Raw genomic sequence first — 65,897 nt, forward strand, 5'->3', positions numbered from 1 at the left:
ATCAAGAGCATAGCACTGAATCCTTTTAGGAAGACGAATCACCCGCAATGATAATTACCGACATGTGATGCACGGCTGCTCATTCGCAGTTAGCAGTCTTTATTCATCGGTATATATCGCGGCATGATTCATTTACCTCCTGTCGCGACAAATGGAAGTGGGTCACTTGTGGGGAAGCAATGCAAATAACAATATTGCATTGAACTATAGGCCCACAAAATACTGCGTGAAGAATTCCCAACCATCATCCTCCGGTGCTAGTGCGTGCAAGTGAGCATCATTCGGTGCCCATCTACTGAAGTTCACTGTCGCTCAGAGTTGCTAACGACGAGGCTTCCACAATATAAGCCTTGTGGCATTGAACTAAAGGGCTACAGCTCACTCCATAGAAAATTATCGGCATTTTTTGAGCACCTATACATCCTTCTTGATATTGTGTTTTTCTTTTCTCTTACAGCTGGTACGTGACATGCTTATACCGCAGTCTTTTATTTTTCATAAAGCCTTTTTGTTCATTACTGAGGCAACAGAGTGGCAAGCGTCATAAATGAAATCGATGTCTTTCAGCATTCCAGAACCAGGATCACTGCAGAACTCCTCTCAAATACGCTAGTATGAAGTGTCTGCATTTACTGTGACGTCAGTTAAAAAAAGAAATAAAGAAAGCGGATTTCTATGCAGTCAAAAGGTAGTTAGTTGTCCTCGTTTCTTCCCTATGTATTCTTATATTCTCCTTCGGAAAATTTACCGAAATAAATCCCCGCCGTGGGTCCGTAGTGGCATTGGTGTTTCGCTTCTAAGTCCCAAGGCGCAGGGCCGAAACAATACGTGCCACGGCAGCCCCATTTCGATGGGGGCGAAATGCAAAAACACCCGTGTACCGTGAATAGGGTGCACGTTAAAGAACCGCAGGAGGCCGTAATTAATCCGAAGTCCAACAGTACGGCGTGCTTCGTAATCATGCCATGATTTTGGCATGTAAAACAACATAATTTAATTATTTACCGCACAAAAATATTCAGGCACGCGTGCCAGTTTATTTGAGCGTCAACCAAGAAATCAGCATTATGTTTCCACGACGTGTGTCATCGCCGCAGCATCAGCTAAACGTGGCGGATAAGGAACTGCGGTTAGCGCGCACAGTCAGTTTCCCACGTCTTCATTCATCACGTGCTCCTCTTGGAAGCACCAATTTATAGTTGGGCTCGCAGAAGAAAGCCTTTCCATTCTGGAGTGCCGACAGGCCGGTTAGAATGTGTGACTGTCGCTCTAACCGTCAGCGACGTCCTGGCTTTAAGTGCATAACCCACTTCACAATGGCGTTGTATCCCCCTGTTATGTATGTACAGGACGAGGCTGCAGTTTCAATTTATTTCAGGCATCTCACGTAAATGGCCCAGTTGTAGTCCACTAAATATGCCGACTGAATAAGGCAGTTATATCTCTCTAGTGGGGGCGGTAGCTCGAAGTGCTGTCGTTACTTTCGAGAACACTTGCACCCACCCACTGTGTGTGACTGTCCTAAAATTATTGTGCAGAAAATTTTCTAATTTTATTTTTAATTTGTTTTTTTCACTTGAACAAGAGTTATGCCCACGAGAAGGATTGACAACACATAAAGAGGGAAAACTTACTCCCAATTACAAATAAAAATTATCTTATAGAAATCACCACGCAGGAACGCGGGGCAGGTGGTGAACCAGCGAAGCTGAAACGGGTGGCCCTGGTGCTTAATACTAAGCTGCGGTTCATTAAACGGGGGCTTGGTAGGCTGCCGGATCATCGGTACGAAGTTGCAGCTTGCGGTCGGCTGCACGAGTTTGTTCTTGTGCCCGGACTGCAGCATCGGCATGGCGTAGGCGAACTCGTTCCCGGTTGTACTCCCGGCGTTGCTGATCGAAATCTGTCTGCTCCTCCGGGGTGCGCATGACGCTGTGCCTGCCCATTTCAGAGCCGGAAAGAAACTGTTGCATGCGCGCTTGGCTGCAACAAAGAGCAATGACGTCACTACCCATGCCCGTTGGGTTCCGTCGCAGGAGTTTCCGGCGTACAGACGACAGACAGACGGACTGACGAACGAATTGGCTGACCATATAAAGCTTCGCTGTAAAAATATTAACCCACGGTTACGATTCTCCCTAATGAGAAATTTGAGCCCAGCTATATACGTGTTTTCATTTCACGTTATACTGACTGGCGCACACAATCTGTCTCGTGCGACACGGTTCAAACGGAGCGAAGTGTAACGCGACTGCCTCGTTAATCGGGAGATCACGAGAGGCAGCACGTGGGTGACGCGTAGGAGCGATTCACAGCAGCCGCCGCCAACAGACCTCCGTTCAGGGTTCGCTTTGTGGACGCGCTCACCGCACGCCTTATGGATGGCGTTATCCATCGGTGAGCAGACGGCGAAGCAGGCGACGGGCTACTCTGGCGCCATGTCGTAACGGTCGTCGCGGCAGAGCCCCTCTTGAGCGGCACTATGCGTTTCTTCTCACGCTTTCGCCTTGCCCTCTTCCTCCGCTTTCCTCCTCCCGCTTTCTTCACTATTGCCCTCTTTCATCCCCCACTGCGTTCCGCGTTCGCCCTTTCATCCTTCGCCGTGCGAGTTCGCCCGTTTACACCAAAGGCACAGACCATCAACGCAGGAACGGGTGCCTAAGAGCTTCGCTCCAAAAACACAGTCCAGAAGAAAACACTTGGGGACACAATGAAAGCAAGTTGGTAGTTGTGAACGTTTCACGTAAACTAAAATTGATCCATGATCGGCTGCCACGTCAGGGTAATCATCCAGACTATTCAATGAAATAATTCAGCGCTGCTTTAATCGACCCGCGTCTGGCAGCTAACTGACCTGCAGCAAAATACAATACATTTGAGATAAAGTTAAACTTAAACACTTGTAGAAAATTCTATTATAAGAAACCAACAAACACTCACACCAAGAACAACATAGGGGAAATAACTTGTACTTAATAAATGAAATAAAGAAACGATAAATTAAGGGAAATGAAAGTGGACGGAATAAATCAACTTGCTGCAGGTGGGGACCGAACCAACAACCTTCGCATTTCACGTGTGATGCTGTACCATTTGAGCTACATCGGCGCCGTTTCCCATCCACTTTCTTGGGTATTTATGTTTCCTAGTAGAACCCTGGGAGTGTTAGCCAGCGCCACCACTCACAGACCTTGGCGGCGGACGTGAAACGTCCTCTCTGCCGCAGGCGTCACGAAAACGTGATCTTTTTGGGTGAAGGCGACCGGTAAAAAAAACTCACACATGCTACCTGAATGCATAAATGTTGCCGGATTCGACACTCTTGTTATGTAATAAACGAGAAGGAAGGGGCTTAGCCGAGGGACCCGATTTGCCACAGGTGGGGACCGAACCCACAACCTTCGCATTTGTGGGTTGTGGGTTCGGTCCTCACGTGCGGCAAGTTGTTTTTTCATCCACTTTTATTTCCATTTATTTATCGTTTGTTTGTTTAATTTATTAAGCACAAGCTATTTCTCCTATGTTGTCCTTGGTGTCAGTGTTTGTTGGCTCCTTATGATATGACTAATAAAAAATCGGGTCCCTCGGTTAATACCCTTCCTTCTCGTTTTTTACATAACTACGGTCTCGAATCCGGCAACATTGATGCTTGCAGGTAGCATGTGTGGGTTTATTGACCAGTCGCTTTCACCCAAAAAGATCACGTTCTCGTGACGCCTGTGACAGAAAGGGTGTTCTACGTCCGCCGCCACTGTCTGTGAGTGGTGGCGCTGGTTAACACTCCCAGGGTTTTACTAGGAAACATAAATAACCGAGAAAGTGGATGGGGAAACGGCGCTGCGGTAGCTCAATTGGTAGAGCAATGTTGTGGATTCGGTCCCCACCTGTGGAAAGTTGTTTTTTCGTCCACTTTCATTTCCATTAATTTATCGTTTCACTATTTCGTTTATTAAGCACAAGTAATTTCCCCTATACGGTCCTTCGTGTCTCTGTTTGTTGGCTTCTTATGATATGACTAATAAAAAAATCGGGCCCCTCGGTTAATCCCCTTCGTTCTCGTTTATTGTAGAAAATTCTAGAAATATTCTGCAGGAGAAAGAAAAGGTGCGACCGAAAGGAAAAAATGAATGATATATATCAGTTTTGTTGCAAACGAAACAGAAGGTTCTGTTTGTGAGCGAAAGAGAGGACGAGATATTATAAAAACGGGGTCTTAGCAGAGAAACCGGCGAACGAACTTCAAAGGTTCTCGTTCGCAAGTGCTCTCTGCCATTGGCTGCCACATGCAACCTTATGATTGGGTGTAATTTACATTTGCAAGACATTCTAAAGTAGTGTATATCTGTGAATACGGGCCCAAAACTGGTACTTTTGCTCCCCTCACTCCTATATTTCTTTTGACAGCGCTACGTCTAGGACAAACAGGTGATTAACAGAGGTTAAGACTGATTAACAGAGGTTAACAAAGACTGAAGAAGCCGTAAGAAATTGACGCAGCCTGAAATCAGTGAGAACGAAACTTGGCATAGGACAAACCAAGATGTGTGTACTGAAAGATAAGCAAGGTAATATGGTCAGTGATTTCGGAGATATAGCAAATGAAGCGGAAGAATTCTATACTCACCTGTACGATACCCAGAGGAGTCAGGACACCTCCATTAGAAACAGTAAAGAAGAAGATACAGAAACTCTTCCGATAACTACCGGTGAAGTCAGAAGGGCCTTGAAAGACACGAAACGAGGAAGAGCGGCAGGTGAAGATTAAATAACAGTCGATTTATTCAAAGATGGAGGAGACGTAATGCTTGGAAAACTGGCGACTCTTTATAGGAAGTGTCTATCGACTGCAAGGGTGCCAGAAAACTGGACGGATGCAAACATTATACTAATCCACAAAAAGGAGACCCTAACGAATCGAAACATTATAGGCCCATTAACCTACTCCCAATATTATATAGAATATTTACCAAAATTATCTCCAATAGAATAACAGCAGCACTAGGCTTTAGTCTACCAAGGGAACAGGCTGCATTAAGGAAGGGATACTCTAAAATGGATCACATCCGTTTCAATAATTAGGTTATCGAGGAACCCACAGAGTACATAAAGCCTCTCTATATGGCTCTCATAGATTACGAAAAGGCATTTGAATCGGTAGAGATACCAGCGGGCATAGATGCATTATGTAATCAAGGAGTACAGAACGCATACGTAAATACCTTGGAAAATATCTACAGAGGTTCTATAGCTACATTAATTCTACACAAGAAAAGCAGGAAGATACCTATAATGAAAGGGGTCAGACAGTGAAACACCGCCTCTCCAACGCTATTCAATGCGTGCTTGAAGAAAGTAGTCAAGCGATTAAACTGGAAAGGCTTAGCAGTCAGGATCGACGACGAATATCTCAGCAACCTTTGGTTTCCTGACGACATCGTTCTATTTAGCAACAAGGCAGACGAGTTACAACGAATGATTGAGGGCCTAAACAGCGAGAATGTAAGAGAGGTTGAAGAATAATTTGAAGAAGACAAAGATAATGATGAATAGCCGGGCAAAGGAACAAGAGTACAGGATCAGCAGTCAGCCTCTAGAGTCTGTGAAGGAGTAGGTTTACCTAGGTCAATTAATCACAGAGAACACTGATCGTGAGAATAGAATTCATAGAAGAATAAAAATGGTTTGGATCGCATACGGCAGGCATTGTCAGCTCCTGACTGGAAGCTTACTATTATAATTGAAAAGGAAGGTGTACAATCAGTGCATTTTATCAGTGCTGACATATGGGGCAGAGGCTTGGAAAGTGACAAAGAAGCTTGAGAATAAGTTAAAGAGCGCGCAAAGAGCGATGTAACGAAGAATACTAGGCATAACGTTAAGAGACAGAGAGTGGTTTGCATCAGAGAGCAAACGGTTATATATTCTATATATATAATAAGCACTCACCACTTCTTTTATCATCATCATGCATCCCAGTACTTTCACTCCCCTTCCTTCTTCCCCAGTGCAGAGTAGCAGACTAGAGCGCACTTGCTCAGGTCGACCTCTCTGTCTTTCCTATCAATAAATCCAATTCTTCTTCTTCTCTATAAATATTCTAATTGACATGAAGAGAAAAAAAATGGAGCTGGGCAGACTATGTAATCACGGTTACAGAATGAGTCAAAGGTAACGAGCGAGGCGACCACCGGGAAAAGCGAGGACTTGGACAAAGAATGCACGCACAATGCACTGGCACGAGGCTGGAGAGGAAAAAGAGAGGTGGGAAAAGGCAGGGACGGGAGTGGGAAGGAAGGAAGAACACAGCGGCGAAAAAAGGGGGAGTAGGCAAGAATGAAAAAAAAAACTATTTTCTGAAGCACATGGGCTCTGCGCACATGTACTTGGTGGTGGGAGTAACATGACCGAGTAATGCGGCGGGATTCAAGCGAGACAAAGGCGTTCGGAGAAGAGAGATAATGTTATGATACGAAGGATGGGCAGGAAACGAGCGCCGGATTTTCTTGCTCGTTCGACCTTCCTTCGACCAGCTCAGTGAGTTATACAAGGCAGCTTAGAGAAGGAAAGGAAAAAGGGTATATTACTATAAGTACACACATGACGTACGCATAAAGTACGTGAACGACTCGCAATGGCCGTAAAGAAAAAAAAAGACGAATAAGAAGAGCACTTCTCGGCTGACCACATCAAGAACGGCCACCACCGCAGCAGGAGGAAAAGGTAAAACTTCGTGTAATTGAGACAAAGCGAGCGGTGGTCGCCAGAAAAGAAAGCCGGGAGACGTTCCGCGTTATCTCTGCCTCCGTCATTTCATAAAGGATCGGCGCCAGCGCTATGCCATTTTTTTACATTTATTTTTTTTCTCTGTTTCAGGCATTCCAAATGATAGCACGCTAAGAAATAAAGTACAGGGCAGTTCGATAAAGACCGTGAAGAAGGTTAAGGCTCCGGCCATGAGCGTGCAAAAAAATAAAAGCAAACAAAAAGATGAAGCAACGAGAGCATCTAGGTAAGCTACACGAGCCTTGGGTCAGCTGTATTGTCCCGTCCACCCTCCTTGCTAAGTGCTTGTTCTTACGCTTGCAGAAAGACAATGGCTGCCATTCGAAAACAAAGGTGGGTGGCTCTGTGGTTGCGCACATGTGCACGCTCACCGTACACAACCTAAGAACATCGAGGCAGCGCTACATCAATTGGACTGGTCTGAAATGATATCCTAATGCGAATGCAAAAGGTAAAGAACCTTTTGAATTCGGAAGACAAATTTACAGAGTATTCTATAGTAGGAGCTGTTTCCCAATGGCCTGCTGCCTTCGCTACCATCTCCAAAATGACGATTCGCTGTCACGTATACTATTAGGAATACTTGTAGCGTAAGAACTAATTCATCAATACGAAGCCTTATCAGCGCGATTATTCACATTGCAAGGCCGGCATAAACAAAAAACCTGTTACATTTATTTGTGGGTACGAATCCTTTTCTGCCCCTGTATTCACTTTTGCAAGGCCCTCATTCGCAAAACGCTCTTACGCCTAAACTGCTGTTCAGACCATATTCCGTTCAAAAGTGAGCTTGCGCATATGATTAGTGAATCCAATCAACCAACGGCCGATAGCTCCATAAATAAAGATCCCCCTTCCCCGACCCTCATCAGAGAGAGAGAGAGAGAGAGAGAAAGAAGCTTTCATTTTCTGAAGCGGTAATCTGGGTAAGCCCACGGTTACGCCAAGCTGGGAGCATTCCTTATTCCAGGAATGCTATGGCTTAGGTTGCCTCTTTAGCCCGAGGGGCGAGACTGTACTGGTTCCATCCAGGTCATCAGAGGAAAACTTGACTTCCTAAATTTCTGCGGGGGTATAAAGGTGCGTTGATCCGGGGTGCTTTCTTATGCTTCTATGGGGCAACCTTGTTCGGAGCCGCCTTGTGGAGCATGTGAGGCGAGGTGTGAGTATGTGCCTCGCAGTGGGAACGTCTGGGGCATGCGTCAGAAAAAGGGATAAACGATGAAACCACGAAGTCTCAGCAAAAGAATGGGGGACATGTTTCTTCTTAATAAGTGGTCGTGTCTCCACTGTATACCACTTCTGGAATAAAGGACTGTTACCGTTGAGCCATGCAGCTGAGGTATGCACAAAACGATGCCCCACTCCCTCCTCCTACCCGACCAGAACTTTCCAGCAAGCTGCAAGGATGGCAGCCAATGGTAGAACAGAGAGGGAACATGTTGCGCCATCCCTTTGCACCTGCGCAAGCACCCAACATCACCTCCTGTACCTGGGCGTGTACTAAAAAAAGCTCTTAGCGCTAAAGTTTTATTCGTAGGGGAAACTTCCAGGCAATCCAAATGCTGGGCATAATATTAATGGAGGCAGCCAGCAAATTCTATAGAGCACGTACGGACGAGGAGCTTTGTGGATTCGGCCCCTGTAGACATCACGAATTGTCCTCCTAACTGCCCTGACATTGCAATGTGCGATTTTGTTTTCCCACTGTGCAACACTGCATGCGAAGTAAGAGGTTTCCAAGCCCCGAAGAAGACATCGACGAATAGGTGAGCGAGGTTCCAACAGCTGGAAAAAATCAACAAAAAATAAAGGGCAAACGAAGCGTCGACGCTCAAGAAAGCAAGGTCGGCGCACATGTTGATGCAAATGACTTGATGCATAAATGAGGAATATATATATATATATATATATATATATATATATATATATATATATATATATATATATATATATATATATATATATATATATATATATATATATATATATATATGTTCGGGCTCTTTCTGCCCCTTCTTGATGTTTATTATTCACTCATATCGCATTTGAAGCTCAGTTGCGTCGAGCTTGCGTTGTTTCGCGTCAACACTAGGGTGATCCTTTGTTTTTTCGGCATTTGACACTCCCAAATGTGCCCCTCATCTCGTTTCTTTCTTTTTATATATATTTTTTTATGTTTCGCCATACTGCTAAGCAGATGGCTCATTGGTATGGAGACCTTACGGCTTATTCAATACACGCCCACGAATTAAGACTCGGGCGACGCCCTCGCGCCGCAGTGCCTCTCCGCTTTTCGTGCTTCTCCGGCCCAGTTCTCCACCGTGTCGCATGTATGTACGAATGGCTGGATGCGGTGAGCGTACCCTTTGAAACGGGGCGGTGTGCTGCGCCACCAAGTTCTTGTTCTTATCTTCTTTATTGCCCTACCGATCTTTAAAAAAAACATGAAAAGAATTCGCCGCACAATATTTTGTGAACCACTGTTGGGAACTTTATTTCTGTACGCCTCCTTTGTTTGTGGTCTCCCTACTTTTCTGCCACCAAACCTCCAATCGCCTCTTACTAATCTCTATTTGCGGACATGTTTACTTTCTTCCCTGCCATTCCTGAACCCTGGGGCTTCAAGCACGTCAGCGGAGCCTAAACCGAGAGCTGGGTAGAATATCTTCACCTTCTAACAAAACATTTTCCATAGTTTCTCTTGATTTATCGGAGCAAGAGCATGCTGACTCTTTCTTGGTGTACCTCACTTTTAACTATAGAAGTCATCCTAATGTCGCTTCGAAAAGGGAAGAGATTCCCTTTGAGTTATCATAAATTGTTTTTTTCCCGATTTCGTTGCTTCTTTTTGAGTAGTTACTCATACCAGGTTTCTTTGCCATTGCTGCCACCCATGAGATTGTCTCAGCCTCTCTGACTTTCCGTTTACGTTCTTTGTTTCCATGTTGCTTATACTATACCGGACGCATACTTGCTGGCACGCGTCCTACTTCTTTTCCTCCGGTGTGAGTGAGTGGGTTTCCTGTACACATAGTTAAACACTCTCGCAACCCATTTACATTCTTTCATATTCTTCAGTCGTTATTCAAAATCAGTTTTACGCTGAGCATCTCTCCCTTCAAAGTGTGTCCAGCCCACATCACCCAGCACAGCTTCATTAATAGTCTTCCCGAGAGCGCCCAATGCGAGACGTCCCAATGACCGCTGGTTGCCATGGAGCCCTGGTTGTACCCCTGACTTCAAGAAAACAACCGCATTTCCAAATATAAGCACTAGAATCATTATACATTTTAACCTAACCCGGAATATCTCGTACTTATTGTATTCCTACAGCATTCTGTGTCAAGCTAGGGCACTTCCCGCCATCTAGCGGAGGACGCGGCAGTCAAGTCAGATGGCACTTGGGGGTGGCATGGCAGAAGGTGAGATCAACACAGGCACCCATATCCCCCTTCATTTAGGAGTTAATTATACTCCTTTTTGATTACGTCTGTAGCCACTGATTATTTCTGCTTTTTCTCAACATCGAGATGTATCATTTCATACGATTTTTATGTTATTTCGTTTCTCACATTTTCACGTCATGTGTAAGTCACGGACCCCACCACCTTTCTTTTTCTTCTTGAAGTGCTTAGACGATAGCAAGATTCTGGATTAGCCAATCGCCTGTGAAGTCAACTAGAAAGGCTTCGTGTTCAAAGGTGTTTGCTTTGTTTTAACTTTACGAAGAATGCGGAAGTGACATACACTTTCATGATGAGTACTTTGAGAAAATATAGTGATTCACAACTCTCGGAGCATCTTTATTTTTTATCGGCTAAGAAGTAGCCTGTCGCCCATCGCATAGAAAGGTATCTTGGCCCACGCTGTGGATCCAGTGATCATGTTTCTCTCCTGTGTAATGAAACAATAAACCACGGCATGATTCTAATAATGTACAGTTGTCTCCTGACAGTTTCATAATCGAGTTGGAATAATTGAATGAGGCACCACGTAGGTGTTACATAAAGTGCGAGTGAAACAATTAAAGATAATAAATTGTGAGGGGGAGGGGGGGTTAAACGCACTGAAACTGCAGAATGCAATGGATTACGAGGGACGCTATAGTGAAGGGCTATGGAATAATTGCGTTTACTACTGCGATTTCACAAAACAGCAATGCTTCATAATTCCTGCAAGGGTTCCAGAGGGAAAAAAATTCCACAGTGGTGGCACATTTTCAAAATTCGAGCGTACATGTCAACATGTCAACATGTGACGGCGAGTCGCAAGCACGCCATATATCCAAAATGGGGAACGCGCCATTAATCAGGCGCTTGAGAAAACATGACGTTGACACCTCAAAAGCATTGACGACATTATCGCCAACAACGACATTGCAACTGTAGCGGCAGCAGCATCGGCGTCGCACGAGGGATGACGTAGACGCTCGCGTCTACACGAGGCTCGAGCGGCTGGCGCTCCGGCATGGGCTAGCGTTCCGAAGGAGATCATTAAAAAGAATGCTACGCTAAGAGACGGAATGTCGGTTCTTCCTCTCCTGCGAGAGCCCGAGACTTTAACGGTCTACGTGGTCGCTCGTCGCCACAGTTTGGTGACTCCGGACGTGATACTGCCATACGCTCCTGTGGTAGAGACGACCATGGACCAGACCGACGCTACGAGAGCTCAAGGCCAGAACCCTTCCGAGGAACGCGGTGAGCCCTCCTGTTGCGCCATCGCTGTCCGCCTCCCACAGTACTGGGACCACCATCCTGCGGCGTGGTTTCTTCAGGCCGAAGCGCAATTTCAAGTTGCTGGTATCCGCTCTCAAGCCTCGAAGTTCCATTACGCCGTCGCAGCACTCTCGCCCGCCGCCATTGACGAGGTAACAGATTTGCTGCACTCCCCATTGTCTGCCGCCGCCTATGACGATCTCAAGGCAGCACTGCTACAGCGCACAGCAGCTTCACAACGTTCTCGTATCCAGCAGCTTCTCTCCGCTGAAGAACTCGGCGACCGACGCCCTAGTCAACTTCTTCGCCTAGTGAGCCAGCTGCTCGGAAACAACGCGCGATCCATCGACGACACGCTGTTGCGCGAACTGTTTTTGCAACGACTCCCGGCTAACGTGCAGATGGTCCTAGCGACAGCCTCTACCATGGACCTAACCGGACTTGCCATTTTGGCCGACAAAGTCATGAAAGTAGCCACCCCAACCGTCGCAGCCACGTCACCGTCTCCGGGTGACAATACAACCGCTCTGCAAACTCTTCCCTGCTCTTCCGCAGTGCAATCTCCGCTCGACTCCTTGTGTGAGCGCCTGGAACGCATCATCTGTGGAGCGGAACATCGCCGCACGTCTCGTCACCCACGCAGCCGTAGTTCCAGCAGATAAAGACGCACGGGCACCCAAAATGAAGCCTCAACTACAATGCCTGGCGTTTTCTACTACCATCGCCGTTTTGGAAACGACGCTCGTCACTGTCGGCGTCCCTGCGCTTGGCAGGGAAACAGGCCGGCCGACCTCTAACGGCGACGAGTGGTCCGGCCCAGCACACAAGTCGCCTTTTCTACGTGACGGACAGAGTTACGGGACAACGATTCTTAGTCGACACAGGTGCTGACGCCAGCATTCGCCCCGCCCAGCACTCCGACCGAAAGGCAAGGCCTGTCTCGTTTTTGCAAGCCGTCGACTGCACTAGGATTCCAGTTTTCTCGTCACGCTCCGTCATGCTAAACCTTGGCCTTCGACGAGCGTTCCGCTGGATTTTCCTTGTTGCAGACGTCCGTCATGCAGTCATTGGAGCAGACTTCTTGCATAACTACGGACTCCTTGTGGACATCCAACGACGCCGTCTCATCGACTCCGTGACCCAGCTATCCGTTCCCGGCGTCCCATCATCAGGCACATCGCCCATAGAGCTATTTCTGCCATGTTGGACGAACCTTTCGCCGCGCTCCTACGCGAGTTTCCCACTTTGACGCGCCTGCCGGACTGAACGCAACCGGTGCAACAAGACGTGTGCCATCACATCGTCACCTCCGGCCCACCAGTCTATTTCCGACCTCGGCGTTTGTCCCCGGAGAAACTCAAGATCGCTCGCGCGGAGTTCGAACACACGCTGCAACTTGGCATCATCCGCCCTTCCTCCAGTAACTGGGCATCACCATTTCACATGGTGCCTAAGAAGACGGGAGACTGGCGCCCATGCGGCGATTACCGGGCCCTAAACAACGTCACAGTTCCTGATCGCTACCCTCTACCGAACATTCAGGACTTCACGGTAGCGTTGCACGGTGCGACGATCTTTTCTAAGATCGATCTTGTTCGCGCCTATCATCAACTACCGGTCGCTGAAGAAGACATTTCCAAGACCGCCATCACCACACCCTTCGGTCTTTTCGAATTTCTCCGCATGCCTTTCGGTTTACGGAACGCGGGCCAATCCTTTCAGCGTTTCGTCGATTCCGTCACCTGAGGTTTGCCATTCGTTTTTGCATACATTGACGACCTTCTCGTCGCAAGCTCTTCGGCAGAAGAACGTCTTCACCACTTGCGGTTGTTGTTTTCACGCCTGGCCAGTAAAGGAATTGTCATCAACGCCACCAAGAGTGAATTCGGTCAACCCGAACTCGAGATCCTCGGTCATATCGTCGACGCTAACGGCATTCGACCTCTGCCGTCCAAGATTCGCGTCATCGAAAACCTTCCCCGACCGACCACACTCACCAAGCTTCGCCAATTTCTCGGATTCGTCAATTTCTACCACCGATTCATTCCCGAGTGCGCACGACTTATGGCTCCGCTAGACGCTCTTCTTGTAAATAAACGCAAGCAAGTCCTTTAGTGGACTGAAGAGGCCACCGACGCTTTCACAAGAGTCAAGTCTGCCCTCGCCGATGCCACGCTGCTTAGACACCCAAAGCCAGACGCACCCACTGCCATCATGACCGACGCTTCAAATACCGCCGTTGGTGCCGTTCTGCAGCAATTCGTCGACAGTGAGTGGCATCCACTCGCTTTTTTCTCCAAGAAACTGAAGCCTGCGCAGTCCCGCTACAGCGTGTTCGGCCGTGAATTACTCGTTGTTTACCTGGCTATCAAGCATTTCCGCCATTTCCTAGAAGGCCATGCATTCACTGTCTTGACTGACCACAAGCCCCTTGTGCACGCAACGAATCGCTCGGCGTCCTTTTACTCGCCCCGCGAGATTCGACACCTTTCCTACATTTCTGAGTTTACAACAACGTTCCGCCACATCAAGGGCACCGACAATGTTCCAGCCGACGTCCTCAGTCGTGTCAATGTCGTTTCCACGTTGACATCGGAACTTTTCATCACCGAGGCCGACTTACTCGCCAGTCAACAGCGTGACGACACTGAACTTCGTACACTCCGGAATTCTTCAACGTCCCTGAAATTGGAAGACGTCGTTGTGACCCCAGATGGTACATCCCCTTGGTTCTCTCCAGCTACGTAGCATTTGCACATATTAAAACCTGGCTCAAATTAGGTGAAACACCCCGCATACTTCTTTGCAATTCCAATTATTTTCCATGGTTTTCTATATCACCGCTGGTGAAGGCCATAGGGTAGGACGTCACCAAAAGTCATGTTAACTTAGGCGAACAGCCCGCATACCGATTGTGGTAAGCCGTTAGATGAGGTATAAAACAGCCGACACTGTAAAATTCTTATTGCTTCAGGTTTACAAGGCGTCTACAGATTGACAGTAGATAAACATCGTTAATCTGGGCCCAACTCATGTACGCTGTAACCAAGCGCCAGCAAGTACCGGTGGATAACACGGAGCTGCGTTTGATATAAGCCGCTGAAGTTGTATACAGCTGAGATTGCTGTAGAGCCTATTTGTAGACTTTAGTATACACATAGTGTTTACCTCCGCATTTGTTGACCACATGATATGATCTACGTAGTCGCTCACGGCGATCCCAAGACAGTCTTCACAGTTGTCATAGCATCACTTTTGCGGTAGTAGAATAAAGAAACCAAAACGCCGATCCAATCATGATAATAGAAGTTACGAACGCCAGCTTTAGCTATGAGTGGATTCCAAACAGGCATCAGGCTAACAGCGCAGAGACTCGTAGTGTTTGTAGCTGACAACGCGGGCTTTATGAGTGTGCGATGAACCGATGTCGAGCATGTGGTGTGCGCATTGTGTGTCGTCCGATTCTCAGATATTTTTCACATTGTCTTCATGTCACTGCTGCATCACTAACATCGGGTGCTTTTTGTTGACCGATATCCTGCACTATAAACTCATCAAAGTTTCTCATTCACTTAAAATATGTGCCAAATTCTCTGAGGCCACCCGGTATTTCGCCGGCGGTATGCCAGTGCAGCCACGCATATGAGTACCTCAATGATGTACTGATTGCTTTGACCTATAATCGGAACGAAAAATTAGCGCTAACATACGTGGGGGCATCACTATGGCGGTACGCTGGAAGATATGCTACAAATGCACAGTATTACTCATAGTCGCTGGTGATAATGCGTCTGAAGCGTCTGAAGGGCCCTGGGTCGGTATTTTGTAGCGATGCCTTTCCCGATTCTATGCTTTTTCAGGCTTTTCGTGCTTGGCCACTGGTCAGAGCGACGGTCTTCCCACATTATCAACGCGATCAGGCGGCCGTGTGTGGTGGATGATAAGAATAGCATAGAATAAGGCATAAGGCATCGCTACAAAATAGCGGCCTGTAATGGCTATTACAAACAGCGCATTCATCCATATGTGCATTCAAGTCTCGTACGATAGCCCACAGCGTGTGTAGTACAACCTGCCAGCGCATTTCCTTCGTCCATGAAAAAAGATAGAAAATGAAAAAGAAAAGCAACCCATTCCGGCGCGCATGGCGCGCAGAAAGAGGAAGAAAGATACAAAAAAAAGAAAGAAGGAAAAGGCGCTCACATTCCTCGGAGCGCGTACGCCTTCGCGCGCGGAGCTCCTGCGCATGCACGGAGCTCTTGCTCATGCGCGGCGGTGCGCCGTCTGTCCGCGTCAATTTGAATTCGCAACGAGTGCGCAAGGCATGTAAACGCTTGTAGTGGTGTGCGGTATCTGCCTGAACGTTGGTGTCTGTGTATGCGTGTCTTCTTTGTGGCATCACACGTCCACTACACTGAACGGTAAGCTTTAGCAAAGATGTTTTCTCTCAACAGCTCATGATTATGTGAGCGCATTTCGTAACGTGAACCGGCTGCATGTAGCGCATGCGACTCGGGTATAGTGTCGGTTTGTCGTTGACATGGTTTGATAACGTGCTCTTGTCCTCGGTTCCACTATACGGAATGTTTTACGGTGAGCGATCGCTCGGGCTTGTTGATTTTAGCGTTATATTTTAGGTGCGTAAAAAAGGAACTACACCATGTTTTAACTTGATACTGAGCTGCCACTAAGCGTGATTGTGTGTGTTGGGTAGCCAGTGTGGTAGATCTCATTTCGTGGTGCTCGATCCGGCCGCGATTAATGGTGCGCCGCATGTGCAGTGAATTTCTAGTGACACGCTTTAAGTATATATCTCGAAATTGTTTTAGCGTGAAGAATTTTCAAACAGACACGTATGATTTAATAACTGCTACCGTACTCGGATGAAAGGCCATGTTTGCCGGGCATGCATCAGCAGTGTGTGCGCTGCCGCTTTCGTATAGTTTAAAAGTAGTAGTATATTTAAGTTTCCTGGCAACCAATCTAAATAATTTTGGGAAGTTACCACAAGCAAAACACGATATTTGAAGAAATATCTAGCAGAAATATCTATATTCACCCAATCTGTCTATATGCAACCACAAACACTTTTGGAGCATGAAAGCTGCGATAAGCTCAGTCACTCGCAGCTTCGCAACTTAGCCGAAAAAAATTGGAGAACAATAAATTAGTCGCTCCGGGAAGCACCTTTACACGTTTCAAACTGAAGGCATTGCGTTTGACGGTAGTTGGAAGATTTGTCTTTTGTCTCTTATAAGCAGTTTAGCTGCAGAAGTTATCTTTCGGGCTATATGAAAAGCGTTAAGCGCTTTTCGGTGCTTCGGCGTTATGCAGTTTACGTGCTTTTAATCACTAGGCAGCTGCTTGCGAAGATGTGCATTGTGCCAGTCGTGCATGGTATGAAACCCTTGCCGTGCGTAATAAGTGTTTTGTTTTTTATTACTGTTGCATGTACTGCCGTCGTTTTGGACAGACTGTATACTATATGCGCTGTACAAAAGAAAAAAGAGCCAGATTATCCATTTGGTGGTCTTCTCTTAGTAACTAATGTGCAGATTATTCAAATAATTTGGTGGACATAGCATTTGTTCTACCCTTATCAACACACCTAAGAGATCGTAACATGTTTTAGTTGATAAGTAAGCTAATCAATACGTCCCCATTCATGTGCATTCTACTGAAAGTGGGGCAAATGTATTCATCTCAAAGTATGAGAAAAGAGACATTGCAGACTGTTCTAAACGGAAATAAATTGCAAATCTTAACGTGATTGTTCAAAACGGCAGTCAGTATGCTGAGCAGGTTCGTTCGGCACGGGCATATTGCATTAACACCTGAAAAATGCGCACAGTCTAGCCGGGTATCTTTGTTTCAACAATTATTATTATAGGATGATATTTGGGATTCTCGCAATTCTTTTATTTTTATAAGTACATTGTGTGTCACATGAACCTGTCTGGAAACGAAACATACTGTTGCTGGCACCGGCGACCATTACGGTTGTCTAACTGCTTACCATACTATAATTTAACGAAACATTATATTGGTACTGATTCATATTGCCATGTAGTCTTTTGTCAGACGTAAACAAAGTTAACTAGAGGCATAAGTGGTGAGAGCAAATTATATAGAAAACTACTATTGAACTGTAAAGATAGCTCATTGAGTAGTTTTCCCTCACATTGTTGCATTTGCTTTACGTGTCTGTCTCTGTGTCCTTGTCTTCCATGCTGCACTCGTGTGGCCATCAATTACGAACTTGCCCAAGCCCCTCTCAGCTTTATTAAACAAGGGGTTCAAGTCGGTTGAGCCTAATACTTCATGTCACGTGACTGACGTGTTATTCGTTTTATCTAAACTATATAGACTTGCCAAGCATTAAACCACAATCTTTTTTTTTATTGCACCAAGGCTGCGGGTGTCATAGATTGCCAGAAAACTTTCATGAAAGCAGCCATGGAATGCTTGGAAAAAGATCGGGAAATTTTAAAATGGCCACATAGATATGCTGTGTTGTTATATGTCATACAAAGTTTCCAGAGAATCTCTCTGTTAAATATATTTTTAAAACGCTTCACTTCATAAAACGTTGAGGGAAACTGGTTCCATTTATTGAAAAAATAAAAAGGTCGAGCATACTGACAAGGCATTTCTTACTCAATTTTTTTGCTTTAATTAAAGTCCTGAACCTCTAAACCCTAGAAAAAATTTCATCATTGAAAGCACCTTAAATAATTTGCTGTGATAGAACTCATTCGAACTTTACTATTAGTTCTGTTTCCTAGGAGGTGCATATCTGTCATGCCATGACACAAAGTGCTCGTGTAGTATTTCGGGTGCTCATGTGGTGTACCTAACATAGAAACCTAAAACAAGAAAGGGGCTGACAGATGGAATGGCAGAGTGTGATATAAAGTTTTTAAACAGGGATGAAGTGCCTCAGACAGGCTGGCCAACGTTTCGATAGGAGGACCTATCTTCGTCAGAGGCGGCCTCGTCATCCTCGGCGTGTTAGTTTTAAAGGGTTAGTGCAGTGACGTCACGTGCGGGTGTTGTCGCTGGCGGCTGGTTTTAAAGAGAGAGATTACAAGAGGGAACAGGCGCTGTCGTCCGACGTCTGTGAGCCTCATTCTCGAGAAGAGGGGACAAGAGCGTGAGAGTGGGCACGCGGGGAGAAAAGAAAAGACATAAAAGCAGAAAAAAGCGAAAAAAAGGAAAAAAAGGGAAAAAAGGGGGGGAGCGAGGACGGCACCAAGACACAAAAGGGGGGGGAGTGAAAGAAAAAGAAAGAGAAAATGAAATCTTTAAGAAATACGGGGCCTTGGGAGCGTGTTGGGGATGCTAAAGGTTAGGAGGTATTCAGGGGGAGTCGTTGGCGGCATGTTTTTGAGGCATTAGAACGGCCGGTCAAGCGGTCTGTGCGCGAGGCGCGAGTAACACAAGAGACAGAAAAGAAGGAGAAAACCCAGACACACACACACAAAAAAAACATGAGTTGAAAGTGACTTGAGTAGCATAGCAGTAATAGGTCAAGTAATTTTGAAGTAGTTAAGGTGGCGATGAGGAGTCTGCAGTGCAATGTATGGGGTGACTGAAAGGCAGCGGCATGGTCTTTCAAGGGGCACTGCCCCACGCGCTTAACGTAGGTGTCGTTACGGCGGCATCCAGAAGGCGATATTCTGGGTTGAGGCGCCGAAAAAGGCATATAGATAGAACAAGCCATAGAACTTGACATATACCTTAAAACTATCACTAAAGAAATTATAAGCCAATCCAAGACATCTAAGCGACCTAAAAACTTAACTGCGTCGGAGAGTCATATCATTTCAAATCTGAGCTGCCGGAATGACATTGTTAATAAGGAAGCAGATAAGGGTGGAAGTATAGTTATTTCGCCAATAGAAAAATACAAGCACGAGGCTTACAGACAACTAAAGAACCCAGAACATTACCGCAAACTAGATAACGATCCGACATTGTCCTACACAGTGACAATTACCAACAGGCTGAAACCACTTTTGGCTGATGAATTGATAACACCATCAGAATACAAATTTCTTAAACCAAACAACAAAACTGCCGGACGTTTTTACCTCCTTCCGAAAATTCATAAAATTCCATCCGCTGAACTATACACTGCTATTATCCCAGGCCGTCCGATAGTATCAAACAACAACACCCCGACAGAGAGCATCTCCACATTCCTTAACCACTACCTTGGTGACTTGCCAAAAGCACTTCCGTCATTTGTACAAGATACGCCCCACCTGCTTAGAATTATTGAAGACATTAATACTAAAGGCACACTACCCCACAACAAAATTGTCGCAACACTAGACGTCACGGCGCTGTACACCAACATTCCAATCCCTGATGGTTTATCTTCGATAAAACAAACGCTGTCTAAACACAGTGCACAACACTCTACTGAAGTCTACCTGTCTCTCCTTGAATTAGTTCTAACACATAACTACTTCGAATTTGAAGAGAGTTACTACCTAAAGATACATGGTACAAGCATGGGTACGCCTTTTGCACCAACCTACGCGAACATATTTATGGGGATTCTAGAAACAGATTTCCTATCGCGCTGCACTACCAAGCCCCACACATACCTACGATACATAGACGACATACTCATAATCTGGGGACATGGTCAAGACACTCTAGATAAATATGTAGCCTTTCTAAATTCTGTTCACCCAACAATAAAATTCACATCAGAATCCTCAACTGAGCGCATAAACTTTCTGGACACAACAATATACATTGACAATGGTGAACTAAAGACAACGCTGTATAGGAAACCTTTCGACAAACAACAGTACCTAGAATATACCAGCCACCATCCCAGACATTGCAAACAAGGCATCTTTAAAGGCCAAGCCACACGACTACGTCGAATTTGCGTTGAAAACAAAGACTACATAGACAGACTCGATCACCTTAAAGAAACGCTATCAAACAGGAACCACCCAAACAGTGACCTTCAAACAGCTTACATCGCTGCAACCAAACTTGACCGAGCCGAGGTCCTCAAGCCCCGCCCGAGGATCACAAGAACAACAACGCCTCTTCTTACTACTAAATTCTCAAACGCACTCCCAAACGTGAATAACATCCTAAGTAAATACTACCCGATTCTCACCAGCAACCAGAAACTTAAGAAGATTTTTCCCGACCCTCCCAGAGTGGCCTACAGACGCAACACTCATTTTAAAGATGTTCTTGTGCACGCCAAACTACAGAAAAAGAAGAAGTTGGGAACCAATCCCTGTGGCCGCCCCAGGTGCTCTACATGCAAACACATTCAATCCACTACTACAGTAAAAAGTACAGCGTCGAATTACACACACAAGGTAACTTCGGCTTTCACCTGCACATCAAGCAACGTAGTCTACTGTCTAGAATGCGCCGCTTGTAGCAAACAATACATAGGTGAGACTGGACAACAAATCAATACAAGACTCAATGGTCACCCCGCGGACACAAAACACAATTTACCCAAAGCAGTAGACAGCCACTTTAATGAACATGGACATATGTTTGACAAAGCAAGGCTCTATATACTACAAACAAATTTCCGTTCCCCTCGCGAAAGGAAGTATACGGAATCATACCTCATACACAAGTTTAATTGCCTACATCCGACAGGAATTAATTTGGCACGCGGCAACTTAGAATCTTTAAAAGCTGCAACTTAAATCTGAAACTCTCATATCATCAACCAATACACAAAACACATTAGGCCACCAGCCAACTTTAATTCTTAACCTCACCTACTCTTCCATTTTGAGAAAAAAAATTTTCCTGCCTACTACTCAATTTAATGTACTCTTTCAGGTTTTTATGTCTATACCAACTGTACGATCCCCTTCTTCCATGTACACTTGCCCCCGACCGCTTCTGCATGCGTCACCCTCCTGTTTGTTATACCGATTTCGGCCCCCCCTTCCCCCTTCCCCCTTTTTTTTAATCTTTTTTTTTCTTGAAACGCCCTCGACAACACATTCCGAAATCAATATGCCTTTTTCGGCGCCTCAACCCAGAATATCGCCTTCTGGATGCCGCCGTAACGACACCTACGTTAAGCGCGTGGGGCAGTGCCCCTTGAAAGACCATGCCGCTGCCTTTCAGTCACCCAATACACTGCACCGCAGACTCCTCGTCGCCACCTTAACTATTTCAAAATTACTCGACCTATTACTACTACGCTACTCAAGTCACTTTCAACTCATGTTTTTTTTTGTGTGTGTGTGTGTGTGTGTCTGGGTTTTCTCCTTCTTTTCTGTCTCTTGTGTTACTCGCGCCTCGCGCACAGACCGCTTGACCGGCCGTTCTAATGCCTCAAAAACATGCCGCTAACGTCTCCCCCTGAATACCTCCTAACCTTTCGCATCCCCAACACGCTCCCAAGGCCCCGTATTTCTTAAAGATTTCATTTTTCTCTTTCTTTTTCTTTCACTCCCCCCCTTTTTGTGTCTTGGTGCCGCCCTGGCTCCCCCCCCCTTTTTTCCTTTTTTTCCTTTTTTTCGCTTTTTTCTGCTTTTATTTCTTTTCTTTTCTCCCCGCGTGCCCACTCTCACGCTCTTGTCCCCTCGTCTTGAGAATGAGGCTCACAGACGTCGGACGACAGCGCCTGTTCCCTCTTGTAATCTCTCTTTAAACCCAGCCGCCAGCGACAACACCCGCACGTGACGTCAGTGCACTAACCCTTTAAAACTAACACGCCGAGGATGACGAGGCCGCCTCTGACGAAGATAGGTCCTCCTATCGAAACGTTGGCCAGCCTGTCTGAGGCACTTCATCCCTGTTTAAAAACTTTATACAACATAGAAACCTGTTAGCATGCCCAAGAGGCCTCATTACCTGTAAGAGAACTAAGTGACCATATCAATAAAATCAATCCATCTGCCTTCGTTCTAAGTTATCGTCAATGACCCATTCATTTAGGAGTGTGTGAAAGACATTTAAATGTGTATTAATATAAGCTACAATCTTTGGCATGATACTGTAGATACTCCAGTCACGTCTTCTCAGCATATACCTCTGCACGGGCATATTTAACTACCAGCCTAAAAATGTACAGACAGTCCAACTGGGTAAAATTTCAGCAATAAATATAGAGATCATTTTGGATTAGTACATTATTGCATCATATATGAACTTCTCATAAAAGGGAACATACTGGTCCTGGCACGAGCAGCAGTTGTGACTGTTTAGTTGTTTACCATACCATACAATAAAACATTGTATAAAGGTAGAATTGACAAGCAGCCCTTAGTCATAGTTAAACCGCCATAAGTATTGACTTAAATGGTTTGAGCAAATATATTAAGCTGCTTAATGAACATACAAAGAATACACACTTGTTAGTTTTGCCTCATAATGCTGCATCTACTTATTTGCAGCACACATCTGCAGCACCTTTGGGACTAATGACACAAAGGTCAAGGCCAGCCTGGCGACCATGCTTGCCAAGGGGAAGCAGTCTAAATATTTAGTCTGTCTTCATATTAGCATAAGACATGCATTTTAAGGAATTCATCCATTATATCATGCAATAAAAAAAGTGAATTCATTGCCGCTGCATTTGTTTTATTTTTTGCACTGCATGATTCAGCACTAAATTCTTTCTGTTTATGCAATATATATGAAAGTGCAGCTGATTCAGGAGAATTATTAATCTACTAACGTTAATGCATAAGTGCTGACGAAAAGCAGCAGGTGCACATGCATAAATATATTCAAAATGTTTTGCTACCACATGTAAACAAATATGTAAACTAACTTGTAGATAGCCGACAGCTATAAAGTTATGGCTTTATGCACTCTTTGTAGACTTGTCTATAAAATGTCTGTGGCTATAGACTGTCTATAGAATAATGAAAATTCATGTTTCTTGACAAATGCCTGCAGAACGTCATAGAAAAAAGTGTATCGGATTATGAAGTTCTGTTTTTGTAAACTGAAGTCTATAGAATGTCTATAGACTATCTATAGACATTTGTCTATAGACATTCCATAGATTTCAGTCTACAAAAGTAGAACTGTATATATAGTTCTACTTTTGTAGACTGAAGTGTGTAAAATGTCTAGATAAATCTCTATAGATAGTCTATAGACATTCTATACACTTCAGTCTACAAAAATAGAACTATAACCCTATACACTTTTTTCTATGACCTTCTGCAGGCATTTGTCAACAAACATGAATTTTCATTAATCTATAGACAGTCTATAGGCTCAGAATTTTTATACACTTGTCTAAAAGTGTATGGTCAAAAGTCTGTAGACTGGTCTATAGGAATAGACTTTAGACAGTGTATAGATATGCTGCAGACAATTGTCTACAAACGAATTGTCATTAATCTATAGACAGTATATAGACAGTACATAGACAGTCTATAGACTCTGACTTTTTATAGACTAGTCTAAAAACTGTATGGCCTTAAGCCCATAGACTGTCTATAGACAGTCTATTGACTCAGCTTTTATAGCCTAGTCTATGACCATAAGTCCATAGGCTGTCTATAGACTAGTCTAAAGAAATGTCTATAGACAGTCTATAGACTTCAAAGACAAATGTCTGTAGACTGTCTATAGACTTTCTATAAAAATTTTGTAAAGGTAGCGTAGCCAAGACGAAGCATTTGCACATGATTCTGCTCAGTAGGCCGTTTGCTGATGAAATGGTCCGAGCACCCCTCCATAAGCCCATACTGCAGTTACTGGGTGCCAGTGTCCTCGCAAACGTAGCGCGGCAGCGAGCCTGTCACGCCGAGCTGTTAAAAAAAGAAATACATACTCGAGCATCCATGCTTGGCACGTAATTCTTCGTGTGCACCTCACTAATGCATCTGTGCCGAAGCTAGGCGTTTGTTGTGGCTGACGGAAAGTGGTGCTGGCTGAATGTGCCACAGCGACACAGCTCCCCACCTACATCGTGTTCGTCGCAAACGGTGCTCTCCCACCTGCTTCGTTTTAGCTAGTTATTCGCACATCCATATTTGACGCAGTGACTCCCCGATGTTGTTCTGTACTTTGATATTGCGGGCACAGACATTCTTCCACACGTAACACCCCGTAACACACATACGCTACATGCACGCGAGCGCGTTTTGGCCGCTGGGGAAGATGGTGGCAGGTCGCTGGGTTCCGGAGTATGCGCTTGGCCCATCTGGTTCGAGGGCCCTTCCGCCGGATCCAACACATTGCGACCTCCAATAGCAGACGACGACGCTCACATGCAGGCAGGCATCGTGCGCTTCCGCTTCGTGACTTGTCGTGAATCTCGGGAGGCAGGCTCCATACAGGCAAAGGTAGTGGTGATATCGGTGCCGGCAAACTGACGCACGATACAATCGTTATCGCTTATAGATGTCCGAATTCATTTGTCGGAAAACATACATCGTTGTAGTGTTTCTATAAGGCGGCGAAATGAGTCACGTTTACCTGCGCGTTCACTCGCCACTTGAATAAACATCACGTGCTTCCCCGTCATCGTCTAGACTCTAAAACCTCGTGCGGTGGGCGAGGCGGCAGTCGCGTCAAAGGCGTTCGGAACCCTGCGGATAACATTGTTCGATAAGCTCACCTCTGTCGCTTTACTCGTGAAGCTTGCGTAATATCTGTGATAGCGCACCTATATATAGGGATTTTGCACGCTGTGGTACCTTACACTGAGTGGACTGGACTGTGTTGACTGCCTTGGCGATGGCCGGAAAAGAGGGGGTAAGTACTTGAGGCTGGGTGCGCGATTTGGAGCAACGTGTACGTGATGGGGTTTTGAATCCCCGCCAGGTTTTATTTTGTACCTTCTATTTTAGGCAACGTATGGATTTGTAGTTTCTACGAAGCATGCATAAAGAAAGCATTTAAATATCTTTTTAAGAACCGAAATCTTGACAAACCAGCAGCAGAATAATCCACGTTTCAACTAAGGAGTACTAAAAAAGGAAAAAGCTATCGCACGTTCAATTTTTATTTTAGTTGATTTAGAAAGACACCACAGTGCTACGAAGAGGCATAAAATGAGGGCGGCATATGGTGCAGTTTATGACAAGACACAATCCGTAAAAAGATCTCGATGCATAAAGGAATTCAAACATTCGCACAAAACAATGAAATTTAGTCATTTACAATACGAAGTGATATACAGTGACAACAGACAGTGGGTAAAGCGTAGTGCCGCTGCTTCCCTTAGTCACTTCGTCCTTCATCTGTAGGTACTTTACTCGGAATATTACAGGTTTAGATGTTTTATTTCCTACTGCACAAATTTTTATTTCTTCTTTTTTTTGCTGGCATTACTAGAAGAGAAGGTATAGCTGGCATCACCTCTGAGGGCGACACCTCCTTCACCTACCTTTCAGTTTAAGAACAGCTTGAATTCTTCTAAATTTAATAGTTCTGGCGACGAAGGCTCGCCTATGGAACATCATGGCTAGACGCGCTGTACTCCGTAGCGTCTAACAGAGAACAGAATAAAATGAAGTTATACTGCATTGTAAATAATTCCATCACTATGCGGAGGATTTCCGTCATTCTACGGAGGAAGTGCAGGTAAAATTGCGGAAAGTATGCCGTATTTAAAAAATACCGCAAATATTCCGTGAATATAAGCAAGGTGCTCACTGTGTCAAATTTTGCGGACATTTCACTGTAATAATACGGTGGCTACGCTGTTTTGCATGAAATAGAGAGAATTCCGTATTTTTGTTATGTGAACATCTGTACTTTTACGAGGAAAACTATACACGCTGTCGGAATGAGTGATTGTACTCACAAAGTTTAAAGGGACACTAAAGGGAAACAACAAATCAGTTTAGACTAGTGGAGCATTGTTGGAGAACCCTGCAGGCAGACATTACGAAAAAATAGTTTGATTATTAGATGAGAAAATGATGAGATGAGATGAGTATTTGAATTCCGCGCCGAAATCCCAACGCCGGTACGTCAGCGTGACGTCAGGGATTCCAAAGTATGTTTTCGCATTTGGGCCGCGTTGGCTGAATAAAGGTTCCCGAAACTTGCCATGTTTATTATTTCATTCCTTTAGAACACAATGTAGTCAATCTGTACCGCTATATATAATTAGTAGGCAATAGAAGATGCCATCAAAATCCATGACGTCACAGCCCCCAGGTGCGGGAACTCAAGTAGGCGTCGCCACCCGTATTTCGTTCTTGCGCTATTTCTGGCTTCCCAAACGTCTTATCCTTGTAAGAGTGGTGTTTTTGGTGTTGTAGAACGGTAATTTACTGATGCAGAAGAAATCATTTTTCACTTTAGTGTCCCTTTAATCGAGCAATATTTTATTGAACACGCGAGCTGTACACATTATGAAAATACGTACAAAATGTGAGAGCCAGCCTACTACCTAAAGCTGCAATAACAGATGGTATTAATATTTATACGCATCCTCCGTTCCGGTTGCAGTTTGCCGCCCATACGGGCCTTGTATAACGCTGATCTATGCGCAAATATATGCGTGTGTTTACAGTGTTCTCAAATTAAGTGATTTGCAGTTTGTACAGTATGTATGTTTAAGTGAACGAATAGCCGTGGCCATAACTCGCAATATAAACAAACTTGCGGCACTGAGGTGCTGGTGCACTGGGAATAACATTGGTGCTCTGCGCCAAAAGTTGTGCACACTATAAATCAGTACTGAAACGCAGGGCGCGATACAATTACCGTAACTGCGTTTACATTTAGCAACAAATGGCCCCGGTGGGAAGTGGCGGCCTATAGATGTAAGTACAGTGGCCAGATAAAATTTTCGAATGCGGGAAGCAATTAACTCAATCGTAAAAGGGCTTTGCTGAACTATGTTCTAGTTGGTTTAATTAATTATCACGATATTTTCGAAATATCTCATATCTGAAAGTCACTGTCTATTCATTAGCAGTGTGTTCAAAGAGGCTGGTTGGTGCGACATAAAAGTGCTACGCTGGACGAGCGAGTAAAGAGCGCAGTACAGAGGGCTGACTAGCAACCAAACGCTTTATTTGCAGCAGCAGCATATTTATAACCTTCATGTTGCCTTCAATGATGTATTTATATGCTGCTTCTGAAAATAAAGCATTTGGTTGCTGGTCAGCGCTCTGTCACGTGCTCATATTTACTCGCTCGTGCTGTGTCGCGCTGTTCTTGTTTTTTTTTATTTATTCTAAACTGTGTATTCATTGACACACAACGATTACGCATAATCTTCACTGTTCATGCGTTGTCAATTCTTGCGGTAAGATGTTCTAGCAAACATTTGGCGCTTCATCTTGAAACAACACTGGTGTACGCGCACGTTCTCGTATGGCAGATTAAAGACCGCGAGCATGCACGAACCGACACATGTGCAAACTACGGGAAGCTGGCTGAAGATGAAGGACCTAGTGCCGTGCCAGTACTGTGTGTACTGTCAAAAAGAAAAGAAGGAAAAAAAGAACGACCAGTGCCGAGTAGGCCTAACGATTCGAGCTTTATTTCTTTTTGAGCCAGCGTCTAATACCATTTCTTCCATGTGCTTTATTCATATGTAAATCTTATGACAAAACTCATTATTTACCCGTTCATTACATGCACCAACCAGCCCAAATTAGCGCTATACTTGAGGTTATTGACTCATCGCAGTACACTACTTCGTACTTCATTGCAACACTGAGGTGTGCTAACCTCCCTGCCTTTCTTCTTCTTGTATTCTGTATCTCTTTGTATAAAATGCACTACCTTGTGGGAGAGAAAGCGTTCTTCTCTTGCAATATTCAGTTATTTGTCAAACAATTATTTTACTGTTCCAGCAACTAGAGCACAAGTGCTCTAGAGTGCGGCCCCAAGGGGCAGCGTGCGCCAGACACAGAGCTGCCCCCTGGAGCCGCTGCCCCAGGGGGCAGTGGCCCCAGGCACAGAGTGCGGACCAAGGGGGCAGCGTGCGCTTCGCTTCCGATCTAAGGAGTGGTAGACAAAGCTGCACATGTGTATTCAGCCGGCTTTTACCCTTTCATGTTGTAAAAATGGTTAGATTACAGTCTGGTTTGATTTATATTCAAGTTAGTGGAGCAAGGCCGTACGGAAGATAGATTGACGCATCGGGAGTGAAGAACAGAAGCGATGCATTATTCGGCTGCTTGAATCTCGGCATGTTCGAATTGGCAAAGTTCTGAATTTTTCGCTTTGAATGTCTTTCACTTCGTCTACAAAACTCTGCACGCTGTGTCATCGAAGAAGTTGCCCTGTGTTCGTGTGTACGTATGTACTTGGACACCCGGTAGCCTGCTCTCAATAGATGTTCAACAGTCTACGCACGCTCGTAATTTGCTGATGAGGTAAGTCCATTTTAATTATATTGTGTTTGCTTAACTTTCGTGTTAAAATAATGCGTGGTAAGCTGGCGTCGCGAACAGAACTATTGTTTCAAAAGGTCAGTGAGCAGCGTCTTCCGGGCGAAAATGATGCACGAATGAGGAAAAGGATCACCTGTCTTTTCAACTCGATTTCAATGGTAGCGCAATCGGCTCGATGGCGGTCGCAATTTTCGGTGTGATACGCATACCGTTTTCCTCAATTGCGTTGAAAGTGTAGAATAAAACTACATTCAGTTGCCCACTTCTATTGACGCTTGTAGCAGCTTGAGAGCACACTTTATCCGATACGGCAAAAACTTCTGTTTGAATACGGAACTGAATGTTCAAAATAATACCAGTAGTTCACTACGTGTGATCGTAACTTTCTTGCTTGCATGCATGTTTTTATTGTAGCGACAAAAAAAATTCTGCGCTCTGGCTGCTATGCTGTGTTTCCTTGGTACAAGTGCTTGTGGTGCAGCAAGACGTTTTGCTCCGAATGATGTCGGGGCAGTCAAGGCATTCGTCTCAATAAGCAAGCTGTAAATGTATCAGTTGCAGAAAAATGTGGACCTGCAAGAGAAGCGAATGCAATCATTATAGACTGTATTTTAAGAATAATCCAGTTGTGTTACTAAAGCAGAGAGTATATATTCATGGAAATCAGATTGTATTGTTACTTATCAGGAACTAGGTAACTTATCATTACTAATTAATCATTTTCTTTTATTGAAAAACTAGTTGCTTTTGTCCTGCTAGAGCTGAGCAGAGGTCTGATGCCTGCAATGGGTCCATCTCTGTAAAGTTATTGCAGTGTTGTTGCTCTCAAATTAAGTGGTTTTTTTCTTTCAGCTTTTTGCTACTTGCATAATTACCATCTACTTAGCTGCATAGGTAATCACTGTTAGTGACATTGAAGTGCTAGTGGACAAGCACCCCTGCATTAATGCAACACATCGGTCAAAGTGTAGCTGTGGCGGTATGCGGAAGGGGTTAATATATAGGCCGAATGACGTTATCTGAATATATATATATATATATATATATATTGTAGGGTCTGAGCGGGATCTCTCCTCCCGCACTCTTGGGACAAAGGAACGACAACACAGTAGTGCAAACAATCACAAGGGCATTTATTGCACCTTTCATACATCAATGCCTGCTAGCCGAGTTGCTATCCACAAAACATGCCGATGGGCGCGCGACAAATCTAGAAGTCCGACTCACCGCGACCGGAAGCGAGCGAATATGTTCGCCCCATGCTGGATCCCAACGCCTGGTCGTTCGCGTGTATAGTCACGCGAATCGTGGCGCGTTCGAAGGCGGCCACGCGAGGCGGTCTCGCATAAGCCTGGGTGGCCGCGCGCTCGCGGGAGACGTCCCCGCGGCGCGCCGGCCCGCCGGGAAAGAGCCGCGCTGCACGTGCGGCACAACCGTTCCGCTCGCTGTCCGGAACCCAAGAGAGAGCGCCTCGTCTTTCCCGCACCCAAGCAACCGCGCAGCGGCGCGACGCTCGCGCCATCTCTCGCACCACGATTGTACCACTCCAACGCCGCGGCCCGCGCGGCGACGCCGCACGGAGACGGGGCTATGCGGGAAAACAAGCTATCAGGGGAGGCGCGAGGGTCGCGCATCCCCACAACCCCCCAACCTTAAATCACTTCTTATTCCGGCGAAACATGTCACACGGTCTAACATCAACGCGCGCTTCGCGACAAGGTAGTACATGTAACAGTGGCCGCGCCGAAGAAATGTCCACACGCTGTCCATAGCATGCGAGCCGACATTGTCCTTGGGTGCACCGCTGGCGTCCGCCGGTCACAGCAGCGGCTTTGCAGCCTCGACGGCACGATCCCAGGCCAGGACTCCGGAGACGACGACTAGTCGGTACGAGCAAGCGTCGCTCGCGCCGACGCGCCCTGCTGGGAAGAGCCGCCGTAGCTGTCGGTGACCGCCGGCTCTTTTGTCCGCCGCCGAGGGTTGTGAGCTGGATACAGGAGGCCGCCGAAGTCGCCGCGCCGAACTGGCCACAGCATCACCATCGCCCGGGGTGGCTCGATCGTAGTCCGGGGCAGCAGCGCAGACGATGTGCAGGTGACGGCAAACCAGGGGTGACTCCAATCACACTGCGTAAACTCAACACACTCGGCGAACACTAAAGTAGTGCAAGGGAGAGGAATTCTGCATGCGCATCGCCCACGTGGTACGATGTTCAACTCGGCTAGCAAAGATCGGGCAGCTACTCAGATGCTAAGTTCACGTGAACGAAGCTCGCTTTCTTGAGTCGAACGAGCAATTTCAATTCGTGCGAGGCTAAATAGAATGAGGGAAGCAAATTGCAACGCCTCAACGCCACGGTCCACCCGGTTGTGTCCCTCCACGTGCGACAGGCAGCTTCGTAAAGCCTTAGGCCTAAAGCGTCGCTACTCTGACAACAACCGGCATCCAAAAACAACACCCAAAATGGGCGCAAAACAGGCAGCCGCGAGGAGCCGTCAGCTCTGTGAGGTGGTCCTACTCCGCTCGGTGCACACAGCATCCGAGTTGACGGCGCCCACCGTCCCAGACGGTGTCGGAGCGCCCGGTGCCAGGCCGCAATACCAGTCAGCCCGTAGTGGCACCCGTGGCCCGCGGCCACCCGGCTCACTGAGCCGCGACTTCATCAGAGTCAAAGAGATAGGAGAAGCTATTTACATAAGAAATTCGGACCACCCACGAGGCTTCCGTACTCACTCGCTTCAGGCTTGCCACTGCTCCGCGGGCGCTCAGCCTCGCTCTCCCAGGATGCAGACCACGTGGCTCTCGTCCCGACGAACGTCATTAAAGAAAAAATGGCTGTGGCTTAGGTAAGGTTAAGCCCAGGATGCGAAGCATACTAGCCTTTATTTTAGTTGTTGAACCACTGTTTAGCCTGGTGAACTGCTGTTGCTTGGCTATATTTGGTTCGGCTAGACGAAGAAACAACTCATGCGTTACCCTGCTTCGCCTTCAAGAGTGGAACGCGACAGCGTTCCCGTCGACCCGCCAAGGGGTGTAAGACAATGGGCTACAGGGCAGCGACTACGCGCCCCGCATTGGACGCGGTGAGCGTCGAGCAAAGCAGCGTTCGGCGCGGCAACGAAATGTGCGCCTGAGCAAGAGACGCACGCCTTAGAAACAGCTCGTTTCGAAGGCAACACCGCATTCACTAGAGGCGCTTTTGTACCGCTTTGAAGCATCGTACTCGCGGCTCTGTGGTAGCGTCTCCGTCTCACACTCCGGAGACCCTGGTTCGATTCCCACCCAGCCCGTCTTGCAAGAGTTGAGCCAAAGCCACTTCTCCTCTGTCGTGACGTCACGGTGTCACGTGGTTTCAAGGCGACACCGCCGCGCCTGAGGAGCTGGGTTGAGCTCTCGTAATATGCTTCGCATAAAACACTTGCGAAAAGGCTTAGCATGTTGACATCTTCAAACACGCTACAGCCACCGTCACCTCGCTCAAGAAAGCATGCCGCCGACGCTAGCGATCAAAATTCACGCTAGGCCTACGCTTCGGTTCAAACAAAGGTCTCGAACGAAGCAACACTGTTTAAACTATCGTCCGATGCCCCAAGAGTCCCACGTTGGGCAGCCAGATGTAGGGTCTGAGCGGGATCTCTCCTCCCGTACTCTTGGGACAAAGGAACGACAACACAGTAGTGCAAACAATCACAAGGGCATTTATTGCACCTTTCATACATCAATGCCTGCTAGCCGAGTTGCTATCCACAAAACATGCCGATGGGCGCGCGACAAATCTAGAAGTCCGACTCACCGCGACCGGAAGCGAGCGAATATGTTCGCCCCATGCTGGATCCCAACGCCTGGTCGTTCGCGTGTATAGTCACGCGAATCGTGGCGCGTTCGAAGGCGGCCACGCGAGGCGGTCTCGCATAAGCCTGGGTGGCCGCGCGCTCGCGGGAGACGTCCCCGCGGCGCGCCGGCCCGCCGGGAAAGAGCCGCGCTGCACGTGCGGCACAACCGTTCCGCTCGCTGTCCGGAACCCAAGAGAGAGCGCCTCGTCTTTCCCGCACCCAAGCAACCGCGCAGCGGCGCGACGCTCGCGCCATCTCTCGCACCACGATTGTACCACTCCAACGCCGCGGCCCGCGCGGCGACGCCGCACGGAGACGGGGCTATGCGGGAAAACAAGCTATCAGGGGAGGCGCGAGGGTCGCGCATCCCCACAATATATATATGTGTGTGTGTGTGTATGTGTGTGTGTGTGTGTGTGTGTGTGTATTCGATGTCATTCGATTGTGGTCCCGCAGGCAAAAATGCTGAACAGAGAAAAGTAATTTTAATTTGCACTTGATAAGTTGTGCTAGCAATTCAATTAAGCTGTTACGCATGAAATGGGGCCTTTCTAATCGTGTTCTACACTGCTGCAGTCCTGAATAGCTTTGGAGTTAAGTCATACGACGATAATTTCTCTGTAAATCATACAGCAAGCTTTAGCATTGTAAGAGGCTGGCATCAACAGAGGTCGTATACACTGAAGTTCAAATGAGGTTAATTTGAATAATACACGGAAGTTAATGAGAATAACTGTAAACAATTTGTGCTTTAGTTGTAATCTTGTGGGAAAATTGATTTCTTTTGAACAATGGCAGGAATGTGTGGGTAATCTTTGTATGGACAGACATTACATCGCTATTGTTTAGCCAAGTGGTGCCACCACATGCTAAAATTTTCAGGCCTCTGATTGAATAATGTCAAATTCTGTCGTTACATTTAGGCAACACCTTTTATATTATTAGAGATTACCATTATTTCGTGCCATGATAGTGTGATATCTGCACTAAATTTATTTGACTTTGTCTGTAAAGCCCTGCACAGTGGTGCATCATGAAAATTTATCATTTGAAACACGTCATGCAGCATAACAATTTGCATGAATATATGGAAGATTTTTTTCGATAGTTTCTGGTCTCTGAATGCACTTCCCAATATATTCTTGTTCGCACAAAACTATAATGCAGTTTTCTCTATATATTTTCTGGCACTTCAAACTGCGGCGAGCTAAACCACTCGGAAGCAATACACGGAATCACTCCTGCTTGTGTAGCTGTGTTCCAACATAAACTAAGAAACACGGCTTCGCCTTGTTTGACTGTGTCGCGGGCACTTCTGAAGCACTGCCTGTCCAATAACCTTCGTGGCATGGAAGCGCCATCAACTTCTATACGTTGTTTTCTGTTTCATTGTGGCATCACATGACATTATAATCGTAATATATATGTTCTTTTTCTAAGAGACCCGTAATGCTCCTCTTTTGTTATATTTTCAGTTGCTATATTTATGCGCATATGACCAGTGCTCCAAGTCCAATTTTATTGCAAAGTAAGCTACTAGTACATAAAACATTCTGTATAGCATAGAACCAAAGCCGAACTGCTGAACAGTACAAGGCAGCAGTCTCAGTGCAGTCTCAAGTACAAAGATTGCATTGGCCGTTCAGAGGTGCACAGCGTACCTCTTCATTACTAACTAAACAATTAGGGTGTTTGAAAACTGAAAATTTATATAGCTTCAGCCACGTGCTATTGGTCGTTGCTCCTGTCCTCAGAAAATGTGAAAGATTATCACGGCATTTCTTTTCTAATCATTTTTCATATTGCAGTGTCATTACTTCATGTGTAAGTAGAAAACGAATCACATAGGTAACCAAAAGCCAAGAATGTGTGCACTTGGAGCATTGATCATGCAGTTTGATGGCTCAGCATAAGTAGGAATACACCACAAACAATTGAAAATTAACTTTTACTTGACACAGGGCTGGTACACTAACCATACTGTATGCTTATACAGTTTTACTTAAGTTTAAATTGTAGTGTAGCTTTCCAGTGTATTGTCGATTGTCGCATTCTGTCAAAGCTGGTAACATGCCTCACACGTCTAGCAACTAGCTTGTCTATATACTGTAGCAAAAATGTGCCAACTGTGTTTTTTCAATGATTTGATAGAATCTGTAGGTGGTTCGCTTAGAAAAATAAAGCCATGGCCTCAAAGCAGAATGATGTGACTTTCTCTGCACATGTTGCAGGTTCAAAAAAGGAAGGTGTGGGCTGTTGGTAAGGTTCCGACCAGAGAGGAAAGCCAGTATAAAAGGGTCCACACCCGTGATCTTTACTACAGGGAGAGAATAACACAGCAAACGCCCTCAACTGAAGCCAACCTTCTCCCAGAAGTTAGCGCTCCACGACTTTGCAGCAGCACTTTATCTGCACGGGTCTGTGGCATTTCTCCCCTTAAAATACCTGCCTGTTGTACTGCATTTAAAAACATTGCATCTCAAGCAATGCATAAATGCTAAACATTGCATATTAATGTGGCTGGTGCTGGGCAAAGCAAGTACTGTGGCATAGTAGATTTGAACGAGCCAAGCTAGGAGCCAAAAAGACCGCTGGTTTCTTGCAAATGGAAAATGTATTGTTAGCATGTTGAAGTTATTTTTTATTGTCGGTAATCTGTGTAGTGGAGACAGCTTTCACAACTGGAGAAGGGTGAAACACTTCACGAAACTAGCTTCAATATATCATGTGTCTGCATCACATAATTTCATTGCTGCGTGAGTGACCCCGCTGGTTAACATGTAAAAGTGTTCATGATGTTTGCAATGAATAATCCACTTCATCTGCCAGCCAGGCCTATCTTGAGACTTAAGCTGATGTTGCGTTTAGAAAAATTGTGGCTGCGAGCTTGCCATCAGAGAGCCAACTTTTGAGAGTACAGAATGAGCTCAACACATTAAACGCCAGAACAAGTTGCTGAGGATTTCAAATCGAGAATATTCAAAGCCCAACTCATTTAGTGGTGTTAATATTCTGCAGAAAGTTGTTTATTGTTACTTTCATATGGTGCCCAAGCAATGTGGTAGCAACTTCTTCACTTGGAGTACATAGCAAGGGCGTACTCCACATGAGCTGGCGGCTTTCTGCTGCATTTCCAAAAATTGTTTTCTTCTTCATTTGAGATTCTCGAATTTTGCACTGTTCTTTAGCTGTTGTGTCCTGCTTCATTTTTCTACCGCTTCTTAAACATCGGAAGAGTGAATACAACTTGACATTTTGCTTGATTTTCTTGGTTGCTTGCCCTTGCTAGAAAACATTTGACTTCAAAACCTATCACACCTTACTGAAAGGATCATTTTGAAGCAGCCATAGCCACCAGTAACACGCACGACATGATTATGAAAATTTTAATATTGTTTTTGATCTACAGGGCGTCCCAACTATCATGCACCAATATTTAGAAATATTTAAATGTCATGTAACTAGAGAGAACAAGGTAATGTTGTTTGCCGGCACTTGGATGCACTCAGATTATTTTTTTGCATTCTGTTTAATTATATAACTACTCCTATTTAGCCATTAAACTTCTCAAATATTTAGATCAAATGTGTCAATGAGAACATTTTAGAGCAACATGAAAGCCTCCTGATACAGCTTTCTGCTGTTCATTGTGTGCTACATAATAGTCTTTCCAAGAAAGAAGCCAGGGAATCCAAGTAAAGTGCGTTGAGTAGCTGGTCACACGGCAGTTTTGTGTCGCAAAGCTAGGAATACAACTTAAATGGGTTCTGTTCAGAAAAAGGTTTAGCTAAGAAAATTATCCTTTTTTATGCAACCTGTGCCGACAAGCTTCCTTAGACATGGCCATGGCCACCAAGAAATATGACGAGGCCACAGCAGTTGACTGCAGAAGCCAAGACCAAAAGCAGTTCCTCCAGTGATTGTGAAACGGTCTTCTGGGGCATAAGTCTAATTGGGTGGCACCACCTTTCTCCTGCAACTTTTCTACCTACTTAGCTAACCAGGTGGGTCAAAGATGGAAAAGAGAAAACTATTCCACAGCTTCAAACTTTGAACTTGTTCAGGCTCAATGCAGTTTAAGTGTAATTCTTCCCTGATCATTTATCAAAAACGGGAAATAATTAGATGGTATGGTCTTCATATGGAAACCCATTTCCCGGGGAGTATTAGCAGTGAAAAAACAGCTTATGAAGGTTTGAACATTGGACAGGATAAATTGGCGTAGATAGGGTAATGATAATGAACGTTTGTGGTGAAGTTATTGGTAGTAAAATAAATAATCAAGGAGCTAAGATATAGATTAGAAGACAGTTTTCATTCCACTGCCATACTTTTAAATCTTCCCAGGAATTCTTGTTTGATAGTCTATGTGTGTCGAGAGCCAGTGCTTCCTGATACAGTACTTCTTGATGCTTGCTTTTAGCTGACTTCATTCTTATGCTGCATAGTTCACCTGTTTAAGTTCCCTCTTTCTTCCGTACAAGCGAATTTGCGTTCATCACATGAAACCTTGTAGATGATTTCCTGAAACTTGCCTATAGCATTAGACGACGGCATGCACCCCGGCTTAGATATGCATTCAAGAGCCTCGTATCTTGCAAATTTTAAAGATATACTCCTGCTAAGTAAGTTCTTGGTATCATCGACAAGATTATTTGCGAATAGGAATTAGCCTAAATTGGGAAAACAATCAATCTAAAATATGTCAAGCGATATCACTGACAATGCATACGCATTCCATCTGAAACAAATAAAAATAGATATAGCACCAAATGCAAGAATAATTCACACGATGCCATTCCTCCAGAAGAATAAACTCTCGCTTCCTATCTAAATTTGTGACCCTTTATAATTCAGACTACTAAACGCGTAATGAGGGTTGCGTACATGTTGTACTTATTCCTCTTTTTTTACTGTAAGACCTGATGAAGCTTCAACAGCACGGGAAAAACTGAGATCACAGTACTAAATACATTATATTGCACCAGCAATCAGTTTGCCTGCCAACTGCAGCATACCAGACAAACAGTTTTTGACAGAAAATGTGAGACAGAAGACATATAACACTTAGGGTGGTCCCATTCGCTTTGATTGTTTGGGAATGAAGATCATAGTGTAAATGCTATGGCCCTACGTGTCATTACCAATTAACAACACAACGGGGTTTTTTGCATTTTTCAAGACTGCATGGAGATTTTTATAGTGTGCAGTTTAAATTATAAACCTTAAGAACCCATACTAAATGCAGTCTTCACAGCTTTAGGCTATACAGGTGCACTAGTTTACAAAGAACACACTCTACACCTTGTCACGGCCAAGGTGGCAATTCACGTTCTTCAAAGGTGTTTCATTGTATGGGATGGCATATAGCGCTTCACTTATTTGCAGAAAATTGCATTCCAATTGTGTTATATCAAATAAATTCATAAGACAGTTTTAACTTGCCCTGCCGGTAAAGTGACAGCAGCTTGCACTACCTACAGCTTGTGGAAAACCAATTGTAACTGCTAGTGAAGATGCATTGGCAACAGCAATGCTTAGGGTACAATAGCTTCTTCGACTCTGGAGTATGCATCCTCCACAAGAAAATAATATTTTCCTCCTCCTCCTCTACCTGATTAGAATCTGAAGTGGGGTGTTTTGTAGGACATTCTCTTGCATAAACTTCAAAAGCATTTCTCCTTGTCTGCGCGAAAGATAATTGTCGCTACGACTGTAAAAGCAGGGTGACTGCTTGCAGCACCTGTAGAATCTTTAATGCGAAACTTTAACGAACCGTAAACATAATGAATAATCAAATACTTTTTAGTAATCTTCAACAAATTTAGCAGTCTTGCCTTCCCATTTGACGTTTTTCAAACTCTAAGGTTGGCATGTCTGCACAAGCTTTGACTGCAGGTTTGTCATTTTGCATGAAAGAGTGCACATGTGCACTTAACACCTTATCGGCAACGTTCTGCGGCACAAAATGTCATGAGCTTTCGTATGCATTGGTCGCCACCTCAGAAACCGGCTGTTCCTTTGTCACTTGGAATGTAGCCTTAATGTTAAGCGAGTTTGATGTTATAAGAAAAAGAATTGTGCCCTCTGATACCCTAATTCTCCTCATTGATGCCTAGTGTTATAAAAGCATGATCGACACCGTAAGAGTCAATGTGATGTATAATTGTATGTCAGGGTGGGGAGGTACAATAATTTTAAGAACTTTTGCTGATGCCTTTATTCAGTAATGCGGAACGCTGTTTCTTTCACTCATTGTTACCAAACTTCACGTTGATTGTGGCAACAAGTATAACGTAGTTTGTTAACACTACTGCCAACATATGTAATGTGTAGGCATCAGTGTTGAAAAAATGACCAGCTAATGGTTTGCCAGGAGCTAAGGTTTATTTACACCACAAAATGTTGAGCTTACACCTGTGGCTATTATTGCTTAGTGAATGCCCACCCAGGGTAACAGTTCATAGCATTTCCTTCCATTATATTAGCGCTAAAGCTTTGAACAGCATTTGAACTGAAACTTGTTTACAAAATGACCAATTTCCTTGTACAAGTAAGACAAAGGTTCCACAGGAAGACAGAAACTTGAAGCCGTCAAAAGCAGCATAAATATAAACAGCGCTCAATTTTTCGCAATCTTGCACCTCGTTATCATATTTTGCTCATCCCATTTTTTTTCACAGGCTGTTTTTTACTGTCTTATGGTCATACTCAGTTCAAATTTGATGTCTTTATCTTCTAATATTTGGTATATGTATTATATTTTTCATCGGCTTTCAACAAAATGTGTACTCATAATGTGCCTTCATTTATCATTTACGCAGGTCTTAACTAGATTATTCTTGACACAAAATTTATTTTCCCTAATTCCTCGTTGCTTCTCTCCAAATGTGCAAAACGCCTATCTTAATTCCTATTTTGACTTCTGGGAAGACTAAGATAACTTGATTAATGATGTCTTACATGTTTACATCGTTTTCTGTTTTGGCCATCCCTACTTTTTGCAAAAACTGGCAGCAGTGCCTCTTCCCGCTGCACAACGATCACCACTGCTAAGCACACCCTTCCTGCCTTTATCTCTTTATCACTTTGGCTTCTCTTGACCAATTATGTGCACCAGCTTCTCCTCCCGCAATGAGTGTAAGGGCCAGCGAGCTATGCACAAAAAACGCTGCCAAGGAAAAAATTTGCCACCCTGTTTACAAACACATTTGTTGAAATGTTGGCTACAGCAACATTCCTTGTTCCAACAATCCTGGTCTACATACATGTTTTTCTAACACAGAAGTTACTGCTTTGGTGTGTTCTGCGATTATACTTTTTTGCCACTTCCTTTAGGATGGAAATTCACGAATATTGTTTATTTCTCCTAACAGCAGCAAGTTTATTCTTGCAAGGTGTTGGGGTTCAAGAGAAACTTTCACCAGGAAAGAGTGGAAGCCAAGTGATTGAAGAAAATAAAGTTGCTTCTATGATCTATACAACATGAGGACTGAAATTTTGCGCTTTTTTGTATATATGCTGCGCAATGCATTCATATCACAAAGTGAAAAGTTACATGGCTTTTTTCAGCTATGTCAGTCTGTTGGCATAACAACATTCTCAATTGTGACCTGCTGCTTTGGCTATGAGCTGCCTTCATGACGTTTGCATTCAAAGATATGTACTATCGTGAACAAAACGACCCTGCAAGTGCGAGTGTCGACCAAATTGAATCTCTGCGTTCAAGACCACTGGAAACAGTGGGTCACGTATGCACATTCCGAACGCAGATGTTAGCGTGGCTGATCGCAGCAGATAGCACACCAATAAAATTTGGTCGATGCTCGCGCGTCCTGGGCAGTTTTGTCCCTGATGATACATTCTTCAAACAATGCATATGCTCTGTAACACGAAACACGGGAAGGATCTGTACTTTAACGGAAATAGTACAGATTCCGCATACAGTGTGTTTCGTTTTCCGAATACGAGAAGCACCTCTACTTTAATGGTTTTAGTACAGATTCAGCGTACAGATTCTTCTGTTTTAGATACGAAAGCACTCGTATTTCGTATTACGGTCTCTTTTTTACGGCTGTCCATTCTACGAAAATGACCATTCTTTATTTACGGAATAGCGTTCTGTCACACATTACGAGCAGATTTGCTGTAAAACGAGGAGAAATTTTTACAGTGTAGTTGACAGCCATTCATCGTGACAGAACGTAAGGCGTGCAGACGCGGACACAAAAGAAGAGAAAGTAAGCAGGAAACCTTTCTGTGCATGCATATGAACAGTTGCAAATAAGCGGTGTGTCCACTTTCTTTTCCGCCACAGCGCGCCCTTCAGTTGAGAGCCGGCGTTTGGATTTTCTGGTTTTCTTGTGTCCGTGTTTGCACGCCTTACCTTTGGTCACAGAGTACAGGTTAGCGAAAAAGGAACACAGGCTATGTCGAATGTGGACTTACACAAGTTAGATTTCCTTGTATTCTTTTTATCCTCTATATCAAAGCAAAGTCTCGCGGTATACTTGAAACACTGAAATCAACAGGAACATTGTGATGTTCCGGCGAAGAAGAAGAAGACAGAAGAGACAAGAACAGCAGGAGGAAGAGAAAGAAGTGATCAAGATGGACACCTGTAAATAAATGAGTGTATTTTAACTCGTACATTATATTTGGCGCAGCCGACCATGTGGCTTGAAGTGACGTTGGCAAGAAGAACAGATGGGCAGACGACCGTGAAGACCTACCAGCTTGACGGCGAAGATCCAGTGCTTCTTCAGGAATCAGCGACTTCATCGGAACTGCTTCACATCATCGCCGAGAAGAGTCAACTGAACGAAGCGGCCCTCGTTGAGAAAGGTGTGGTAAGAATCGATGCTTCTATGTCTGAATTTGAGGTTATGTTTCCGGGACATTCAAGGATAGATTCCAAGAACGAGACTGAGCACACGCATAACGCCTTGTTGCAAGCGCTGTTTCAGCAGCAGACCACGCAGTATGAGCAACAGCGACTGATTTTCGAAGCAGTTAGCGACTCACTAAGAGCACAGAAACCACATCAAGAAGAGTTCAAGCCCGATAGTTTCGATGGGGTGTCTAATGCCGCCAACTTGTGGCTCAGATTTTATGAATATGCATGTGCGCAAAACCACTGGACGTCATTGGACGACAAAGTGTGTAACATGCGTCGTTTTTTATCTGGCAATGCCAGAAAATGGTGGGACATGCGAATCGCAAGTCAATGCCGTGATTCATGGCAGAAGTGGAAAGATAGTTTTCTTTCTGCTTTTGAGCGAAATCCGGTTGACAGATGGGACGACGCATTAGCTTTCAGACACAGAGAAGGGACAGTCATGGATTATTTTTTCGAGAAGAGACGTTTACTCTACATTGCCGACCCTAATCTACCGGACTCTGCAATCCTTCCCCTGATAATTCAAGGCATGACTAACGAATCGCAAAGAGAGGTTTGTGTACACCGTCCAACCTCCACGGATGACTTACTTGCTTGCCTTAAGTATGTGTCCAGTGATTTTCTGATTCACAGTCCCATCAAAAGGCATAGTACTCTACCACTGACCATTGACGCACATGGCGAAGCGGTAGAATATTTTAATACCGAGTCCGACCAATGTGACACGATGGAAAATGTATACCTTCTGAAGTCAAATCTCCTATTTGTTAAAATGATGGTAAATGGAAAAAGTCTGGACTCCCTGGTTGATACTGGAGCATCTGTAAGCCTGGTAAATCAGGAAATCATCCAACCGAGCAAGGTGTATGAAGGAAGAATAGTTAGTGTTCAAAGCTATGATGGAAAAACTAGAAGGTTGCAACACTGGACAGAAGTAGAGGTTGAATTTGGTGGACATCACCTAAAAGTAGATGCCCTTGTCATGCAGGGTGTTGATTTCCTGTTTCTTTTATCTCGGCCTGATATGAAGCGATTGAAGATGAATATTTCTTGGAGAGACGAAGTGAGAGAGACGAAGGGATCATTTAAGCCTAACTTGCGTGGAATTGAAAATTCCCATCGAAGAGTTAGAAATGCTGATGAGATACTGACAAATTTTCCCGAACTTATTTGTGTTGAGACGTACCCGCCAGCAGCAGATGTCTTCGAGGTACCGTTTAAGCTTCGTGACGTCACAGTAGTGCGTAAAAAGCCGTACAGTCTTTCCCTCGAGAAAAAGACCTGGCTAAAGGCCGAACTGCAGCAAATGCTAAATGCCGGTATTATAAGGCCATCAACATCCACTTTCGCGTCACCAGTCACCATAGTACCGAAAGACGATGGCTCATTTCGCCTTTGCACAGATTACCGGCAGATCAACGGCCAGACTGATTTGTTTCCTTTTCCCATGCCCCGAATAGACGAGATCATCAATGAAACTGGTGGATCAAATGTTTTCTCTCGGATCGACCTCTGTAAAGGATACTGGCAGGTGCCACTACAAGAAGATTACAAGCAGTACACTGCTTTTGTAACACCTTTCGATGTGTACGAGTACAACCGCTTACCATTCGGTTGGAAGAATTCTGGAGCTTGGTTTCAGAAAATGATGAATGGCATTCTTGATGAGTTCCTGGGAAAGTTTTGTAACGTATACATTGACGACATCATCATATACTCACGTACAAGAGAAGAACATGAAAAACACCTCTCGTGCGTGTTAGAAGCCCTCAGCAAGTCAAAGTTAAAGATTAACAAGAACAAGAGTGAATTTTTTCAGACAAATGTTGTCTTTCTAGGAAGAGTTTTTGACGGCAAGACTAAAACAACCAAAGAGGAGTCTATACAAAGGATGAAGAAGCTCGTCAAGCCATATGACCTACACTCACTCCGTGTTTTCCTCGGACTCGCCGGTCATTTTCGTGTGTTCATTAAGGATTACGCTGCAAAGACAAGATGCCTCACCAAGCTGACGCAAAAGGATGTGCCATTTATCTGGAGTGAAGAGTGCGAGAAAGCGTACGAGTACCTTGTTGAAGCTATATCGTCGGATCCTGTGCTTGTGCTACCTGACTTCAACAAGCCTTTCGAGCTGTGTACGGACGCTTCACAATATGGTACAGGGGCCGTTCTATATCAACGAGACACAAAGGAACAGCAAGGACGCCAGCTCAAGGTGATTGGCTATTATTCTTCTACGTTCTCAAAAGCTCAAGAACATTATACGACCACAGAAAAAGAGGCTCTGGCTGTTGTGATGGCACTCCGGTACTTCAGAAGCTACATAGAGGGTCGTCATTTCCGGCTTTTCACTGACAACCGAGCGTTAACCTACCTCTTGGGATTAATCCAGCCCAAGGGCAGAGTGGCGCGTTGGATCAGTGAAATACAACAGTTCACTTTCGATGTAAGCCATCGACCTGGGGATAAGCTTCCTGACGCAGATGCTCTTTCCAGGCTTCACATCACAGAAGTGAGAACATCTGATCATGAACATGTTTGCAGCTTGTGGGAAGGCACCGAAGACCTGACTTGCAATAATGGCAAATTTTGTGTGCCAGGAACTTTGGTGAAAAAGGTTTTGAAGCTGTACCATGACAGCCCAGAGTCAGGAGGGCATGATGGATTCTGGAAAACTTATTGGAAGATAAAAATTCGATTCATCTGGAAAAATATGAAGGAAGATATCAAGAACTACGTGCAAACATGTCACCAGTGCCAAATTAACAAAGCCAAGTATCGTACAAGAGGGAATCAAATGGTCATCGCTAATCATTCCCAAGTCCCATTTGAAGTAATTCATCTAGATTTTGCCGAACTAAAAAAGCGAGGAGAGGGAGTCAGTAAGACTCAGGCATTCCTTGTCGCAATAGATGAATGCACACGCATGGCAGCTGCAAAGCCAGGAAAGGAAGACGCCAATTCTGTTTTGACGTTACTGGAGCGGAATATGTTCAAGAACACCAAGGTAGTGGTCTCTGACAATGGGCCAGCTTTCCGCAGTAAGAAGCTTCAAGAATGGGCCCGTGATAGAGGAATTGCCCTGAGATTTGCCACACCCTACCATCCAGAAGGAAACGGCCTAGCTGAGAGGCTCATTCGGGATTTGAAAACGTTCATCGCAATTTACCATGATTTCCATGGAGGATGGAAGTGTGCCTTGGAAGCAGCAGTCAGGCACCACAATCATTCTCATACCATGGGATTAGGATGCACGCCTAACTTTGCTGCATCAGGCGAAGCAACTTGGCTACCGGCCGACTACGACCTTGGAATCGTTGGGAAAGTAGATCTGCAGGAAAGGCGCAAGACGGAAGAGGAGCTTGCACGCTACAGATCAACAATGAAGAGGCACTTCGATCTGCGACATAGCCCAAAGATGCCTGTAATAGAGCCTGGAGATACAGTTTTAGTCCGGAGGAGTTTAGATGGACCGAAGTCGAAATTTTCTGGGCCCTACACAGTGATAAAGACCGTCAAGCAACAAGGAATCTTGAAATCGCTGCACTATTTGGGGCCGGAAGGAAAAACTGAAATAGCAACTGTGGGAAATGTCATACCCTATCATCCCAGGAGGGATGAAAACCGAAGTCCGGGAGGATGTGATGTTCCGGCGAAGAAGAAGAAGACAGAAGAGACAAGAACAGCAGGAGGAAGAGAAAGAAGTGATCAAGATGGACACCTGTAAATAAATGAGTGTATTTTAACTCGTACATTATATCCTGTGCTTGTGCTACCTGACTTCAACAAGCCTTTCGAGCTGTGTACGGACGCTTCACTGGCTGGCGTCCTTGCTGTTCCTTTGTGTCTCGTTGATATAGAACGGCCCCTGTACTTAAGTTACGCTTCGCAATATGGTACAGGGGCCGTTCTATATCAACGAGACACAAAGGAACAGCAAGGACGCCAGCTCAAGGTGATTGGCTATTATTCTTCTACGTTCTCAAAAGCTCAAGAACATTATACGACCACAGAAAAAGAGGCTCTGGCTGTTGTGATGGCACTCCGGTACTTCAGAAGCTACATAGAGGGTCGTCATTTCCGGCTTTTCACTGACAACCGAGCGTTAACCTACCTCTTGGGATTAACCCAGCCCAAGGGCAGAGTGGCGCGTTGGATCAGTGAAATACAACAGTTCACTTTCGATGTAAGCCATCGACCTGGGGATAAGCTTCCTGACGCAGATGCTCTTTCCAGGCTTCACATCACAGAAGTGAGAACATCTGATCATGAACATGTTTGCAGCTTGTGGGAAGGCACCGAAGACCTGACTTGCAATAATGGCAAATTTTGTGTGCCAGGAACTTTGGTGAAAAAGGTTTTGAAGCTGTACCATGACAGCCCAGAGTCAATCACCACAGTTAAGTTAGATTTCCTTGTATTCTTTTTATCCTCTATATCAAAGCAAAGTCTCGCGGTATACTTGAAACACTGAAATCAACAGGAACATTAACACGCCTGTTTCACCAGCGTGAACAATCCTTATTTGCGAGGGTGAATCACAAAGTATTTTCCCCTATCTTTTTACACAGGTTACGGCTGTAAATGCGAAATCAGCATATTCATTCCCAGCAGTGGACCTTTCTTGTACCGGCCCGGCCTTATTTGCTGGTAGCCCCGCGCCACGGCGCTGCTGTCAGTAGTAGAAGATCACCGTTGGGCCTCGCACGTCCAAAGCGCACGAGCAACGAAGTGTAATTCGTTTTATATGAAGCAAGGGATGAACGCCCATTGAGATCCAAAGCGAAATGCAGCCCACATAAGGGGAAAGGTGTCCCGCATTGAGAAGCGTGAGGTGGTGGTGTTGCGAGTTTGCAAAGGCTACGAAGACTTGCATGACAATGAGCTTTCGGGGAGGCTGGGTGCGTCACTGACTGACGACACAGGAGCCCCTCAAATGTAGTGCTGCGATAAGTCCATTATTGATTAGTTCGTTTTTGAGAAACCGCTGTTTTATGCATTGAAGACTAAAGTAACTGGAACACCAATACATTTCGACGGACACTTTTAAAATTATTATCTCAGAAATGGTGTTTTCCATAGAACTTATTCCATGTTGATAAACCGTACAAACTCAATATCTGTTCGTAAACAGAAATATCTGGCGCAAATAGACAATTAAAAGTTAATTAGCGTAATTAGGTTACTTATTCAATTGATCGTTCTGATTTTTTTGTAGAACTAATGGCCGCCTCGTCGAGTAATTCTGTAACAAAGATGCGACTCCCCGTCGGGCATAATCCTCGCTGGCCCGCCAGGCTCGGTGGACAACATTGGTCACAGTACCATATAAACACCGATGAGTAGAGTTGCTCGGCGATCAGTCATCGTTATCACCATCACGCTGCCGAGAGTCTGTCTAATGGAAGCCGAGGCGAGCGGACGCGTGTCACATGCACTCCGCAGTTTTTGGACTTTTTGAACCGTCAAACCCTATTGGACCACCAACATTTTGGCTGGGATCGATGCCGGAACTAAAGAGGACCACGAGGACCCCAAATTCAAACCGGTGGGTCCAATATTTTGGATTTTATCAGACTTTGAATTTCCCCCATGGTCGGCCGGACGGTAGGCCTAACGAGACCTAGCACGAGAGCGGGGCTCCGCGGGCTCCCCGACCTCAGCCCGAGGTGAAGACGACCCGGAGCGAAGTCCCGAATACCCAACCCCAACTTTGAGCAATCATCGACGAGAAGACCGACAGGTTTCATGGCGGAAACCCAGGAAACTATGGAGGAAGATTTTCACGACGCCACCGAGCCCATCCTCGTGCAAGATCGAAGCGGGCCCGCGGTAGGCACCCAAGCCCCGAAAGGCAGCACCCCAATGACAGGAAGACCACAGGCAGAAAGCAATAACGACGCGGACCCGGAATGGGAGATCGCCATGTCCAGGAGACAGAAGAGGCGCCAGCGAGACGGCAAATGATCAAGCAGCCAAGTTTTGGCGGGAACGGCTCTAGGGAACAGAAATTCCCTAGGCGACGCAAAGATCACAGGCGGCGCGCCAGCTGCGCCGAAGCGAGGAGGAGGAGAGGGGGTGCCCCGGAGGAGACTGCCTCCGCTCCCTAAGGACGATTTAAAGATAGTGCTCAGGCCGAGGGGACTCGCAGTCAAGAGCTTGCAGACACACCAGGTTGCGCGAGCGGTGGTCGCGGCCACCGGATCCGGATACAAGGCGGAAGACTTGATCATCAGGCTGCGCAATGGCTCCAACATCATAATAGTAAGCACCGACAACGAAGAGGCGGCCCAACGTGTACGGCGCATCACGCAGCTAACGTTCGGGAACAGCAGCTACGCAATAACGCACACATGGCGGCGCCGGAGGGCACGTTGCGGGGGGACATCCACGGGGTGGACGCGGGGACCTCGCCGGAAGAGCTCAAGGCGAACCTTAGAGTCCGAACGCAAGGAGTCACGATCTTAGCAGCCAGGATGCTGGGACGGTCGAGCACGGCGGTCATCACATTCGATGGCCCCATACTCCCTAAGCAAGTACTCTGCTATGGTGGAGAGATGTGGTGCTACCCGTACCGCCCGACGAGTCAAGTATGCTACCAATGCTGCCAGCAGGGGCATTGGTCGGACGTCTGCCCGAATCCGGAGGCCAAGGCCTGCAAGCAATGTGGCTGCCAAAATCCAGCGGAACAACACCAGTGCACGCCCAAATGCCTGATATGCGGGGGTGACCACGTTGCAGGCAAGCAGGACTGCAAGCAACGACTAAAGACGGCAAGCGAGCTGCGAGGAGGTCCCCAGGGACAACAGCAGCAGAGGCGCAGCCGCAGCCGAAGCAGAGGCGGCGCAAGAAGACCGAGGTGGTTCCGAGACGAGGGCCAGGACCAGGGTCAACAAAACCTCAATGCCTACCGGAGCGGGTCATGGAGCTGGAGCCGCGGCCGGGGCCGGAGCCAGAGCCCAACCGGGATGGATCCTATCCACCCCTGGGCGGCATGGGCCAACAGCAGCAGCAAAAACAGCAAAAGAAGAGCGGCGGTGGCGGCGTTAAGGTGAGCTGGGGGACCGGCCCTCCCAAAACACTTTTTGCTCCGCACTCGGGACCACACACTAACAACAACACGCAGACAGCGGCCGAAAAGCAACTAAGTGAGGAAAACAAAAGTCTCAAACGCAAACTCGAGCTAAGCCGAGAAGAAACTCGACAACTCAGAAAGAGGATAGATGACCTAATTAAAGAAATGCAAGAGCTCAGATGAGCGGGGTACTCGCCAATCAGAATGCCAACGCCACCACCGCAGGCCGTGGGACCAGTGCAACAAAACACAGAAAAGATAAGCTTTAATGATGAAATCAGGAATTTCATGACTAGCGTGCAAAACCAAATGCAACAGATGCAAAATTAGATGCAACAAGCGCAACAAAAGATAGCTCTGCAGGACCAGAGCTTCCGTAACTACGTCAAAAATCAAAATACGCAAAAAACCACTAATGCCGCCAGGGATAGGCTATACAATGACAAGAGATTCGGATAAAAAACCCAAGGTACAAGCAACAACAGTAACAACTCAACATGGCAGGAAAAAACCAACTAGAAGTATGGCAGTGGAACTGCAGAGGGTACAAGCGCAAGCAAGGACTCCTGCAACAGTTCGTATCTACGCGAGAAAATCCATCAGATATAATCATGCTACAGGAAACCAATAATACCTCCACGCTCAGGGGCTACACGTGCCAGGAGAGTGGCCGCACCGCGACCCTCATAACCCTTTATAGGGCAATGGGACATATATATCCCACTTTTTACGCCGCCGAAAAGGGCTCTTCAAAGGCATTGGGAAGCATGCATCCCATTTTTTACTGTGCTGCCATCTATCTGCGAATACTGTAATTACTTTTGAAAGTAGTTTTGCTGCTTTCCGACAGGTGGTACTAGGCGTCCGTTGTTTGGAAAATTGTGTCTCCGTTTGGGAAGGCGAAGGAATTTTTTTCTTGTTGTGTCTCCAAACAAAAATAATTCGAGATGTCAGGTGAGCATTTCCGTTTCTCTGCTTCAAAACAAAGCCCACTAGCTTGTATTAATCGCGTTTTTTGAGGAATACAAGCAATATTTAGCCTGAAAATCTTGTATAAATAGGACCACCCTTAGAAAACAGCATGAGTTATGCTAGGACTAACTCTCCGATTTTCAGGGACGATGTGTTGAGGAATACGTTACTCAAACTTTTATATTTTGTTTGTTCTTGAAATGCAGATAATCGATTTCTGACGGCAGCAGAAGCGCTTGAGCTATATTTTAGCCTTCCGGACGACCCCACGTCGAGTGACTCAGATGGGGATACAGACGTCGACTTCGTACCAGAGCTCACTCCGCCAGACTCTGATGACGAAAGCGGCGACGATGGAGCAGCAGCTTCAACAAGCAGACCTAAAAAGCGCAAGGCTACTTACACGAGAAAGACAAAGAAACGACCGAAAGCGCCTGCAGTTTCTGCTGAAGAAGTCGAAGAGGAGCCTGGAGTCTGGGGTAGCAGCGAACCGGAGCACGCCGTCCGCGACCCGAAAATTTGGGACCCACAGTTCTCATCAAAATCACCGACGAGGCCGTGTCAAGCTTTTGCTCTATATTTTGACGACAGTGTCATGCATACACTAGTAACAGAGACAAACCGGTTTGCAAAGCAGAAAAACCGCAAGCACTGGAAAGAGCTGACAATTGATGAACTTCGCGCATATTTCGGCATACTGCTGCTGATGAGCACGAATCCAAGGCATCAAATGTATCTGTTCTGGAGCAGCGACAGTTTCTTCAATTGTCCCGAAATATCAAGGGTCATGTCTTTCCGCCGTTTCCAAAACATTATGAACTGTTTACATATCAACGACCTGAGCAAAGAAAAAAAGAAAGGGGAAGACGGGTACGACAGACTGTCGAGAGTACGCCCTCTCATACAAGCGCTGAATGCCAGCTTCAAAAGGCAATACACTCCGTCAAGCCATCAATCCATTGATGAGAGCATGGTGCGCTTCAAAGGACGGTCTTCGTTGAAGCAATACCTCCCTATGAAGCCAATAAAACGCGGATATAAGGTTTGGTGCCGCGCTGACTCCCAGACAGGATACCTTATTGATTTTCCGTGTCTGTCCAATGCCCAAAGGCCATCTCAGACTAAAACACCTGGATGGGTGGAGTTGACAGGTTTGACCAGAGGAGAAATGCGTATCCGGCAGACAGAAGATCTAAAAAGTCGTGGTACCGAATTTTCTACTTTCTGCTAGATGCAGCAGTAGTGAATGCTTTCCTCCAAATGAAAGAAGACAATCAAATGAGCTACCTGTGGTTCCGGCTTGTCCTCGGTCGCCAGCTGATAAACGGCCAAACCTTCAAAGGCTCTAACAATCGGCCTTATAAAGCCAACAAAAAAGGCACCAAAAATGGCCAAAAAATGGCAGGAGTTCAGGACGAAGTCCGATTTCTGGGAGATGGACACCACCCTCAGAAAGTCGCGAAAAGGAGGCGATGTCGCTGGTGCTCTAGTGCCAAGAAAGAAGCTCGCACCAATTTTTTGTGCTCTGAATGCAATGTGCCACTTTGCGCAACATGTTTTGGGCCTTTTCATGCTGGTCGAAAGTGAACTGAAAGCCCTTGAGAGGCGATGGGACAAATACGTCCCACTTTCTGAAATTTCACTGAGTGTCAGTGGGACAGATCTGTCCCACTTTTTCTGAATAAACTACTTGTTCTTATGGCTTGAAATTTCGTGCAAACTATTTCTGTTGGCTTCATTTAGTCAGATAACACAACATTTTTCTTAGTTCTTGAAAAAAATATACCTTGCCTTACAAAGGGATAAGTAACAAAGTAGTAACCATAGCGCATAAAGAAATAGACGACACCCAGATAGAACACGTGATCACGGAGGTGATTCCCAAAAAGAAAAGAAAGGCTAGAAGTACCTACATAGTAAACTTGTACAGTCCACCTAAACAGACAAAAGGAAACTTTATTAAACTTTTCGCGGAGGCCAAGAAATTGGCGGGACAAAACACCCTAATCAAAGCGGGAGACTTTAACACTTAAAGCCCGCGCTGGGGCTATAAGAAGGAAGACAAGAAGGGACGAGGCATCTGCACGGCGGCAGAAAACACCGGGTGCGAGCTGCTAACCGAGGAAAACCAGCCGACTAGACAGGGAAACAGCGTCAGTCCAGACACATTTCCCGACCTAACCTTTATCAGGGGCGCAGGCCGAGCAGGCAGAGTGGGAAAACCTGCTCGAGAACCTTGGCAGCGACCACCACATAATAAGAGTCAGCACGGTGGCAGACAATGTCAAGAGGAAAATTGGTACGGCTCGGCTGACGGATTGGGACGCTTTTAGAGCACACTGTCAACAGCTAAAGGGTAACATTACCTCGGTAGAAGAGTGGAGCCAATAACTCAAGCAAATTCAGGAAATGTACACGCAAGAAGTGCACAGAACCGAACAAACACCGGAGGTAGACAAGCGGCTCCTCAGGCTCTGGGAGGCTAGACGCGGGCTCACCAAGAGATGGAAAAGACAAAAGCTAAATAAGAAGCTAAAGAAGAAGATAGCAGACACCACTAGGCAGACGGAGGAGTACGCGACGCAGCTGGCCAGACAGGGGTGGCAACAGTTTAGCAACTCGCTGAACGGGACCCTAAGTACGGCCAAAACGTGGCGCATCCTCAAGGCCCTAATGGACCCTAGCAAGAACAAGTCCGAAAGCGGCAAATCGATCCAAAGACGGGTCCACCAGTATGAAGGTTCCGAAGAGCAGCTCCTGAAAGATGTCCGAGAAAAATGCTACGGGAAAGACCAAATCGAAGGTTACAAAGGAGATTATCTCGGTGAGGAAAACCCGAAAATGGACCGACCCATCATGAGAGAGGAGATCACCGAAGCCGTGAGAGCGGCCACCAAGAATACAGCGGCGGGAGCGGACAAGATTCGAAACTCGCTCATGAGAAACCTAAGCGACGAGGGAGTCGATCAGCTGACGTCATACCTCAACACGCTCTGGCAAGAGGGGAAGGTACCGGCGGAATGGAAACACGCCGTCGTGGTCATGATACCCAAGCCGGGCAAGAAACTACAGATCGAGAATCTCAGGCCGATCTCGCTTACGTTGTGCCTGGGAAAACTGGGTGAGAGAATAGTCACCAGAAGGCTCCAGCAGCACCTGGAGAACGGGAGGTGGTGCCCTGACAGCATGTATGGCTTCAGGGCCAACCTATCGACGCAGGACGTCCTCCTCCAACTCAAAGAGGAGGTACTCGACACAATGCCCAAGGCGGGGGAAAACGTTGTTATGGCGCTCGACATCAAAAGCGTCTTCGACAACGTCAGCCACGCGGCCATAATGGAGGGCCTCAACAACACCAACTGCGGAAGGAAAGTACACGACGACGTCAAGGACTTCTTAACCGACAGAGCGGCAACGGTAGGGCTGGGGGAGTTGAGAAGCGACACCTTCTCCACACCGTGTAAAAGCACACCCCAAGGCTCCATGATATCACCCGTGCTATTTATTGCAGCGATGATCGGCCTGGCGAAACGACTCGGCGAGATCCAGGGCATCCAACTCGCGAGGTACGCGGACGACGTCACGGTTTGGGTCACGCAAGGTTCACTGGGAGAAAAACAAGAGAAGCTACAAGAGGCTGCGCGCTGTGTCGAAAAGTACACCAGAGAGAGGGGACTGGTATGCTCCACAGAAAAATCCGAACTACTGAGAGTAGGTAGACACTCCACCCAAGCAACACTGGAAGTAACGCTTGACGGTCAAAACATCCTGGAAAAGAATATGATCAGAATCAAGGGCATGTGGCTACAGGGCAGCAGAAAGCGTAGCCACACCATCAGCCTGCTGAGCAAAGTGACGGAACAGGTGGGCCGGATGATCAACAGGGTCTCCCAAAAAAGATACGGCATGAAAGAGGAAGACACACTCAAACTCGTCGGCAGCCTGGTCGTAAGCCGAGTCATCTACTTGCTACCGTACCACGCAATGACCAAAGGAGAGAAGGAACAGGCGGACACGATACTCAGGGAAGCATACAAGACGGCTCTCCATCTGCCAAAAAACACGTCAAACGAAACACTGCTCCAACTGGGCATCAGCAACACTTTCAGCGAACTGGCGGAAGCCCTGCTCGAAACGCAAAAAGCCAGACTCAAAAGCACCCCTGCAGGGAGAGCGCTCCTGACTAGGCTGGGACGGCACAAGAGCGGACACGTAGATAGATACGCAGACGTGCCCGACTGCTTAAGAAAAACAATACGTGTTAGGCCAGTACCTAAGAACATGGACCCCAACCTCCATGAGAGCAGAAGGCAGGCGTGAGCCGAATACGTGGAAAAGACACTTGCGCTACTAGACAACACGCTATACACGGATGCTGCCACGTATCCGCGAGAAGAGAAGCGCACGGCCACGGCGGTGGTGGTGGACGGCGGGGGGAGTCTGATCACATGTGCGACGGTAAAGGCAGCCGACACAGCGGAGGCCGAAGAAATTGCCGTGGCACTGGCGGCAGCAGAAGGATATAGAACAGGCAGGCCTCTAAACATCTTAACAGACTCGAAGGAAGCATGCAGAAATTACACGAGGGGCAGGATTAGCAAAGCCGCCCTCAGAATTCTTGGCGGAGCCATCTTCGCCAAGAGGAACGTTACGCACAAGTTAATCTGGATTTTGGCCCACGCAGGCATAGAGGGTACCGAAACGGCAGACAGCCTAGCTCGAGAGACCATGTTCCGAGCAGAGCAGTCGCACGCCCCGGAGTATCCCCCACGCGCTTGTGAAGGAGGATACACAGAAATCTTAAACTTATACAAAGGAACGAGAGCCAAATATCCCCCACCTCACAAAGCTCTAACGCAGGAGGAAGCAACGAGTGGGCGCAGATTGCAGACAAACTCCTTCCCAAATTTTTACATCCTAAACAAAATGTACCCAACACAATACAGAGACACCTGCCCATGGTGCGGGGCCACACCCACACTATATCATGCCACATGGGAATGTAAACAAAATCAATCATTCCACCAACACAATAACCCGAGCGCGGAGCAATGGGAGAGTCGGCTTACCAGCTGCGAGCTCACGGCCCAAAGGGCCTTAGTGCAGCACGCTAGTGAGGTAGCTAGGCTCAGTGGAGCCCTGGAGTAGGGGCCCACTCTTGCCGGAAGAGGCTCCAAGTCGCCGGCGCCCAAGACGATGACCGAGACCTCGAGATGCTAAATCCTTGAAGGAACCAAATAAGGTTTCTCTCTCTCTCTCTCTCTCTCTCTCTCTCTCTCTAATGGAGGGTGCCTCGAGTTTTCCCTCGTTCACGAACCTGCGCAGAACGTGACACTGGTGACGAGTACCCACGCATCATCCCACGCCATCACGAGCGTTGAAACACCACCCCCCGTTACTGCCACCATGCCTCTACATGGAAGCCTCGAGCCGTTCGAGGGAAATGGGTCCGCCGGGCCTGTCTACGAGGAGAAAGTCCACATGTTCTTCCGGGCAAACGACACACCCGAAGCTAAATAGTGCGGCATTTCCTTGCCAGCTTCGGCACCCGCGTCTTCAGTCTCTTGCTCGACCTTCTCAAGCCAACCACACCGCACGTTAAGACGCTGAGTGAGGTGCTTACCATACTGCGCTTGCATTTCAGCCCCGCATAGTCCACACGAATGGAGCGTTTCGGCTTCAACAAGTGGAGCCGCCGGGAACGAGAGACTCTTGGGCAGTTCGTTGAGGCTTAGCGAGTGCCTGCGTCTTCGGTTACCAGCTAGACTCAATGTTCCGGGACCGTTTTGTCCGCGGCATCAATAACCCCGGCATGCCGATGTGACTACTGGAGCTCCCCGATCTCTCGCTGGACGACGCCTTTAAGGCAACACTGGCGATGAAAGCTGTCGCTAAGGACACTGGGGGAAGCGGCGCTCAACAAGCTGTTGACAAAGGGCAGTAATTCCAGTCGCTGCGGTGGTCCTCACTCCTCCTCACACTGCCCGTTCTCTCAAGCACAATGCTTCACGTGCCCGAAAACTGAGCACCTGGCACGGGCATGCTGAGGGTAGCGGACGAACAGCGGACAGCGGCCTGGTTCAAGTCCAAGTTCCACAAAAGCCGGCGACCAGGCTAGCCGTCGCAAAGGTACGCGGCGGAGACGTGCGGCAGCAAGCTTAAGTTCATCTGCGGCCAAGTTCCATGTCATGGCCAAGGAACCACCAATTTTGGACGTGCGGCACACAGACCTTGTTCTGTCGTCTGTACTGCCGTACATGCTGACGATTGAAGTCTGCGTGCACGCCTTTCCATGGAGCTGGACACAGGAGCCAGCGTCAGTCATGGCCCGGAAACTGTTGAAGCCTACCTTCCCGGGTGTCTGTCGAGGTTTCCGGCGTGATGCGGCGCAGCTACACCCAGGTCCATGGGCAAGCCCACGTCAGCGTTCGCTTTGGCGACAGGGATGCAATGCTTCCCCTTTACTTCACAGGGGTCGTCGCCGATGCTGCTGCGCTGAAACTCGATTCATGCACTGGGCGTTCGTCTGCTGGAGTACCAGGAAGCCAGCCTACATGTGTGGAAAGACACGCCCAGTCACCTGACCAAGTTAAAATCCTTCTTCCAGCTAGGGTAGGCACAGTTGCCGGAACGACGTCTGGCATATATCTACCTCAGAGAGCCCGGCATCGTTCTTTTTTTCAAATCTCAATCATTGCCGTTCGCTGTGAAAGACGGGGTCACCCAGAAGCTGCAACGGTTACAGCGATAGGGCATCCTGGTGCCCTCCAAGACGTCTCAGTCGACAGCTCCCATTCTGCCAGTCCTCAAGCCAGACATTAGTGTCAAAATGTGCGGGAATTTGAAGGTTACCATAAACCCCGTCGCTACCGTTGAGAAGTACCTTGTTGCCCCGGATTGAAGATCTCAGGTCAGCATTGTTCGTTGGACCAAAGTTCACGAAGCCCGAACCTATAGACGCTAACCAGCAGCTGGTGCTTCAGGATGCCTCCAGGAAGTAGGCCACAATATCGACATCTTCAGGTCTCTTCCAGTGAACGCGCTTACCGTTTACCGCTTACCATTTGACCCACATGGTGCAGAGCTGCCAAATCTGCCCGGAGCATCTGCGGTCCTCACGCCATGTGGAAATCATCCCTTCGCCGTCGCCACCGAGACCCTGGTCCCACCTGCAGGTGAATTTTGTGGAGCCCTTCAAAGGACATTACTTGCTGGTGGTGGTGGATGCGTTTTCGAAGTGAACGGAAGTCATACCTGCCACCACTTCTTCAGCAGGCGCGACTATTGCGGCGCTGCGACAGGTCTTCGCCGCCCAGAGTTTGTCGGACGTCATCATATCCTGGCCCAAAGGGCCAGGCAGGATTCCGTAAAGGCTACTCAACAATAGACCATATTAACACTATCATTCAGGTCATAGAAAAATGTGCGGAATATAACCAACCTCTATATATAGCTTTCATTGATTACGAAAAAGCGTTTGATTCAGTCGAAACCTCAGCAGTCATGGAGTCATTACGGAATCAGGGTGTGGACGAGCCGTATGCAAAAATACTGAAAAATATCTATAGCGGCTCCACAGCCACTGTAGTCCTCCATAAAGAAAGCAACAAAATCCCAACAAAGAAAGGCGTCAGGCAGGGAGATACGATCTCTCCAATGCTATTCACAGCATGTTTACAGGAGGTATTCAGAGACCTGGATTGGGAAGAATTAGGGACAAAAGTTAATTGAGAATACCTTAGTAACTTGCGATTCGCTGATGATGTTGCCTTGCTTAGTAACTCAGGGGACCAACTGCAATGCATGCTCACAGACCTGTAGAGGCAAAGCCGAAGGGTTGGTCTAAAAAGTAATATGCACAAAACTAAAGTAATGTTTAACAGTCTCGGAACAGAACAGCAGTTTACGATAGGTAGTGAGGCACTGGAAGTGGTAAGGAAATACATCTACTTAGGGCAGGTAGTCACTGCGGATCCCGATCATGACACTGAAATAACCAGAAGAATAAGAATGGGCTGGGGTGTGTTTGGCAGGCATTCTCAGATCAGGAACATCAGGTTGCCATTATCCCTCAAGAGAAAAGTTTATAACAGCTGCGTCTTACCAGTACTCACGTACGGGGCAGAAACCTGGAGACTTACGAAAAGGGTTCTACTTAAATTGAGGACGACGCAACGAGCTATGGAAAGAAGAATGATAGGTGTAACGTTAAAGGATAAGAAAAGAGCAGATTGGTTGAGGGAACAAACGTGAGTGAATGATATCTTAGTTGAAATCAAGAAAAAGAAATTCGCATGGGCAGGACACGTAATGAGGAGGGAAGATAACTGATGGTCATTAACAGTTCCGGAATGGATTCGAAGGGAAGGGAAGCGTAGCAGAGGGTGGCAGAAAGTTAGGTGTCCGGAGGAGATTAAGAAGTTTGCAGGGACAACATGGCCACAATTAGTACATGACCGGGTTAGTTGAAGAAGTATGGGAGAGGCCTTGGCCCTGCAGTGGGCGTAACCAGGCTGATGATGATGATGATAATGATCACATCCTACAATGGTCGTGGTTTCGCCAGCAAAGAGTCCCTGTCCTGGATGACGAACAGAATCCGCTGAATGATGGCTCCGCCGTAATACCCTGCTTCAAACGGTGCAGCCGAGTGTTTGGTGCAGACCATCAAGGACAAGCTCAGGATGAGTCAGTCTGGGGATTTCCGGACGCAGGTTGCCCGGGTACTGTTTCAGTACCAGACGACGCCCCACGATGTCACTGACTCTGCCCTATGTAAACCCCTGCTGGGTCGGATGGTCAAAACACCTTTGGACATCTTGCAACTGGAGCTCCGATACACTGCGCTCCTGAAGCAGCTGAAGCAGAAGCTGGCTGCTGCCTGAGGGTGCCGTCCCGGCCCTTTGCCATATTTGGGGGCTCCAGTCTTCGCCAGGAACTTCCGTCTTGGCCCACCCTGCCAGCTTCGCATCGTTGCTCGTCCGCATGCCAGACAGGGCCACGTGGCACAGACACTCCGGCCATACTAAGCCTGGCCTTGGACCTGGCTGTCACCCTGAATTGCGGCTTCAGAAGTCCAGCTCAAAGGAGGAAAGCGGTAACGCCAGTCATTTCCACCGAAGCAACGCCCTCCTCGAACACGGCAAGTGTTGCTCGTGGTGCAGCACCTGTTGGGCCGGTGAAAAGTCCAGCATCTCTCACCGCCGGCCACTGCGCATTCTCCGGACGGATCCAGGCAGGTTCAGGCAGCCCCTGCTGTTACAACACCCGGTCCGTCAACAGCGGCGCCCAGGCGGAGTACTCGACCGTAGAGGCCACTGCACCGTTACTCGCTTGGATAGTAGGCACCCTTGACTTGGCTGGGACGGCGGGAGAGCCTTATGCTTTGAGCTTGCACGTTAGCTTGTATTTAACTAACAAACTGGCGGTAAGGGGTATAACACGCAGGTGACGCCCACTTGGGAATATTCCTCGTTGCCCCACCAGGCTCTGTGTTCTGCCTGGCTGTGTGGGCAACATTGGTCACAGCACAAAATAAAAACCGACGAGCGCAGCTTCTCGGTGGTCAGTCATCGTTCATCGCCACCACGCTACGGAGGGTGCTGCGGGGGCACCACGTACGTCGCCTGGGGTCCTTCCTCGTTAAGGAACCCGGGCAGATCGTCGCAAATTCAGATAAATGGTTAAAATTGTACTATCTGCCATAGGCAATGTTTAAACAATTTGGTGCCGCTAAGAAATACCCTTGTATTATGCAGGAATCAGGGGATTCGATACTTAACTGCACGGCAATCACAAGAGCTACGTAGCCACGATGACAGGCATCGTAAGAGAATGAGCTAGCTCAAGAAGGTCTGCTTAATGAATGCTCTCCTGATGTAGAAAATGTAGCAGTGGGCAACATTTAGAAGCCATAAGAACATGAGTATAACTCTTAGTGGGCTTCCGTATCAATTTTCAGGTAATGTTCTTGGATTACCTAAGCATGCTTTTTGATGTTCCTTTCATTAATACTAGCAACTCATCTCTTTCAGACTGATGAATTCTCCACGCACACGCGGCCAGATGGCAAACCACCACGCAGGCCTTTCCACAGAGTGATTGACGGGGTGCCAAGATGTGCTTGGTTGGATCCGGACATCTTCCGCGAACTCCACCTGTTCAGACCCATGCCGAATGACGTCGTAACGAGCACGTATCCCAAAAGCGGAACTCACTGGGTACATTTCCTCGTCCAACTCATCCTAAAGGGAGGGAAACCGGTGGAGTCGTATGGAGAGTTCACCAGTCACACTCATGCATTAGAGTACATGAAGCACGACGATTGGAAACCCAGTCTCCCAATGAGACTGTTCTACTCACATCTTCCTCTGAACAAGGAGACCATGAGCAAGGAGGCCAAGTACATTTACATCGCCCGAAACCCGTGGGATATCTGCGTCTCCTTCTACCACATGATGACCGAGCTCAGCGTCTGGCAGTTTCAGAATGCCACCTTCGAGGAGTTCGTGGACGCCTTTCTGGAGACCGACCTGGGCTACGGAAGCTACTTCGATCACGTCTCATCGGGCTACAACCTGAGAAACCAACCGAACGTGCTGTTCATCACTTACGAGGACCTCAAGAGGGACACCAGAGGGCTGGTACTGAGCTTGGCGCGGTTCCTGGGGGAGTGCTACTACCGAGCCTTGAAGGGAGACGCCGAGCTTCTGGCAAAAATATTGGAGTGGTCGAAGCCTGAATTTATGCGCAAGATAATAATATTAGATTTCGGCAAAACCCATAACACGGCATTCAAGGAAATATTCGAGAGGAACACGGTGTCATGCTCTCACGGGTACGAAGGAGACAAGAACAAATATGCCATGGTGAGAACAGCCAACGTGGGCGGCTGGAAAGAGTACTTCACGTCAGAGCTACTGGCTCGTTTGGAGAAGAAGATACAAGAGGAAGGTGACAACGCAGCATTCATTGATCTTTGGAAAGACATTCGCGAAGAGGCCATTGCATTCTCGAAAAATACAACCTGAAAGTTGCAGAGCTGGCCGAAGAAACCTGCTGATGTTGCGGCATTCATAGTTCCGGTTTTCTTTCGGAAAAAAATAAATCCTCATCAGCTTTTTTCTCTTTTCCATTCATTTTATTACCGTCGAAGTAACCGCCTTGCGGCTAAGTCCTGAGTAGGCCATCATAGAGAGAAGGCCTCGTTTAAACGTCTTTAAATTTTAGCGAAATGCTCTACAATATCGTGGTGTTCATAATAAAACAAAACATCACCAATATAATCGCTCAGTAAGTTCAGATAAGATACCAAAGGTACGCAGCCGAGAAGTCGCGACATATGAATTATCCAGGTCTAAGCAGCAATGAAGAGTTCCAACGTGCGTATTGAGTGAGAGTTGACTGATCTTATCGAAAAAAATTACGAGTTCCCACGTCGTGTTATTTTACTGGGAACCAGTGTTTCTATTTAGTTCAGGAGCTTTGATTCTAATTATCTAAACTCTATCACCGATTCAATTACCCAAGATGTCTACTAGCTTGTCCCACCAGGTATCTGTTGCTGGTCATATGCCGTCATGGCCTTTTCCTTAATTGAACACCTGCTACGTGATGTCGTTCGTTTGCTACTTCTTTACGGAAAACCGCGCACGCGCGGCCTTATCGTTCGTGGCACTGGATAAATTCATTGCATGCGCATAGCTATGCGTCTCGTGAGATGTCAAGCGAATTAAGCTATCGGCTTGTCAGTTTTTCTAGCTAGACACCCTGGTAACAAACATTTTCACTGCCATGTATAAACAGAGCATGGCTGCGAGCAGCAGCAGTCTGACCCGCCGACCAACGAATGCTCCTGTTGCTGTCACCACTGCCATATTAGGACACAAGTTCGCCCATTGAAGCGATTGCCTTCTGTTCAGCTCAAGCACTTCCTCTCCTAATCACTGCACTGAGTGCATTATGTATAAGGATATACAATGCACTACATGCACACCATGGCATTGTCAAAGATTGATGGTGGGGAAATTCGCACTCTCCGAACAGGAGGGGATGGGGCGACAACAAACCCACCCCGCGTGCGTTTATTGAGGGTTCGACTGCTGACCGGCGATAAGGTCCACGCCTGATCGACCGTGAACCAGAGGCATGAGACGGGAGGCGACGTCGTACAACACACACTCAATTTAATAAAGTGGGATCATGCGCGAGACATAATGAAAGGGGAAGAACATACAACTTCCAGTAGTGGGTCCTAGCTCGCGGAGAGCGTGCGGGTCACACAACACACGCCCTGACGCCACTCGCGCGACACTAAGCCCACCACGTGGGAACTATTAACACTCGCGAAATAACAAACAAAATACGCGACACAAATGGAAAATACACGCGGCAATAAATACGGCAAGCACTACACTAACATAACATAAAAGAATTAACACGCGATGGATAGACAAATGAAAGATTAAACGCGATTGGAAAAGAGAGTCTGGCGGAAAGTTTGAGAGCGGCCCGGAACACGAGGCTTATCTGGGGCGTGCTTGCCGAGGTCCCGATCTGAAGAGTGTCGGGCTGCTGCAACCTCGCTGCCGAAGATCCTGACGAACTTGCACCGTCTGTCGCTCGACCGGCGAAGACTTCGGCCTGGAGATCTCAGCCTGCCGACCACATCTTCAGCTGTTCCCCGGTGCACGACCCCACTCCTTCGTTCTCCAAGCTGCTCTGCTGCTCGCCGGGCCGCCGCGTCCCTCCGTCGCGCTCGGACGACCCACGTGATCAACCCGTCGGGCGGGTTCGGGGACAATGGGGAGCGCTCTCCCTCCGCCGTTCAAGCGGCGTTGCTGCTGCTGCGGCAATGTCGGCCATCTTGAGAGGAGCGCGGGCATGCAACTCTGTGACAGGCATGAATAACATGTAATGTCGTGACAGGGGCTTGACATGATTGAAAGCATGACATGCACGCATGGCATATCAGATCATTGGCATGGCAAACCGAAACGATGCTGAATAGCCTGCTATCTACAAAATGCTTCGAGCAACAAGAATTCTCACAGTGTGCGAGACCTGCAGAATTTTCCTTTTTGTGTCATGGCCGTGCTGAGCAACACTTTGCTAAGAATTTGGATGTATCTAACATTACGCTTGACCGCCATGGCAACGTGAATAAACTTACAAAATTATATCGATTCTTGAAGAGTTGAGCCCTGAGCCCCACGGCAATAATACCAGAGATCTGGCAATGCGAGCGTTTATACTAGGTTAGTAATATTGTTACGTAAGAAGACGCAAATGAAAATCTATATACAAGTATATTTACAACGTAATACGCCGCACTTGGCCAAGAGGCAACAGCCCGCGCTAGCCTCCAATCGTTGTCGTCGTCTTCGTACTGCTCGCCTCTTCGTCATCGGTAATACTATTCCGTAGCACTACCCCCGGCGGCAAAAGCGCCGTCCCGGAGCGACTAAAGGCCGGACTTGGAAACAGTGTAGTAGGCCTTGAGCCTACTGACGTGCACAACATCACTAGGTGCCACAGTAGATGACGAGGTTGAGCTCACAGGGGCAATTTCGTACGTCACAGGCGTCACCTGGCGCAGCACGCGGTAGGGCCCTGTGTATCGCGAAAGGAGCTTCTCTGAAAGTCCGACGTGACGGGAGGGCGACCAGAGGAGCACGAGCGCACCAGGCGAAAACTGTACGTCACGGTGGCGGGCGTTGTACAGACGCTGCTGAGTGGTTTGCGAGTCCGTCAGTCGAGCACGGGCAAGCTGGCGTGCATGGTCGGCGAGAGCGATGGCGTCGCGCGCATACTCGCTTGTTGAGATCGAAGCAGGAGGAAGTGCCGTGTCAAGGGGCAAGGTCGGTTCGCGACCGTAGAGCAGATAAAAGGGAGAAAATCCGGCGGTGTCGTGCCGGGAAGAATTATAAGCGAATGTGACGTAAGGAAGGGAAATGTCCCAGTCGCGGTGGTCCTTGGAAACGTACTTTGACAGCATATCGGTAAGAGTACGGTTTAGCCGCTCTGTCAGGCCATTGGTTTGAGGATGGTATGAGCTTGTGTTGAGTGGAGCAGGAACGTACAATGTCGGCGATAACTTTCGAGAGGAAGTTACGACCACGGTCAGTGAGCAGCTGTCGCGGGGCGCCATGAAGTAAGATAATGTCACGCAAGAGAAAGTCCGCGACGTCAGTGGCGCAACTGGTAGGGAGAGCCCGCGTGATAGCGTATCGGGTGGCGTAATCAGTTGCGACGGCTACCCATTTGTTCCCAGAGGATGACGTGGGCAAGGGACCGAGGAGGTCTAATCCAACACGAAATAACGGTTCCACAGGGACAGTGATCGGCTGAAGATGACCGGCAGGTAGCACCTGAGGTGTTTTCCGACGCTGGCAGGTATCGCAGGCAGCAACATACTGTCGGACGGAGCGAGCGAGGCCAGGCCAATAGAAGCGGCGGCGGACGCGGTCGTACGTGCGGGTTACGCCAAGATGTCCTGCAGTAGGTGCGTCATGCATCTCAAAGAGCACAGTCTGTCGTAGATGTTTTGGCACGACAAGAAGAACATCAGATCCGTCAGGAAGGAAGTTCCTTCGGTACAGAATGGCGCCCTGGAGGACATATCGGCGAACGGATGCGTCGGTAGGTGTAGAGCGCAGACGCTCGATGAGTACTCGCAGCGGTAGGTCTCGGTACTGCTCATCGGCGATGTTAGCGAAGGCAGACACAGAGAAAATGCCGTCGGCGGTACTACTGTCGGCGTCGTCAGGCTCGTCTACCGGGTAGCGAGACAGGCAGTCAGCGTCCTTGTGTAGTCGGCCGGATTTGTAGGTGACAGAGAACGGATATTCTTGGAGGCGTAAGGCCCAGCGACCAAGTCTTCCTGAAGGGTCTTTCAATGAGCATAACCAACAAAGCGCGTGATGGTCGGTGATAACGGAAAAGGGTCGGCCATATAAGTATGGGCGGAACTTCGCAACCGCCCAAACTAGGGCCAGACACTCACGCTCAGTGATGGAATAGTTGCGCTCCGCGGGTGAGAGGAGCCTGCTGGCGTAAGCGATAACACGGTCGTTGCCGCGCTGGCGTTGTGCCAGTACTGCGCCAATTCCGTGACCGCTGGCATCAGTACGAACTTCGGTAGGCGCAGAAGGATCGAAATGGGCCAGAACGGGAGGCGTTGTGAGAACGTCGATTAGATGCGAGAATGCAGAGGCCTCGTTATCGCCCCACTGGAAAGGAGCGTCTTTTTTCAAAAGCTCGGTTAGTGGTCGTGCGATGGCCGCGAAATTTTTCACGACACGGCGGAAGTAGGAACAAAGGCCGATGAAGCTGCGCACATCCTTGACACACTTCGGAACAGGAAAGTGCTCAAGTCAACAGGAAAGTGAAATCACTCAAGTCCACAACTGCACTTTCTGTACGCGGTAGTTAACGCATCAAGTCTACTATCCTATTCGAGCATTACGAAGTGTAAGAAAGACACGTATGTTGGGCTGCAATGATGAAGCACCCACCATGGTTGCTGGATTTGACGTTGCTCTGCTAAACACCAGGTCGCAGGATCAAATTCCGGCCGCGGTTACCGCATTTATGAGGGGGGGCTGCAACTGCAACTGCAACTCTGGGCGCCCATTCCTGTAACGCCTGTGTTCAGCGTCATCGTCCCTCGGCGTAACCGCGCCAACGCGCTCGTGCCACTGCTCGTGCGTTCGTCGTCGTCGTCATGCCAGCGTTGCCACCATGCCACTCCCTTTGTGAAGCTGCTGACGGCACTGGCTCTCTCTTGGTCACAGCGGCGATATCGGCCTCGTCGCAAAATTATAGTAGACATATGTGTCCGACTTCGCGGTTGTCTGGGACGGCATTGTCTCCTTATGCGCGAAGTGTTTGCCGCAGATGATCATCAACGAACTTGCTTACGATATGGAGCTCATCGCCAATATGCCGCTTTCATAATGCGCATTACCACGAAGCGATACGCACTGAAAAAACGAGCTTGGATGCCCTGTCGAAAGCCTTTAATGCTCAAAGACTCCAGGTTGTACAGTCAACATGCAGATAGCTGAGGCGAGCGTACACCCTACGTAATACACCGCAGGTCGCATTTCAGTCCCATCGATAGGCACAGCAACAACCGATTCCATGCAATGCATGGGTGACTGCGTGACTTTTTTTTGGAGGGGAGGCGTCGTCACCAGTTTTTTAACACGGAACCATTTGTTCAAAGCGGCTAATGAAATGAGCGATTCGCAGCTCCGCTCTGCCTTCTCTGGC

The 65,897-nt window shown here is 47.0% G+C and overlaps 1 protein-coding gene across 2 annotated transcripts; it reads left to right on the forward strand.

The window, feature by feature from the left end:
• Positions 1-25,198: 25,198 nt before the first annotated feature.
• Positions 25,199-60,685, forward strand: LOC135910722 (3-alpha-hydroxysteroid sulfotransferase-like). Of its 2 annotated transcripts, none has more exons than XM_070533037.1 (2): positions 25,199-25,235; positions 59,657-60,685. In XM_070533037.1, the coding sequence occupies exons 1-2, from the start codon at positions 25,218-25,220 to the stop codon at positions 60,650-60,652; spliced, it is 1,014 nt and encodes a 337-aa protein (XP_070389138.1). In that variant the 5' UTR covers positions 25,199-25,217; the 3' UTR covers positions 60,653-60,685. The 2 variants fall into 2 exon arrangements, with proteins under 2 accessions (XP_070389138.1, XP_065298834.1); XM_065442762.1 differs by lacking the exon at positions 25,199-25,235 and adding an exon at positions 49,380-49,604.
• Positions 60,686-65,897: the final 5,212 nt, after the last annotated feature.

This window comes from Dermacentor albipictus, chromosome 2, assembly GCF_038994185.2.
Source record: "Dermacentor albipictus isolate Rhodes 1998 colony chromosome 2, USDA_Dalb.pri_finalv2, whole genome shotgun sequence".
NCBI lineage: Eukaryota > Metazoa > Arthropoda > Arachnida > Ixodida > Ixodidae > Dermacentor > Dermacentor albipictus.